This window comes from Miscanthus floridulus, chromosome 1, assembly GCF_019320115.1.
Source record: "Miscanthus floridulus cultivar M001 chromosome 1, ASM1932011v1, whole genome shotgun sequence".
NCBI lineage: Eukaryota > Viridiplantae > Streptophyta > Magnoliopsida > Poales > Poaceae > Miscanthus > Miscanthus floridulus.
The window spans coordinates 200969600-201035105 of NC_089580.1; the positions used below are offsets into that span (position 1 = coordinate 200969600).

Here is a 65506-nt window from a genome sequence, read left to right on the forward strand (position 1 = left end):
GGGTGTGGTCGAGGTTCGGTGGAGCTGTCTTGGTGAAAACGTCTGAAAATCAAGTGGTTTCGTAACAGTTTACCTAGTTCTCAACCACCCGAACCCTCTCTCCCTACTATACTTGAGGGGCATCCAACCCTCCCATAAGTTCTAGGAGTAGTCCCTTCACAAAACCATGCACGTTTTGGAGGACCACATGAAATCCATGTGATATGTAGTTTTGCTAGTTTTTGCTCATTAACTGGGGTTTTGGAGAACGAGTCCCACGGGAGTCGTGCCCACGGATGGACCGAACCTTAGACTTTTCATGTGGCCATGGGCGGGTTCCTCGGGCTTCGCGGGCCGCCTCGGTGGGACCACGTCCGCGGTCCACCTGTTTTCGCCCATTACCCATTCCCAGACCGACTTAGTCGTTTTCTACCGATGTTTTCGGCCCAACATCTCCCGTTCTCGGCTCCTGTTACCCATTTCTGGCCCGACGTGAGATGTTTTCGCCTCCCGTGGCCCGTTCTCGGCCTCGCGTGAGCTGTTTTCGCCTCGCGTGAGACGTTTTGGGTCCGATGTCAATCTTATCCTTCTCCAAGAGCGGGCCAGCAACATGCGGCCACTGAATGAGGTGTTCGGCCCGACATGGCCACTAGTGGCAGATCCAGGTTTACCCTCGCGTGAAGCCAAATCTTGCCACAGTTTGCCACTCACAATTAGTCGAGTTTGATAAAATTAGAAATTGTTTGGTTGTAGAGACAAACTCTGGCAAGATTCTTTTTCTACTAGCTCCAACCCATGTGTCAGTGACTATAAAAAGTGTGGCAAGATTGTCCTAGGCTAGTCAAAATGCAATCTGATGAACTAACCTTAGTCAAATTTGACAAGAAATTATGCCAAACGTTGGCATTCTTAGTATACTAAACTACTTATACAGATCGGTTGACATATCGATAAACTAGAGATATAAAAAGAAAATGCACATACTTGAACATCATTTTTTGGGTACTACAGACTCTATGAACTGTGTACGATGGTTAAAAAATGAACTGTGTACGATGGTTAATAAACGCCGCTCGTACCAATTTTAACTGTGTACGATGGTTAAAATTGGACTCTGTGGCACATCAATAATAAAAAATGAATTTCTTCCTCTATATAAAATAAAAGCGTGGGAGAGTTGAGTTCAGACTATTTTTCCAATCTAAGAGAAGCAAATGGCGCCGCTTATGATATATATCTAGAATTTGTGTTACGCATGAGATCGCTTTTTAATTGGGTCCATAAACCCTCAGACATTAGTAAGAATATTGGACGATATAGTTTTTTTTATAATCAATATAAAAAAGGCTTGATGCTTAAACACAGTAGTACACGCTGGGCCTAGAGACGCCGCTGGATGAGACCATCTGCTCCAGGCCCATGTAAATTTGCAATGTACATCTAATCCAAACATGCCTGCCCCGTCCATCTCCCGTTTCCCCGCTTGCTCTCCCTCTTTCTCTCTCTCGGCGACGAGCCTGGGCGACCGCTGCCGCCGCCGCCGCGCCTAGCCCAGGTCTCCATCGGACGCTTCGCAAGGTCTTGTTCAGTCCCTTCGCCGGCGACGAGCAACACTAGGTACGTCCACGCCTCTTCCCTTCCTGCTGTGCGAAACCGAGCACCCAAACCCTAAACGTTTGTATTCGGATGAATCTTGTTGCATCTGCAATCCTCTTTTTCATGATTCATTGTTTTTTGCGTGATTCTTCTGTTAGATCAGGTGCATGATTTAGCAGCGGCAAATATGGAGTCGGCAAAAGATTACTCCCTCTTTAATGATTAGTTATGAGGTTTGTTTGGTTGGACGATTTGAGTTGTTTGGTTGGACGATTTGAGCCCGTCACCGTTTCACAGTGTGAATGGATTGCGTTGATTGCCGTTCGGACTTACCGGCCCGTAAATAGATGGCAGCGTGAATGGATACAGCGCAGTATATGTATATCTCCGTTACCCCTCCTCTCAGCGCTATTGGCTCCGTTCCCGGAGTCAGCTCCGCTGCCCCGTCGTCACCCCGTGTGCACGTCCAACCAAACAAATCGTGTTAACCCTTGCCTTGTAACAGTTGGCGCTGGTTTCAGTTCCAAATTACGTTGCCGTTGCCTGCGCCGAAACAAACAGCACCTAAGATTTAGCGTATAGCTCTTGGCTTCTTGCTTTACTGTATGTATTTCTTGGTTTTTTAGTACTCAGTTATATGCATTCATACCCATGGAACTTCCATTTTTTATTTCAACTAGCAAACTTGCCCGTGCATTGCAACGGAGTTTATATTTTATTGCTGGTTACTCAGATGACTTATAACCTGATGATTTATTTAACGATCATGACATATTTTATAATTCGTCTTGCAATAATCGAACTCATTTCCATGATCAGAGGATAGAGGTATGATCACAACATGTGTTTAAATACGGTGAACAAACCAGGTAAAGTATTTTTCTATACCATTTTTATTTTGTTCCAAAAAGCACTCCAGTTCCAGCAGCTTCCGGTTCTATCCTTATCCACACCAGCAGTCTAGCACCTCTTGGCTTCCAGCATATGGCGGCACTCCGAACCACATGACACACTTCGCCGATGCAGCACTCATCTCTGTCCCAACCAGTAAACCGCTCGAAGCAGCAGACTCCAATCGTCGTAGCCTGGTAGTGGTAGGTTGCCCCAACGCATCAGATCATCACCGGCATCGTCGGGCAGTTCTTAGCTTTGGTCTTGAAAAACTGTTGGCTCCCATGCTCTGAACATTCTCACTGACTTGCCGATCGAAACCGACGAGGAGCCACCGTCAAAAGAGCTTCTTGGCTTCGCTGGCAAAGAGCTGCTGCAGTTGTAAGCAGAGATGCTGATTTTGCTCATCTTCGGCGAGTAGTGATCTTCTCCTCGGCCTCTGATGATGTGGTGCTGCAGCTCCTCCTTAAAGCGCTTTTCGCTGCCGCCGTCCGGCGCTCGGTGGCCGGGTGCTAACCGTGGACGAGGAACGGAGGCGGCGCCAGCGGCGAGGAGGAGATGGAGGAGGACCTATATGGACTCCTCCCCTTGGCCTTGGCATAGTACTCCTCCTCGCTTGCCTTGCCAGCGTCTCCTTGGACAAGGATCAAGCTAGGGACCGGGACAGCCTCTTTGGGGACGGCGAGAGGCTCGGCGACGTGGGTCGGCGCGCGTACAGCCTCCTGGACCGTGACCGCTATGCATGGGATCGGCGAAGGGAGCATGGTTTCGTCGCGGCCGCAAACGCACCGAGCCCTGAGAGCTTTGATGCGACCGCGCACGCGGCGTCTTGACAGCCCCCGCGCTGGCGTCCTGTGCCAGCTGCGGCTTCAGCTTTCAGACGGGTAGCGACAGCGGCGCCTGTGCGTCCGCACCTGCCCGATCCGAACCCCACCGCCTCTAGTTTACATGACGACGATGGGCTCCATGCCTCCATGGGCCGGTGCACCTGCCAGGAGGGCTGTCCCGCACCAGCACGTCATCGTCGTCGTCGACACGGAATTCCGATCTGTGCTCCGTTGTTATGTTCTTCGCTCTTCCACATCAGGACGTTTCATTTTATTTGACCGATTTCTCATTTCCTTTCTTTTTACGTCCTTGTATATGTATTCTACCTGAACTCTACCGGTCCTTGTGTAGCTTGCCCAGATTACGCTGCTCCAGCACGGAAAAGATAGGGACAGATAGAAATAAATTTGAGGAGAGGCCGGTGTATGAGAGATGGAATAGACGACGAAATCGGAGAGATCTAATTGGATTAGGATTCCTAGTTATATAAAGAGAAGGGCTATAGGCGGTTTTCCACATTCAGAAAGTTAGTTAAGGGATGACCGGACCAAAAAATAGGTGGAGAGAAATTTTGCCTCTTTATTATTAGGTATAGATAACTTGTCTCAGCATGACTAAATCATTCATCTTTCTGAACCTGATGCACCAACATTTAAGTTTAAGGAAATGTTTTTTGGTTGTTACTGAAAATTATTTTAGGGGCGTACCCAGTGCAGAGAGCTCCCGCTCTGTGCGGGGTCTGGGGAAGGGTGTCCGTGGCAAGCCTTACCTCGCCTGTGCAATGCTAGGAGTATTTTAACATAGGCAAATAGAAAAACACAGAGATTAGCATGAGTTGGGTACTTTGCAGCGCCTTCTCAGTTTGATTATGTATTGGGTTTAGTTGTAGAAACTTGCTCTCTTACAGTTATGCAGTTATATTTTTGCTGCAGCTTGGCAGAGCAAACATGTTCAAATTTTTATGTGTTCGATTACGAATTTGTAGCTGCATATGTTTTGTTATATCACCAAATGAGATAACCTTACCTGACTTTTGGATTATAAATATTTTTTTCATAGCACTCTTTTGATTTCAGTTATTTGATCCTGCATTGTGGGATGCTTGCCAAAGGGAGGAAGGTAGCTGGAAGGGGTGAAGAAATGTCTGCACATTATGCATTTGGACCACAGGATGATGATGCAATTATTAAACACAGGCTTCTGACTAGGACGACGACCACCAGGGGTGAACCGCCACTAAAGAAGCTTCAGAAGAAGTTCATGTCCTTTGCCACTGAGATCGAGAAGGACACAGATAACGTAAGTGACTGCGAAAGACTGTACAAGGCCTTTCTACAGGAAATTAACACCTTTGAGCTACCTCTTCTGAAAAGCAAGGCTGTGGTTGATGCAAACATTAGGGAGAAGGAAAGCTTTAATGAGCTGCAGGTTGAGATTGAGCGACAGATCTTGCAAGCTAAGATTGATATTGAGGACCTTAAGAAGCAACTTGAGCAGAGCAAGATCGGGAGGCAGCACAAAGAAGAGTGTGAAGCCATCCGAAAGCTGATCTGTTTGCAGCCTCCGCGGTCAGAAACTGAAAAACTCATTGCAGATCTTGAGAAGGAGATAGCTGATTTGGAGGCTGAGAATGTAGCATGCATAAGGACTTTGGAACTGAGGAAGAAGCAGTTTGCCCTTCTTCTACATGTGGTAAGTTCACGCGTAATGTTTTTTTATTTCAGGTTGTGTTTTCATGTATATTATAGTGGCACATAGGAATAGAATGCTCAGTTAAAATAATATACTCATCTGTTCCATCCTACTAAGTATATAGGAGAAAAATGTGTGGCTATCTACAACATCATTTTTTTGTTAAATCCACCATGAAATGTCTGGATAGTGCATTTATTTGGTATTTAGGTATTAATACTTTTTATATTGATTTAGGACAAAACTACAATGACCTTACATTTTGGAACACAGTGAGTACTAAATGTGATGCTTCATGAATTTCTGGTTCTGATATCTACAGCACAGATAATTTTGTTATATGAAGTAACAATCAGATTAGGATTACGATTATATATGATTGATCTCTAAAAATTTACATGAACGGCCACCTAACCTTGTGAACATTTAATTTTCGACTGAAGTGTCTTATTGGACCTTTTGACTGGCACATATAAATAGGAAGTGTACATTTATTCTTTGAAACCATAATAGGAACTATACAGTTATTTTCTTTGAAACCATAATTCTCGTGCAGTTAACTTCTGCAGGAAACCTTCTTATATAGCATAATCAATTCAACCTTGTGGATTGATCTAGGAATGTCTGTTCATGTGGTGGTACCTTTTACAGGTTGAGGAATTGCAGATCTCGATTGAAGATGAGCAAAAGAGTATAGCAGATGAGTTGAGAGCTATCACCGTAGAGCAGAAGATGAGCATAGAAGAAGGGAGCGTCGGTGCTTCAGATTCCATGGTTGTTGACTGATCAAGATACATTCACATATGTTGCAGACCTGCTTGCAAAAATCGATCACATGGTTTTTGGACAATATGGAATCCTAACGAGTTGGTGGGAGGTGTCTTTGCACCTCATGTAAATTTAGCTGTATGCTACTATGAATTGAAATTAAAGTACACATTGTTGTGCAACAAAGTCAGTTCTTACTATATGCACTGAATAATGCTCCACTGTCGTTCTGGTTGAAGTGGAATGACCTCGCACTCCTAGTATGTTGAGTTGGTAGATGTCTTCGGTGTCTTGTACCTCATGTAAATTGAGCTGTATGCTAGTATGAATTGAAATTGAAGTACACATTGTTGTGCAACAAAGTCAGTTCTTAATATGTTATGCTCTCCAACTTCTTACGTGCACTATGCTGCACCGTCGTTCTGGTTGAACTGGAATGACCTCACACTCCTAGTAAGTTATAAGATTGATGAATCCATCTCTATCCATCTATATTATCTCTGCTATCTGTACCCAGTCAATAAGGCTGTATATTCCCCCACAACCCTCAAAGCTATAGTAGTTCCTGGCCATGTCTCAAGGTGCAAGGGACAAAGAGGGGGGCCACGGGGAGCCCCTGGCCGCTGCTGTAGTTCCATCGATCGAAGACACCCCTACCCCTGTAATCAACAGCACTGTGCCAGCCGCTGGTAGATGATTCCAATGGGGATGCTTAGAGTAGAGACAAACAATAGACCAACATATCGATATAGATGAACCCAGCAAGTATACAATCCACCTCGTTTGGATGGTCAATGAGCTACCAAACTGTACACTGGAGGTATTGAAGAAGAAAAACAAGTGTTTTTTTTTTTGTGCTCTAGAGTTCCTTGTCCTTGTGCTGATATGCTCGATGCTGCGAATGCTCCACATTGATTGGACGAAATTTGAGGATCTTTTGAACGCTGGCGAGATGGTTCACCTCCTTCGAGGGGGCTTCCTTACTGCTGCTAGCTGGTTTGTCTGTGTTTTCTTCAGAAGGTGCCATCTCATCACTTGTAGGTTTTGGTTCAGCTTCTGATAACAAAAGGGGAGCAATCATTGAATGAATCTACTATAAAGAACTGTGTTATATCAAAAAATAAAGTTTTTCACACTGCTTGAATGAGTTTCCCAATGAACCTATGAGTTGAAATGATTATAGCATGACTGACAAAGCCAGTACATACTCATGAAAATTATATTCGCTGGTTCAATCATAACCTTGTGACAGGATTCGGGACTGAGTTTTATGTGCAAATGATGTCATCTCATATGAAATGAACATCTGAAATTCTCAGAAGACAGAAGTGGCATAATAACAATGCACCAGATTCTGGGAAATTTAACAAGCCATGAAGAAATATTTGTCAAACATAAGGGCGGCGAGGGAGGGTAGTTTCAGAGTTCCTTACCACTTTCAGAGAATAGATAGCAGGTGCCAACAGTTTCTTCATATTCTCCGATCTGTCATTAAACAAGGCATTAGCATTAGGATTAGCACGCTTGGTAAGCAGGTTAGAGCCTGAAACTCTAAAGTACGAATTGGGAATTTCAAAGTTTTTTTTTCATTTTGTAAAGAAGAAAATCGCTAGAACAAAGAAAGGGATACAAATGCTTAACAGAATAAGTTGACGTCATCAGGCAACAAAATAGCTAATCAGTAGTAAATGCATGCTTGGTACTTAAGGAGTTATAAGTAACTTATGGGCTCCAAATACATCTTGTTTCCATCTTGTCCTGTTACAGTATTCAACGGCACAAGCTACAGTTATGACGAATATGTACTCTGTACTCTGTTAGTCACCAAGAAGTGAACTCAAACTAGTAATTGATTTTGATCTGGAAGACTGGCAATACAAGTAAATGAAGGTGTGTAAGACGATCTAAAGTTTGAAACTCAGTAAATTAGATAGTATGTTCATGAAAATGCAAAAACTTACTAGCACCCTGTGCAGCTAAGCACGAAGTACCTACAGGAGTACAAGACCTGCTACAGTCACACAACCCAAAGGCACACTACAGAGTACGGAAAACAATACCAGAACATGACTTACCATCTTCAGACTGTCACCTACTATCAAGGTAGGCGTCAATGTATCCAAACCCTGACAAACATGATTTTCACAACTTAGTAATAATCTAATGTAAAGGCAAATGAACAAAAAAAAATCCAGATATAGTTGCAAACTAAGTTATCAATGACCAAGTTGATCCCATAGAGTAGTAGATCCGGAGAAAAACCAGCTTACAGAGAGTACGAACGGAGCACCTGGGGATATGTCTGAATAAAGACAATTGTCGAACTCTAGCAATACATACTCTTCTTCCTCCTCCTCTTCCTCTTCACCAATTTCCTTATCTTTCTCAAGTGCTTCTGACATCTTAAACTGCACGGCAAACAAGACTCTTAAGTCCTATTCAGCACACAGGAGACCAGGCCAACCTATGTTATATATGTCAGTACCGTACAAGTATTGTAGCCAATCTAGCGTTGATAGCAAGTTAGCAACTCAGTAAAATCTTCAACAATGTTCTCAGATTAGTATGCAATTTCCCAAAATATCATTTGCGATACAGTGGCAGATCCTGCGTATTAGTTTATGATAAATCGAAACTATTGCTAATTTTCATTTGCAATGAAACAGAAACAACCCAAAGCTAGATTGCAATGGAGCAATGAATGTACCTAGCAAGACGGCAACAAATAAGAATATGACCTAACTCATGTCGCTTGACCCAAGAATTTTGTAGCCAAGCACACAAAAAGGCTGCAAAAGTCCAAATTCCTGACCAGATTTAGTTTCAACCTATTCAGCACAACATTATATGACAAGTGACAAAATATTTAGCTACTATATGGCTTACAAAATCCCAAATTGCTACTGTATTAGTTGATTTCAATCGTAACATGAAACCAATGCCAAAACCCTTCGAAACTAACAGTAACAGCAAGACCATGTTTGTAGCAACAGGTGAGATACTAGCATAGAATGCTAACAACACTTCATCCTGAAAATCTACATCTGCGAATTTCATCGCACGCGACATGCGTGATTGAACCCAGCGTCTAAAAGCCCTCCTTACCTTCCTTCCGGTCGAGGAACTTGAGCAGGTGAAGCGGGACGCGGTCGTAGACGGGAACGAAGACGGCCTTGACGGCGCCCTCGACGTGGTCCACGCCCCGGCGGAGCGGCCCCGCGCTCTGCTTGGCGTACGCGTACGCCGCCGCCGCCGAGGAACTTGCGCGGCTCGTGACTGAACTGACTACTAGTTCGTGTGACGGTGAACTGAAGTGTGAGCCTAAATCAAGCCAGCCCAGTAGACTTTTTAGCCCGTTTCGACCCAACCCAAACCAGCCCAAGATGCCCATCCGTTTTGAGTCCAAACCATTCTCAGCTTTACCACCAGCAAGGCCCACAGGCCACAGCAGTCATGAGTTAAAAAAAAACCTTTGGCACGTCTTCTAGAGGGCATTATCAATGTCTTCTATGTATAGATGGCCATCGGGCCGTGCCGGCCCGGCCCGGCGGCACGGCGTGCCGTGCTTGCCCGACGCGGTGTCGTGCCTCACTGGGCCACCGGGCCGGTCGTGCCGTGCCGCTGGCGTGCTCGTGCCTGGCCTCCGGCCCAAGGCACGGCCCGTGGGCCGTTTGGCCGTGTCGTGCCGCCCGCTGGCATGCTCGAAGCTAGCTGTCGAGCTCGAGACGGCGACGGCGTATGGAGATTGGAGAAGCCGACGGGCGACGGCCGCAGAAACGAGAGACAGAGAGAGAGGAGGTGACCTCGCAAGCCACGACGAGTCCCTAGGGGCTGGGGCCGGCGCGGGAACGCGGAGCTCGGGGCGCTGGGGCCGTCGCCCGCCGAGCTCACTCCCAGGTCCGGCGTCCCTGGGGCTGGGGCCGGCGCGTCGAGCTCACTCCCAAGGCGGAGCTCGGGGGCTCGGGGCCGGATCTGGCGCTGGGGAGGTGCCCGGCCGGCCGGCCGACAGCTGCCGGTGCAGCGGGTGGGGGAGCCGGGGAGGGGGCTGCGAGCCTGCGACGCTGCGTCGCGCGTCGCGCCGTCGCCGCGTCGGGGTGCGGCGGGTGGGTGTGGCCGTGTGGGGGGCGTGGGGCGTGGGGTGTTAGGGTTTGGGAGGGGGTATAGGTGTGGGGGGGGCTGGGCCTCTTAGCAGGCTGGCTGCCTGGGCCACTACCGGGCCGCCTCTTGGACCGGGCCGTGCCCGTGCCGTGCCGCGGGCCTGGAGGGTGGCCCAGACACGGCCTGGTGCCTCGGGCCGGGCCGGCACGGGCACGGTGACCATCGGGCCGTGCCGTGCTCGGGCCGGGCCAAAACGCCGGGCCACGGGCCGGGCCATCGGGCCGCGGGCTGCATGTACACATATACTTCTATGGACTTTTTTTAGAAAAGCACTACCAAACACTTACATGAGAAAATGGTTTGTGAAGTTAAAATTAAATAAAAAGTAATGAAGCCGAAGCCGTTCTGGCTTAGAAACCGAAGCCACAGAATGTGAATTTAATTTTTTGGCTTCACTATTTTTTGAGAAGCCAAAGGCCTGCCTGCACAACATCCTACCTGCATACCCAATCTAGTTGCAAAGTGTCGTTGCAATAACCCACAAAGAGTCCGTTGCGATCGTTGCAATAAGCCATATGAGAGCATTGGGATTTCTCCAAGCCATAGCTTATCACCAACAGTAGTTGTTCATGACGTGTTCCTGATTTTTAGCTAAGAAAAAAAACTAGACGATAGTAGAAGACTCCCCTGTGCCTTTGAAAATCGTCAATGCTCTCGTGAGGACGTCGACACAGCTTCCCACTCGCTACCGCGTATCCTTCTAATCGAAAAAAAAAATATCTACCCAGGGGGGCTCGCCTCGCAGGGGCTCGCCACTAGCCAGGGGTGGTCGTCCGGCAAGGGTGCTCATGCAGGGGTGCTCGCCTAGGCTGCGGTAGCAGGTGCTTGTCAGGTAGGCTGTTGTGGTCTCGCGTAGGTGCTCACCTAGGGTCGCGCAGTGCTCACCACTGCGCCGCCGTTGACCTCGGCGCCGGTGTCAAGCTCCGCAACACTAGCCTCCATTCGTCCAAGCAGTAAGTAACATTGCGCTAAAAACACATGTTGCAATCTTATGTTTCAAGTATTTCAGATGTTTCATCTGGATGTTACAAAGTAGATCGGGATATTGCACATGTTGCAATGGCTATACATGTATGTTGCAAGTGTATTTTTCAAATGTTTCAATTATTTATCAGAAGCACGTTGCAAGTGTATGTTTCAAATGTTTCAGCTATTTCAGACATATGTTATAAGTATTTTATCTGAATGTTGCATATGTTACAGTGCCTACATATATGTTGCAAACGTATGTTCTAAATATTTTATTTATTTTAAACATAAGTCCTCTGAATTACGAGTGTTTCATGAGGCGCGGGAAGCAGGCGCAGGCGCAGGCGCTCCCCACGGAGCGACGTAGGCGGGCGAGCAGGGCGTGGGCAAGCAGGCGCAGCAGGCCAGCAGCCGTAGGCGTCGGCTCAGACGCTAGCCACGCCATTTGAAAATAAGGTGTCAGGCTTCGATCCCGGGTCGGACGGGAGAGTCCCAGTGCTCGCTGCTCAGTCACACCGCGAGAAGCTTGGCCTGACTTTTTGCTAAGAGACTCGGTAAACAGTTTGTAGTACGATGAACAAGATACACAAGACTAGGTAACAAGCACCAGCCACGAAGAGTTACACTAAATATATAACATCACGCATGGATAAATTAAACATGTGTATTTGCACTTACAATTCATGAACAATGTTTTGATGTACAACAGGGGTTAGACTTCAGACGTGTTAATACACGGACAAATAAAAAATAAATACGGATTATTACATTTCTCCAGTTATACACCAATTAACTGACTGATGCAGGAAAGACTATGCATCTCCATGCACCAGCAGGCACCCGATACGAGTTTCCTAGTAGCATAATTCGAGCCGTACTTTTTACATGAGTCATGATCAGAAAGACCTTTCAGTGATTGCACCCTGGAGTGCGGATGGCCAATGCGGATGTCAGAAATGCCCATTTCCCACTAAAAAACATGCTGGAAATTCCTTTGCTCCTCTTGGAGAGTGGAAGAAGCCACGCATGGCTTCCATCACAACCGGGCCCCTGTTTCACCACCTTCTTCGCCTTCTTGACCAACTCTTGCTCGGTAGACATCGTCGTGGGGCCTGTGCCTTCCGTTGGTGTTAAGAGGAGCGACGACACTATCTGCAGCAGCTCACCCACTGCCGCTGTTTCTTTGCTGCCTAAGGACCTTTGGTATGATGATGAAGGCAGCTTCTTCACCAGGAATTTGTCCCTGATGAGCGCCTTCAACTTGCTAAAAATGGAAATGCTGCTGCCACTAACTTTGGTTGTCACACTAATGGGGAAATGGAACTTCTCGATCGCCTTGCTGACGTCGCTTGCTACGGGATTCAGGTGGAAGCTGACCTTCTTCGATGGCTCAACGTGGTGGAAGAATGTCTTCGGTGCACCGACCGTTGAGACGAAGAGCCCATGCTTGACGTCAACCTTCTCGTAGAGGTCGAAAGATGCATTAGGGTTGACGTCGTCTCTGAACCCAATAGCAAAGTCGTCAGGTTGAGATTGCGAGAAGATGGGTGCAGTGTCTAGGCCGCCGGCGTTAGTGGGATCGGTCAGGTGACCGGCTTCTCCTGCAATCTAGCTCTGAGTTAGTGTATGAATGAAGCATGAAGGTACTGTGTTACAGACTTACAATGCCCTATATATCTAAGATTTTGAACTGCTTCAAGTAGAAAGCATGAATGTTGCACCCAAAAATTTACATACCTGAATTGTCAGCAGTGTCTGATATGGGGTATTGTGTGATGCAGTCTGTTGGACTGCTTTCATCTCCTTCTACAACAATCTGCGTCATCAGAAAAAATCATCTCATATTAATAACACGAGAAGGTGAGAGGTTATGTGTACAAGCATCACATCCACAATTCTCATGAAGTCGATTAACTATTTTTTTTATAAGTGTCGATTAACTAATTACCTCTCCTAGGTCATTGTTGTGCAGCCTCACTCCTCTAAGGTTCTCTACTTGCCTCTTCTCTTCCTTGAACTCCTCGATGTCAGCGATCTCAACCAACCTAACCGGTTCATCGACATGGACCGGCTTCGACGATGCGAGTCCTGCAGATGTGCCAATGCAGCCCATATGGTAGAAATTGTCTGCCTCCTCTTTAGCCTTCACCCCAAGCTCAACGAGGGAAGATAGTTCGTTGATGTAGTGGGTGCTGGTGCTGCTTGTGCCAGCGCCTGGCCACATTTCTGCAGCGTAGCTGCTGCTGGAGCCGTTGATTAGCTCCTGGGAGGCCGACGCCACGGAGAGGAACTCTTGAAGGATGTCAACCTCGTTGGGGTTGCTGCGGAGCACGCTCGTCTTTGTGTCGAGGCTGACGTCCTGTGGGAAGTCCTCCACCTCCAGGGGAGGTAATGAGAGCCTGTGCTGAAGCCTTGCACACTCCAGTGCAACATCCACCTAAGCCGTAGATAATATGTGATTTGCACGTGTAAGCACTTCAATGTTCTTTGCCTCAATTACTGTGCTGAAAATACTAGCATTCTTTGTATACCTTGGATGGGAGGCATGAGAAGCTGGAAGAAGCAGGGTTCATGAAGAAAGGATTATTGGTGGCGTTAAAGGCGTCTTCACTCAGGAACTGCATCCATTTGCCATCCTCGTGAGGTGCACTCATCTGCATCCCGAACCCACCATACATGGAGTCCATTGGCGCCTCTGTCGGGAATGAGAAACTGCTGCTCTCGAAGTCATCACCTCTAACATCACTGGACAAGTCCAGCGTTGGGGAGCGGTCAACACTGCTTGCCATCCACTGAGGTTGCTCAATGGGGTGGTGCACTGCGCCATAATGCTCTATGATTTTTGGCCCAGGCGCTGTCTTCTTAAACACTCGGCATAATGCATACGCGTCCTGTGAATAGAAATGCAAGCAGTTCATATATGTCAGAGAAGCCTAGAAGCTATATCAGTCACCCAGCAGTGTGATGTTTCATACTAGCTGCATGGTTTAGGGTTTCAGGAAAATAAGGGGTTAACAACAATTGTGTAACGTTACATACTCCTGTCAGCCAGTGTCAGTCTCGCAATTCCTGTGAACAGAGTATGAGTAGTTCATGGTTCCCAAACTACACTACATAAATAGATTTACTCATCGGTAGCAATAAGTCGCACCTGTAAGCCAGTGTCAGTCTCGCATTCCCTCTGGTCGAGGCGGTACTCGTGCATGACCCAATCAGTGCGAGAACCATGTGGAGCTCGGCCCCGATAGTACACCAAGGTCTTCTTCACACCAACTGCACGCCTGTGCGAGTTCACCTTTCTGTCCTTCCCAGTTGCCTTCCAGTACCCAGATTTTGTTGCACGGTTTGTCCTTGATCCATTTGGGTACTTGCGGTCTCGAGGGCTGAAGAAATACCATTCAAGGTCTTTGCTTGGAAGAAATGATTTTTCTGAACATTTAATTAAGAGAGATGTCAGACGATATACAAAAATATACTGCATGGATGCTAAAATTTATTTGCATAGGTATGTGATAATCATTATTAGAATTCAAAGATTAGCTAAGATATAGACTACCAGAGAATTAGACCAAGATCACTTTATATCTTGGAGGCTGTGCACTTTATTTCATCTGCTTGACTTATGTTCATCTCAAGTCCCTTTCTAATTTCTTGCTTTATTTTGCCACTTAAAGAAGATAAAAGAATCATCTTATTTTATCTTTTCATTCAATGTATTTACTGGCATTCATTTCATACAATGCTATAGGTAATTTTTAGTAGGGAATAAAAACCGGAAATCTTGAAAGCCAACAAATGGATAAAGAGAATATATCTTTTCTTGAAATCTATGTGAGACTGACATGGCCCAAAATATATAAGCTTTAGCTTTGTTGTTACTGGGATAAAGGATTTCCTTTCCTTTTCAAGCAGCCCAATGCATGAGCATAGATTAGTATATCTACACGATCACCTTTACACTTGGCAGAATTTTGCCATGCCTTACGGTTCTTTTCAGCCAAAGAGAGCAAGATCTATCTATATTCCTACAATCCTACTTTCGGTGCGCATGAAACGTTTAAAGAAAACAAATTTCGTAATATGGTTAATCTCAGTTTTATCTCAAAGTTAGTATGGAAAATATGACTTTTATAAACATGCCCCTTTCTATAATTACAAGAAGGACAGAAACAGTGCCTGATATGCTTCGATCAAATAGAAATTGGAATTCAAATACAGAATAAAATAAATACATATAAAGAAAGTGCTAAATACATAAAGCCATCGTATATAATAAACTGCAATTTGCAAGAGCTAGTGATGCCTGTCAAGTATAGTATAGGTCGGTGAAGTGCCCACCAAGAAGGGAACATGAGCCTATTCTTTCCTCAAGAGCAAGGATTGCAGTTGTGGTTGAGCAATAGTATAAGGATTGAATAAGATTGCTTATTGTGTGTGCACAACATGGTATCCAATACAAATATTTGAAGCTACATATATGTGTGTGTGCTTTCCTTGTAGGGAAATAAAAGGTGTAAGATGTTAAAATCCTATTGCATGCAAAATTGCAAATACATTAATTCACAATAGAATCAAAACTTAGGAGGAAGGTGTTCCATAACTACTTCTTAGGAATGCTTACGCACTCTGGCCGATAATATATCAAGCAAACAATGATGATAACTAATTCATAATGCCAAATTTGTTCATCAAGAGTCAAAATGAAGAGCGAGATCAATCCAAGAATGGATATGCACATACCTGGCAAATCCCAGGGCTCACACTTGTAAAGATCAACCTCTGGAATGATTTCGAGCTCTATCTGTCTCCCATTGATCTTCCTCTTAAGGTAGTAGATGATGAGTTCCTCGTCAGTGGGGTGGAACCTGAAACCAGGAGGCAAACTGACTGGCGCCATTGCTCCCTCTGCCCTTTCCTCTCAAAATTCTCACAGCAAAAGGTGCTTGGAGCTTTGCAGTCGCCTGGTAGCAATGCTATCCGAAGCAAAAATTGTGGACAGCCAGCCAAGCCTGCTCAACTAGCTCTATATGAATGAATGATCAGCTACAAATAATGTACACAACCTGCTGAAACAAGAAATTACAGAAAAGCGTAAGTTGCAGAAAATTAACCAAGATCGTCGATCACGTATGCAACTAAGAGGTGCAGTAGAGAGGATAGGAGGAAGAGGAGGACGAGACCTCAGACCTTGGCTAATGGCAGACGCATGAGGAAGGAGAGAGGGAGGGAAAGGAGGAGGGGAGGGGCTGTGTCTTTATAGCAAAGTTTGGGAGATTATTTTATGCCGGGATTCTTGTCATCTTTCACATGAAGCTGTATTACCTCTCTCTATGTCCCCTCTCTCAAACTTTGGCTTTTGCTTTTGTTGTGTCCTGCGTCAGTAGCTTTATATCGGTGAATACAAATATCCCAATCTTCTCTTCTTGTCTTTGGCAGCCAAAGCGAGCTGGTGTAGCCGCAGCACTGTGTAGGATGGCTATTGGCTGCTTTGTGGGCCACCAGAGCAATGCCTAGTCAGCTCCCGTTGGAAAGGGTGAGGGGCCCAAGGTTGGTACTCGATTCCCTCACCTTTTTCCCCGCGACTTCCCTGTGACGGTTTACGTCACGTTCACACACGAGCCCCCATGTAGATTTGCCGGGGGGGACCTGCATGCATGCCTCGATGCTTGTGCCTGCATCTGCATGATTAGCAGCTAATACATGTACTACTATACAGTCATTAACTATCTCAACTGAGGAGCAACTGAGACTAGCGTCCTGTTCGTTTGGGCTTGTTTGGCTTATAGGTCATGGCGAAACATACTGTTGGCTGGTTTGGTGTGAGAGAAAAATAATGTTCGTTGGCTGATAAGCCATGACTTATAAGCCAAATACGACCAGACGAACAGGCTGTAGATCTTTTTCTGAAGCGGAGTGGCAACCAACTATGGGCTAAAGTGTACTTGTTCTTCTGTCCCCCATGTTCATGCTAGAGGGTGCATATGTGCTGCTGAATTGCCATATGCTTACTGTTACTGATGGCTGCATGCATGCATGCCGGCAATAGCTCAGCTCACCTGCCCAAACAATGTCTAAGAGACAAGTCAGTTGAGCCTGGTTCCAGACGAACTTATTACTAATACCAGCAGAATCTGAGTGATATATTTCGTATTTTGTCAAAGAGTTATACATTCTGATAGATCCAATGTATCTGCGTGTAAGAATGATACGTGTAACTCAAGCTAAGACAGTTGTATCATTCATAAAAAGCTCTGACTGGAGCTAGCTGGTTCACCAGTGAAATCTACTTTTCAGAAATCCAATCCTCGGTAGAAATAATAGCTGGTTCACCAGTGAAATCTACTTTCCAGAAAACTAGTTCAAGGAGCTGGGCCACCACTGAAATTTCAGTTGTTGCCAACACAACGGCACATGGACATGCCAACTCTGGATGCTCAGCTGTAGCAAAAGTGCAGTTAATTTCCATGAGATGCAAGTTTTGGGACAGACACAAATATATAGCCGCTTTTCTCAGCTTGCAACGCAATTCACATGAATACAAGCATGACAGTTTGACATGCATGCTCAGGTTCAGATAATTGTGTTGCTAACTCGGATTCAAAGTACCGGAACTACCGCCGCCAGAAAACCCAGCATCCGGAAAAAGATTGTGCTCACAGTCGTCCACGCTGGAAGGACGTACGCAAAAGGCTTCTGTTGGAGCTAGCGAGCAACCAGTTACTCCTGAAGGACCCCACTAATACAAAAAAGGACTTCATTTCACATCACATTTTGGCAGTAAAATAGCATATCAAGAAATTAAACCACCGCCCCCTGCAGAAGTCGGCAGGAACCTAAGACTAATAATATCCATTTTCTTCAAAAGAGCAGAAAGCAAACTAGAAGGTCCAAATCAGTTCAGAACATCGGAGCTGAATGAGACAGGTTGTGTTGTCCAGCTGACGAGGGACTGATACAGCCGATCTCATTGGTCGATGATCCAGTTTAACCTCCAGAAGCCCGGCCGTTCTCAGTATCCAATGAATGAGCCAGCCAATGAGCTAATGATGGCGACGATCCCTCAGCAGTCAGCAGCAAAACAAAAAGGAAAAGGTGGGTTATCCATCGAACCTACTGCTAGGCCTACATGGCAAGTGCAGGGCTGGGTCCCGGGAGCTTTCGGGGCCCCCACAACTTGCGGCTGTTGATGCATAGCTTGTGGGCCACTTTTCCTTTTTATCAATCCATCCGCTCCAGATTTAGGTTCCTTTCCCCTTTTCGAGTTTATGCTTCTCCCCACCCCCCACACAGCGGGTATCTCTAATACCATCTCAAGCTATTCTACTACATTGCTCCTCCTACCCCTAGCGTATTATGTACACATACATACCAGAAATACACATATGGAGTTTTGTGCCTATATTGCAATATAAATTGTCTAAGGAAAACTAAAAACAGAGGCGTGCAATTCTGAATAGATACCTTTATTATTGCACAACCAAATGGAATGAACCAGCATGATTGATGAGTATAAGTTATTACATTCAAAATGGCAATTCACTGGATTTTGAGAAAACTACTAATATATGTTATCTATTTGCTCGTTTATGTTAATCATGCTTAAGATTTGTCGCTATGATGCTAAAGCTGGGTGAATATGGTGTGCAATGTGAGAGAGATGGCAAACAAGTCAGGTCGATCCGACAGCCTAGAGTGAACAGGAAGAGCACACATGACGCAGGTAGTTTAAAATTTAAAAGCAATGTGTCTTAGTAACTCTTACCTAGCAATGATGGACTTAACAAAATGATAAAGTATGGTTAGCCAGCTCGATTCATAAGGAGACCCAGATCTCGCAACTTCACAATCGCTTTTAAGGAATGCAGGAAGAAGAAAGGGAGAATTTAGCCCACCTGGACCCAGCAGATCAGCTCATGTATCTTCATAATGATGCCAAAGACAAAAATTACATACTGATCAGAGTAATCAGTTAAGGTCTAATCAGCATGTGTTCAATTCAATTTGAAAAAATTACTTGACTCTCCTGTTTATTTTTGAACGATATCATTACTTTGCTTTAAGGTCTTGAACGTTGAGCTTTAGTTCAAAAAATGGAAATAATATCCAAAACACTTCTTTCTATTTACCTGAAGTTTTTCAGAGTTTGGACTAACCGCAGTCCGCTAGAACTAGTGTTTCGATAAAAGATGAACGCGTGCAATATACTAATGTGCTAAGGAATAATTCGTAGAACTTTGGAGGTGGTGTTGGGATCAGACCTTGAGTGCCCACATTGAAATCCAACAAGAGATGGGTGGCCTCTGCAAGCGGCAAGCAAAGTACTTCAACCTGGATACAAAATTAATTACAATGAAGATATACTGAGATATATTCCATTCAAAAGCATTTCAGAAAAGTTATTTAATCACAAAGGTTGCAGAACTGAATGCAGTGTCGGTTCTGATTATGGGAGAAGAGGAATCAAAAGAAAAGAAACGGCAACAGTGTAGCCGAAAGGATAGGCCACCCCTAGCCTCCCACTTTTGAAAGCCCAAAAGTCGGCCATTGTTCAAGTATCTTGGCTTCCACAGGGAATCAGATAGTACCCAAACAAGGAAAGAGATCTGAATACCTTGCACCAAATGGTGAAGCAATACGATACGGATAATATAACTTGGAAATAAAACTTTATATGTTTCCCGTGTAAACAGTTCTTGGTGTTCAACTGGGAAGGCATAAAGTTTCAGTTTCTCCTGTAGCAGTCCAAAACTCCAAATTCAGTTCCCACTAGTACCATTTTCTTGACTGGTACTGAACTGGTGATTAATAGCTGCAGGACCAATGTGTCCTGTAAAGTAAAGCAGTTTCAGCAACTTGCAAACAATTTGTCTATGTCAATGTCAGTCACTGCATGAAGCTTCAATAGTTCGCTACTCTCTGATTAGCATGCTAAGTAAGTGTCATGGCATGTCCATATTAAAGTTTTCAGTATGTGTGCATGATGGTGCTGAGGGAAGTAAGAATTGGTCGAGCGTTTACTGAGGTAAAAAGAATAGTGTTCCATATAATCATAATCCATTACTTCAACGTATATTGTCTTCAAATACTACCTCCGTTCTTAAAAAGAATGTCATTCTAGGTTTGGACTAAGTCAAACAAAAAATGGACTAAGTTTACAAAAAATATTATCAACATTTGCATCTCCAAATAGGTTTATTATAAAATTATATTCTATGATTAAACTAATGGTATTTTATTACGCATCATAAATATTAATACATTTTCATACATATTTGGTTAAACTTGATATTTGTTGACATTCTTTTATTGGGGTGGCGGGAATATAAGGATTCATTGTCTGGTCGTCAAATCAGATCTGCTATTGCAACAGAAAACAGTACTGAAGCATTTCTCGGGGAAGGAAACGTACTTTAGACTAGAATATTGGGGCCTTGTTTAGATTCCAAGTTTTTTCACTCTCTCTCCATCACATCAAATCTTTGGACACATGCATGGAGTATTAAATGTAGATAAAAAAATAACTAATTACACAGTTTGATTGTAAATTACGAGACAAATCTTTTGAGCCGAGTTAGACCATGATTGGACAATAATTATCAAATACAAACGAAAGTGCTACAGTGCCAAATACTGATTCCCAACCATCATCTAAACAAGGCATGGATGACACTTCCAACACATAGTTGTAAAACCCTTGATGCATAATGAAGGATGGTCAAAATTTTAGAGCAAACCCACTTTGAAAAGTAACTTCAGGATAAGTGAATTACTAGGCTGAAGCCAAGGCTCAACTACAATTTGGTCCATTAGGAAAAGGTAGCGCTACCTTTCACCTGCTAACTTCAAAGAGTTGAGACTCAGACTGCTATCTAGAGTAGTTGATGGTTGTATCAGCCATTATCTTTATCCTTATCTTGCTTTAGCATCTACTTTAGCATCTCTAGAATATGTTGTATCTTTCTTAAGTTACAAGCAAGCTATCAAATATATATCTCCAACCTGCCATAGTTGTGGCAAGGCTAATGAAATAGAAATTCCAGCCCCAAACCAATGATTTGGTTCTAACAAATGGTATCTACAGCCTAAGTTCATCTGGGTTCTAATCCTACCCATCCCAATCGGACGCCATGTCCAACCGCAACCACCCCCACTCTTCCCAATCCTTTGTCGAGTCCACTACCTCCGACGGGCGACACCGGCAGGCGGCTGCGCGCGAGCAGCTCGAGGCGGAGCGTGAGCAGGCGGCAGCAGCGCCGGAGCGCGCGCAGCAACTCGCGGACGCGGACGCAGTGGCTCGAGTTGCGCGGATCGCGGAGGCGGAGGCAGCGCGGGCGGCCGAGACGGCGCGCTAGACAGCAGCTGCGGATGCTGCTGCGGCCCTACGCGCGAAGGATGGCGCGAACGCATAGGACCGGCGTGGCTTCAACGGACGTGGAACGGCTGGCCTGGGCAAACGCGATGCGGATCGTCTGGGCTGACTGCACGAGCGTGGCTTCGACGACGTACGACCACGTGCTGCAGGGGCGCGAGACGGACCTGGAGGACCCACGCATCGAGGGTGACTAGGCCAAGGACTACGGCAGGACTGGCCACTAGGCCAAGGACTGCCGGCAAGCAAAGCGCGGCGGTCAGGCACACGTCGCGCAAGCGCAGGAGGGTGACGAGTCGACTTTGTTCTTCATGCACGGGAGCATCGAGCTGCACTCACCTCCCGCGCCGACCGCCGCCGCGCTCCTCCACCTCGACGAGCCGTGGGCCCACGTCTTCCTCGGCAACGGGTCCAGCGACGATAAGATTGACGGCTGGTATGTCGACACCGGCCTCCCACCACATGACCGGGCGGCAGGAGTTCTTCTCCGAGCTCGACTCCAACATTCGAGGCTCCGTCAAGTTCGGGGACGCCTCCGCCGTGGAGATCAAGGGTGTCGGCTCCATCGTCTTCACCGTCAAGACCGGCGAGTATCGGCTGCTCACCGGTGTCTACTACATCCCCACGCTAAGGAACTCCATCATCAGCTTGGGACAGCTGGATGAGAACGGCTCACACGTGGAGATCGAGCATGGGATCCTACGCGTCTGGAATCGCCATTGTCGCCTTCTCACCAAGGTGAACAGAGGCATCAACCACCTCTACGTCCTCCATGTGCAGGTGGCGCAGTCGGTGTGCCTTGCAGCCCACCACGACGACGATGCCTGGCGGTGGCACGAGCGTTTTGGGCACCTCAACTTCGAGGCCCTGAAGTAGCTCGGTAACAAGGAGATGGTGCAGGCCATGCCACGAGTCGAGCACATGGAGCAGTTCTGGGAAACCTGCGTCCTCACCAAGCAGCGACGGCTCTCCTTCCCCTGCTAGGCGAGCTTCCGTACCAAGGAGAAGCTGGAGCTCATGCACGACGACCTCTATGGCCCCATGACACCGGCCACACCTGGAGGCCGACACTTCTTCCTGCTCCTCATCGACGACGTGTCCCGCTACATGTGGGCGGTCCTACTCAACACCAAGGCGGCAGTTGCGGACGCCATCAAGCACCATCAAGCTGCTACAGAGAAGGAGTGCGGCTGCAAGCTTCGGGTGCTACGCATCGACAACGGTGGCGAGTTCACAGCGGCTGAGTTCATGGCGTACTGCGCCGACGAGGGGATCTAGCGCCACTTCTCCCTCTCGTACACCCCGTAGTAGAACGACGTCGTTGAGCACCGCAACCAGACTATGGTGTCCACCCCCGCGCCCTCCTCAAGCAGAGAGGGATGTCGACAATCTACTAGGGGGAGGCGGTGATGACTGTCGTCCATCTTCTCAACTACTCGCCCACCAAGGCCCTTGACGGTAAGATGACGTGCGAGTCCTGGCACGGGCGCAAAATGACGGTCAGCCACCTCCACGTCTTCGGCTACCTCGCGTTCGCCAAGGAGCTCAACCACGTCGGCAAGCTCGACGACCGGAGCACGCCAGGGGTCTTCATCGGCTACACAGAGGGCGTCAAGGCCTACCGCATCCTCGACCATGCGACACAGCATGTCCGCATCTCTCGGGACATCGTGTTCGACGAAGGGCGCGGCTAGGCCTAGGACAAGGCGGTGGACGATGGCTCGACTTCGACTCTCAAAGACTTCGTCGTCGACTACGTCCACTTTGAGGGAGCCAGGGGAACTAGCAGCTCATCTTCACCGAGCTCATCTACCTTAGCATTCGGCTCGCCATCAGCTCCGGTAAGTACTCCACCGCCTACACCACCAGCAAGTCCTCCACCATCTGTACCACCGGCTACGCCCCGCTCTCCTACACCGGCTCCCCAATCTCCTGCATCGGCGCCCACACCTCCAAGATCAGCACCAACAGCTTTGGTCCGTGACGAGCAGTGCACGGTGGAGTTCGCCACTCCGTTGTCCGACGATGAGGATCGCATTGATGCCTACCACGACGATGAGCCTCTGCGCTACCGCACCTTGGACAACATCTTCGGTGATCAGCCTGTCCCTGGACTGGCGATGCACGACTTCGAGGCGGAGCTACACCTAGCGCACGAGGATGGCGAGCCCCACTCCTTTGCTGAGGCAGAGGGAGATGCGCCATGGCGCGTCGTGATGCGGCAGGAGATGGACGCGGTCGAGCGGAACCGGATGTGGGAGCTGGCAGATCTTCCTGTCGGCCACCACGCCATCACCCTTAAGTGGGTCTATAAGCTCAAGAAGGATGAGGCCGGGGCGTGATCAAGCACAAGGCGTGTCTGGTGGCACGTGGGTTCGTCCAGTAGGAGGGAGTCGACTTCGACGACGCCTTCGCGCCCGTTGCGCGGATGGAGTCCGTCCGTCTCCTCCTCGCACTGGCGGCCCAAGAGAGTTGGCGTGTGCACCACATGGACGTCAAGTCCGCCTTCCTCAATGGTGACCTAAAGGAGGAGGTCTACGTCCACCAGCCGTCGGGATTAGTCATCCCCGGCAAGGAGAACAAGGTTCTTCGCCTGCGCAAGGCCCTCTACAGTTTGCGGCAGGCGCCCCGAGCTTGGAACGCCAAGCTGGACTCCACCCTCAAGCAAATGGGGTTCCAGCAGAGTTCTCACGAGGTTGCTGTCTACCGGCGGGGCAAGGGAGGCAATGCCCTATTGGTAGGCGTCTACGTCGATGACTTGGTGATCATCAGCACCATGGAGGCCGAGGTGGAGACGTTCAAGGAGGAGATGAAGGCGGCCTTCTAGATGAGCGACTTGGGCCTTCTCTCCTTCTACCTGGGGATCGAGGTCCACCAGGACAGCTCCGGCATCTCCCTTCGCCAGACTGCCTACGCCAAGCGCATCGTTGAGTTGGGCGGGCTCACCGGCTGCAACCTAGCCCACACTCCCATGGAGGAGAGGCTGAAGCTGAGCAGCGACAGCACGGCGAAGGAGGTCGACGCCACGCGGTATCAGCGCATTGTGGGCAGCCTTCGCTACCTCGTCCACACGCGGTCAGACCTGACGTTTGCCGTTGGCTATGTCAGTCGGTTCATGTAGCGACCGACGACGGAGCACGGGCAGGCCGTCAAGAGGATCCTCCGCTACGTCGCGGGCATTTCCAACTACGGTTTGCACTACCCGAGGCGTCCCGGTGCGGAGCACTTCATCGGGTACGGCGACAGCGACCTCGCCGGCGACATCGACACAAGCAAGAGCATCAGCGGGACACTATTCTTCCTCGGCAAGTGTCTGATCAACTGGCAGTCGGTCAAGCAGCAAGTGGTGGCTCTGTCCAGTTGCGAGGCGGAGTACATCGCTGCCACAACCGCTTCGACTCAAGCTTTCTGGTTGGCTCGGCTGCTGAGCGATCTCCTGGGCAGAAACGCAGAAGCAGTGGAGCTCAAGGTGGACAGAAGTCTGCCTTGGCCTTGGCGAAGAATCCCGTCTTCCATGAGCGCAGCAAGCATATCCGCATCAAGTACCACTTCATCAGGAGCTGCTTGGATGAGGGGAGCATCAAGACCGGCTACATCAACACCTAGGATCAGCTCGCCGACCTTCTCACCAAGTCCCTTGGACGGGTCAAGTTCCAGGAGCTTCGCGCCAGGATTGGGATGGTTGAAATTCCCCAGAAGACGCCACACAAGACTTAGGGGGAGAATGAAAGCATAAGCCTTGTGTTTATCTACCTAGGATACTTATCTAGAGTAGTTGGTGGCTGTGTCAGCCCTTATCTTTATCCTTATCTTGCTTTAGCATCTACTTTAGCATCTCTAGAATATGCTGTAGTTTTCTTAAGTTGCAAGCAAGCTATCCTAAATGTATCCCAAACCTGCCATAGTTGTGGCAAGGCTAATGAAATAGAAATTCCAGCCCCAAACCTGTGATTTGGTTCTAACAACTGTCACTAGACCCGGTCAACAAAAAAACTACTGTCACTAGGTACATACTACTGTCATGGGAGAAATTACAGACAACTATAGCAGCTTAATGTGCAGGGTGCAGAACATCATCAGCTGTAAATGTAATTATTTCGATCAACTTCTAGTTCTGATAAGTGATAACATTCTCACAGCCTACAAGTAAACATGTGCCTTCATAATCGCAAGCCATTGTGAAGCTTGTCTTATTATGTTACAACCAAATGGTAAGACATTTCATCTCCAGTTGAGCATGCTAGAACTGCAATGGTTAGAAGGTATAGATAGACCATTTACAACAAAGAACACTCTACTCAGTACGAGAACAAACATTGGGGAAAAGAGAAACTTGCTCCTTCAATATTCTTGTTGTATATCCTTGTTTAAGACTAAGAATAACTTGGGCAAGCAAACAACGTCATGGAAGATGCATGCCTGCAGAGCTTGCAGCAATGACGAGAAAAACATGACAAAATGCAATCTTCATCAGGAAAAAAGCAAATTATGAAACTGAGGTCAACATCAAACCAAAAGTTTATTATCTCTTTATTCATTGGATCCCACAAGCAGATTTCTAAGATACAATGATGAAACTTGCACATGTTTAACATGCTTATTACTTTTCTCACTGCAAATCGATAAAGCAAGAAATCTTGTTAGCTTCTCCTAGCCTCCAAGAACTGCTATCTAGCTGGTTATTACCAACACATAATGCTATAGCAATATCAACGTGATAGTGTTCCCTTACTATAGTTTAGAATCCAATTCAAAACAATACCTCTATTTTTCAAGAAATTAATTTTATCATGGACGGACAATGCATGCGAAATAATGGTATTAAGAAGCTAACTTACACAATCAGATAAAACTTCTAGTCATAATACATCAGCTATTTATTTTTTTTCTCGAACACGCACTTAGGCGTGTGTACATCAGGTCATCAGCTATTTAACTGGTTGATTTCTCTTGGCAGAAGCAACATCATGATACCAGCATCATAGTATCCAGCTCCAAGAAAAAGGAAAAGAAGACGATAAGAGATAAAAAGGAGCTGTCATTTTCAGTTATGCTACAAAACTGAATGGCGTCAAAAGAAATGGCAGCATTAAAGCAGAGTTCTAAATACAGGGCCTGTGCACTGGGTTTTCAAATCGTCTGCCCCACATGGATGCAAAATGACATACTGAATATAAGGTAATAAAGAGAGTGCAATCCTAATCTAGTCAGAAAGGTTCACATCAAAATGGTGCATGCATTTTATTCACTCACACGTATGGCTAGTTTCAGACCACTCATGTGTAAAACAATGTTAAGATGATATCATTATATTTAAATAATATAATTAAAATGCTAATTTTAAAAGTAAACAGGAAATAAAATTTACTATTAGAAATTAATATTAGATGCCAACAGAGAGATTTTGCACCTACATTGGCCATGAGTTCCTTATGGCAGAAGCAGAAACAGAACTCCAACCAATGAATTGAACTTTGCTTTTTAACTGTCTTAGGGATGTTCTGCTAAAATTCTTATGCTGCACAAAAGTAAGGTAAGTAGGACCAAGTGGTTTATCGATTCCTCCCTCTGCACTTATTGTTGCACAATATTTCCAACAAATGCATGCAAATACAACTCAAAAACATAAAAGCTCATGTTAATTTAGAAGTACATTGGCTGCTCCCATTTGCTTATATTATTAGAAAAACGACAAAAGCTTGAACTTAACCCAACAAACAAATATAAGCCCCTCACAGTTGACTCTGGAATGAAACTCCACTTCAAGCTTCAGATTCATAAGCACCATATCAGCATACTGGACATCCTCAAGATGCAAGGCCAGGGTTTTGTGAACAGGGTAGTCTGCCTTCACAAAGGAGTCTATCGCAGTTAAAATTATTTTACCGAGTGTCCACTTTTACATCTTCATTTACAAAAATGAAAGAACCACTATGCCATTAAAATTACCATTTCAAAACCCTTTCCTGATCATACAAGTTTTCACCTTCAAGGCGCTCTATATAAAGCATAAACAAATGCCTTCATGGGCCAATTATCTTATATGTAAACAGCCTCACACTCTCAATGAACAGCTTCTTCCTTAGTTCAACGGAAACTAAAAAGCAGATGATGAACGGCGACCAGTAGGGGGAATACATCAGTAAGATTCCGACACATAAACAGCACCACCAACTGTTTTATCGTTGCGGACGTGTTTCATCAAATTGTCATACGCAACACCAACTGTATGAATAAGATTTTGGCACATAAATGAATCTGTCTAGTCCTAAAGCTCAGCTGCTTTTGTCCAGCGATAGGTAGAAGATTGGAGAAGGTTACAAGTTTAACAGCCCAATAAGATTGAAACCAAGCATCATAGCAACACTACTGATTCAGCAAACATAATGAGCAACACTACTGATTCAGCAAACATGATGGCGTCAGCAACCGCGGGTTGATTTTACTGTCTACCGTTAAGCACATTGTTGTAGCTGGTGGCCACGTACCGGAGGAGGAAGCGTGAGGTTCGTCAGTAGGGACCGAAGGGGTGTGCCCTGTGGAGGCGGAACGCGAAGGGGATCGGACGAGAAGGCGAAGCAGTGGCGGACTGTGAGATGGGGAGTGGAGGTTGGGTCAGCAGCGGCCGGTAACGCGAAGGCTGCCAATCGAACAATGCGCGTCGATCGCGCGGCGGGGGTGATCTCAAGACGATGTACTCCGGCTCGGCGCCGATCCCACCCGCAATAAGCGCCATGATCGCAGGAGGTAGCTCTGATCGCCGGCCGGCCTGGCCTGGTCCCGTCGCTTGCAACAAACTCGTCGGGATCTCGACCGCCGCCGCCGCCGCCACCATGAGAGAGACAAGGAAAGGGCCGCGCCCGGCGAATGGAACTTTCTGGCTGGGATTTCGGCCCAGGCCCCAAAACGACAAGCTGCCGGGTTCAACCCCCGTTCGCGAGCCAAGACCGAAGAGCCTATTTCGAATTTTGCGTGAAAATTTGGCGCCCGAAGATAGTTCCAACCCAGATTCGCGACGCCGGGGCCGAGAACGACTATTGCGAATTTTGACTACAAGCGAAAAATTGCCGCCCACATCCATTTTCAAACCATATTCACAGGGTGCAAAATTCAGTGAGCGGCGATGGGGGAAAAAAACGGAGCCACGGTACAACTCTGAACAGATCCTCAATTTGTGCCATCAGTGCCAAAATTAAATGGAACAAACATGCAATCGTAACTCAAACACAGATCCATTTCATTCATCTTGCATTCTTCCTTCACACCACAGAACAGATAACTTTGGACAAGACAACCAGAGACCACAGACAACAGACGGAACGAAACCCTAACAGCTGCTACACCTAGCACCACCGCCCCGCACGGGGACCACGATCCAGAGACGACGCCGGAGCGGATATTGGGGGCGGGACGCGCCTAGCCGCCGAAGCCGTACAGGGTGCGGCCCTGGCGCTTGAGCGCGTAGACGACGTCCATGGCGGTGACGGTCTTGCGGCGGGCGTGCTCCGTGTAGGTCACGGCGTCGCGGATGACGTTCTCGAGGAAGATCTTGAGCACGCCGCGGGTCTCCTCGTAGATGAGCCCAGAGATGCGCTTCACGCCGCCCCTGCGCGCCAGCCTTCGGATCGCCGGCTTCGTGATGCCCTGGATGTTGTCGCGGAGCACCTTGCGGTGGCGCTTCGCGCCGCCCTTGCCCAGACCCTTGCCTCCCTTGCCGCGGCCCGACATGGCTGAGAGCGAGGAGCTCGAACTGGAGAGGAGATTGTGGAGGTGAATTTGGAGATTTGAGGACTTGGTTGTGAAGGGTACTGGGTTGGGTGCTATCTGCTATTTATAGTAGCTGGTGGGGCGGGAGGTGGAGTTCGGCGCGTCGGGAAGTGAGGGGTGCGATCCGCGGGAGGTGGAGTTCGGCGCGTCGGATCCGTGATGGATGGCTGGGGATGCGTGGGAGCGGGTGGGGCGGATCGGTGACGTGGCGGGGACACTGGACGGATCCGCGGGAGGTGGTTGCGCGGCGTTGGATTGGTTCGTGGGGGTGGACGCGGATTGCTGACATGGCGTGGGTGTGTTTTCCTGGAGTGGGCTTGAGATGGGCCTGGGTATGGGAGACTGTGGCGTCGCCGTTGAATCCATCGGACCTGTTGTCACTTGTTAATGAACTTTTTTTCTGAAAAACATTTGCTTTGCTAATGAAAATATATATGATCCTACATAAAATTACGTTCCATACGTATATAATTTTTAAAATCAGATATAGTGCCAATAAATATCATAGTTTGATAATGTCAAGCAAAAACTAATCATACCTAGTATCTCTTAACAACATTGCTAATGAATATAAGTGTCTTTTGAACAAGGGGGGGAAAGGCATTTTTCTTTTGAAAATTTTGCATGACTAGAAAAGATTGGTCATATATGTGCTCCAAACGTTCATCTTCAGCAGACAAGCCTTGTTTTTTTGTGATGCTTTCTTGCAAAAGATCTATTTCTTCGAGTGGGGAAAAAACCGTATCTTCGACAGCACGCAACCTTTGCCTGCAATATCACATGTCATTTTAACCGTCTACAAGAAAGATAGTATTCACATCACCAATGGTCAACGTACAAAACGCTATCAAACGAACGTATAAGGCTACTCCCAATACTTTGTCGCGTGATACTTTTTTCAAAGTTGTCATGGCATATGAATATAGTCCATGACCAATGCGTGTTCTATGAATCTGTAGATTATATGAAACTAATTTTATTATATTCATGTTTGAAATCACTTTGATGTGATGGCAATTCATGGTCATTAAAATATTATTACTCCCTCCACCCTACAAAGAATGTAATTCTAGGTTTGGGATAGGTCAAATTTTCTTAAATTTGAACATAGAAAAATAGTATCAATATTCATTTCTTTAAATAGACTTATTATGAAATATATTTTATAACTAATTCTAATAATACTTATTTAGTATCATAATGTTAGTATTTTCCGTATAGATTTGGTACAACCTTACATTGTTTGATTCCTAGAGAAGTGAGAATTTTGGAGAAAGGGAGTATAATGCATGTGCATGTTTATGTGACAGTGGAGACAACATAGGGCCAAATCATATCTTATATTTTGAAATAGAGGTACTCCCTCTATTTGAAATATAACGGATCGTAGTTTGTCCAAAGTCAAATTGGACCATAAGAGAAAATAAGAACAATAGTCAATAGTTAGGACATCAAATTAGCATCATTGGATACTTTATTAAATATTTTCATAATTTGCATCTTTAATGTGATAGATGTTAATATTATTCTCCATAAGTTTAGTCAAAATAGTTTGACTTAGGATAGACTTGGACCCCTTACATTATGAGGTAGTTAATACAATCGCCTGGACACCTTGTGTCTTGTTGTTGCTTGGTAGACTCCCAAGCAATTACATGTAGTTGCATTATGATGCTGTATCTATGTCAATTGACCTAAAACAAGTATTGTAACATTGCCCCAATGCCTTTGCATGGTTTCCTTAGAGATAAACTTTCATACATCTCTCCCCTTTATTGTATCAACTATGAACTATGAACTAAGCATGAACATCACTTTTGTATCAACTAAGGCATATCTATTGGACCTTTTCTCTTTTTATAAAATTCACTCGGCTACTATATTTATATAATTTATTCAGCTATATATGCTGAAATACAAAAAAAGTCAAAACGCCTAGAAAACGCCTAGGCGCTAGGCGATGGGTCACTGCCTAGAAACCGCCTAGCGCCTAAAAAAAACATTGCATATAGTCCAAGCTCCGAGCATAACGAGAGAGATTAAATCCTTGCCTCATCAACCCATCAGCAATGCTGCTAGCTTTCTTGCACCAAGCATGGAAGGATAAGTCAGTAGGCTGAGGGGACAAGGCCTGAAGACACACACAACACTATAGTTGCGTGGAGTTGTGTGCTTGCAGACAGTCCAACAAAATATGTCATGCCATATCTAACGTCAACAAGGTGTAATGGCTAGTCCAACAGTCACAATGGACTGAACACTTTGATGGTACATTTTTTTTTGCGAGGACCGGACCGTTTGACTGTTGTGTTTTCTGTAGCGATTTTGCTAATAGCTACGAGAGATTGAGAGGTGGAGCACCGCTCATTTAGGGGTTATTGGAGAACAGAATTCTTGAAGTCATTGCAATACTAGAACGCTGCATCAACCCAATCTAGTGTATATTGATCAAATCCAAGACATTGGATAGACCCTATTGTTCATTTTTGTGAGGTTTAGGCCTTGAGGATTGAGATCTTTGAGTGTTGGGCTTGTGTTCCCTTTTAATCTTGGCGAGTTAGGTCACCTGAGTTCTTGGTGACCTTGTGACGACTAATGACCCTCTAAGCTTGGTGTGGAGCGCTGACGGCTTAGCGTGTGAGAGATGAGGAGACCCTTTCTTGATGGATAAGCCCCATAATGGAAGTGCCAAAAGGTTATCGAGGAAGGCTTGGTGACTGGGAGCGTATCTCCATGAAGCTCTAGCATAGAGTATGGGTTGCATTTTGGTACCAGATAGCACGAGATATGTCCTCGCCTCTCCGAGTTTGCCATCTCTTGACTTGCATTTCACATATGCATTTAAACTTTCACTTTGTGCTAGTGTGCGATCTTTACCTTTTCTAGATTAGCACATGCTAGTTGATAAGATTAACCCTAGGTTGCATAACTCTTTAAAGTTTGATAGGTAAAGCACACTAGAAAAAAAATTACACATTATATTAGTTTATGGGTTTTCTAGTAAAGTTCAAGTAATGCCTAGACTTAAGTTTTTAGAGACGCAATTCACTCTCTCCCCACTTGGGCCTCCCCGCTTTTTGACCGTTCATGGTCTTTTCAACAAGGCACAACAAACAATGAACTTACACTAGCTCTCATTTTATTCAACAAGTTTTGTCAAAACCACAATATTCATATATACTATTGCAGGTATTATGAGAGTATAGGTGCGTTTGGTATCCAGGCCTATTCAATGTATCTTACCCATGTTTGGTTGCTCAAACCCATGTTTGGTTGCTCAAAGCTGTATCATTGTAATATTAGCTAATACCCCAGATTCGGTCATATTGGGCAATGCAGATTTACACAAGTTGATAGGGCACACAAAATATATGTGACTATATGCAGCATAATATAAGCAATCAAACAAAATTTTATCAAAAACAGCATGCCTATACAAGACAACTAAAGACCAAGACATTGCATAAATTTGTGCTAGCTTGGGTTGTGCTGCATAAGGTCTATGCAAACTAAGGCTAAAGCAAGCAACCAATTACACATGTGAGTTATGTTATAAGCAAATTGCAAATCCTGCGCACAAGTTTTAACGCTATTTGCGGCAATTGCAACACGATCAGTGTTAGTAGCCGAAAAAAAATTCGTCACTGTTCAATCATCCGTAGCTCAAGGTCGCTGAAACTGAACAGGTGCAGTGGCCACTGGTCGCACTTCTGGTTTTATCTTATATAAGCAAGTGACATATTCAGAGTGAAGAAAAGTCATATGAGGGTGTGTTTGGTTGAGCTGTAGGCTGTGGAAAAAAGCTGCTGTGGACTGTGAGCTGTGGGAAAGCTGCTGTGAGCTGTGGAAAAGCTGCTGTGGGCTGTGAGCTGTAGAAAAGCTGAAAGCTGTTTGGTTAAACAAGTATAAAATATACCTTCTATCTTTATTCTCTCTTGAAACAACTATGAAAGAGCTTTTTATTCCACCAATTTCGAAAAGCAGAAAGCCAAAAGTCAAAAGCAGTGTCAAACCAGCTTTCAAAAATGTACTACAGAAAAACAGCTAACAGCTGCTTATGAAAAAACAACCTCCAAAAACAGCCCCTTTGGTTGGGCTTTAGGTTTTTAGGGCCAAAAGCCAAAGCCAAAAACCCAACCAAACGGACCCTGAGTTACATTCAAAGAAACTTTTTTTTATATGGAAACAAAGTTCCATTTAACATTCAGAAATAGGTACATCCCCGGATACAAGAGGGATTACAAAGTTTGGTGCGGTCTATCCATAATTTGAACTGAACATCACTCAGAGAAGCACCATAATCTGATAGACAGTCAGCAACAGCATTACAATTTCTGGGACATTTTGAAACATCACAATATACAAAATCACATGCTATTTTGGATCTAATTTCCTTAAAACATGCTCCAAGCTCCGCACGATCGTAGGTGTCTGACATCAATGCAGAAACCAGATTCTGGGCATCTAACTCAATTATTATTCTTTGCATTCCAAGAGAGGTGGCTAGCTCCAAAGCTTTCATGCAAGCCAGAGTCTCAGCATGGAGGGCATTAGAAAGTCCCTGAAGTGCTCCAGCCCCTGCAGCCAAAAATTCACCTTTGTGGTTTCTGATGATACATCCCCAACCCCATTTTCTGGTGTTTGGAAAATAAGATCCGTCACAGTTTAATTTGTAAAAACCATCTGGAGGCGGAAACCATCGTTCCTGTTGATGCCTTGTAGGAGTAGGTGCTGAAAGCTTGAGCTTCTGCATACACGTAAGGTGATAATAAACAGAATTGCAGATTTCCTCAATCACACATCTTCTTTCTCCTTGGTTCACTTTATTACGAGCATGCCACCAACACCATAAAAGAAGTATTATTGTGAGCTTAGATTCCTCATTGAATGCTAGGATTGTCTCTATAACTTCTGGGCCTGAACTTTTGTTAAGCAGAATTTTTCTTTCTTCTTCCAGGCCAAGTCGTCTCCACACTTGCTTTACCATTTTGCATTTGAAGAATAGGTGGCCACAATCTTCATCAAGACAGTAGCACATTGTGCATATGGTGTCCAAAATCACCCCCCTTCTGGATAAATTTCTCTTTACAGGATGACTGTTATGGGCTAGCCTCCATAAGAACATCTTTATTTTATTTGTTACCTTTTGGTTCCAGATGTTTTTCCATAGAAAATTGCTTTGCTGATCCTTAGATGAGGATGCATCATCGTGGTTCAAATGGTCCCTTCTTTTGACCGCAATTGCATATGCAGATTTGACAGAAAAGAAACCCTTAGGATCTGCATGCCAGGCCACAAAATCTTCCATGTCATGAAATATAGGAATTGCAAGGATAAGGCTCGAATTTTCTTGATTAAAAATATCATTGACTAACTCTTGGTCCCAATTTCCTGTGATTGGGTTGATCAGATCAGCCACTTTGTGCAGAATTGACCCATGTCTTGGTGTAATAAACCGTCTGGTGTCTCCTCTTGGAATCCAAAGATCTTCCCATATTTTAACTTTGGTCCCATCACCGATTCTCCAAATTAATCCTTCCTTTAGAAGCTCAATACCCTTCAATATACTCCGACATGTGTATGAGATACCAGCTTTTGCTCTCGTTTCAAGGAGGTTATCTGTGGGGAAATACTTAGCTTGTAACACTTTAGCACATAGGGAGTCGGGTTGAGTTAGGAGGCGCCACCCCTGCCTGGCCAACATAGCCAAATTGAAAGCATGGAGGTCCCTGAACCCAGGCCTCCTAGCTTCTTTGATCTTGTCAGTTTTTGCCAACCAATCCAGTGAATCTTATTAATTTTGTCTTGCTGGCTCCACCAGTATCTGGCAATCATAGAGCTGAGTTCTTCACAAAAGCCTTTTGTGAGATCAAAACATGACATAGCATAGGTTGGGCTCGCTTGCGCTACCACCTTGATGAGAATTTCCTTCCCAGCTTTGGATAATAATTTCTCTTGCCAATCCTGTATTCTAGTCCACACCTTTTGCTTAATGTATTCAAAGGACTTCCTTCTTAATTTTCCAATGTGCACAGGCAGCCCCAGGTGTCTGTCATTAGTTGTGGTATGAGAAATGCCCAACTCCGCCAAGATTCTGGACTTCACTTGTGTTGGAGTGTTTTTACTAAACATAGCAGCTGTTTTATCCTTATTTATCATTTGGCCCGAAGCATTCTCATATAGGGATAGAATCTGTTGCAGATGCATAGCCCCTGAAACTGATGCTTTGATGAAGATCAGCGAGGCATCAGCAAAAAAGAGGTGACTGATGAATGGTGCCCTAGAACAGATACTTACTCCCTCAATTAGACCCCTCCTGGCTGCATCCTCCATTAGTGCAGAAAAGGCGTCAGCACATGATCATGAACAAAAGGTGTCGGAGGTGTAGGACATCAACCGACTCACAATCTTAACCAAAATAAAGTGATTCCCTGAATATGGTGAGCTTGTGGTCATGATTCATTTGCTATCCTGGAGGCAGGAGAGAGAGACATCAATAGCCACATGTGTCTTCTATGTACATGCAAGCTTCATTCGACTTAATAGCAGATCAGAAACACATCATCGACCCATATCTGCTTGTACACTGAACCTTTGAAACATCATCTTCAGTTCAGAAGCCAGATCACCCCTGCCCATCTTGTGCAGATCCTTGGCCACTTTAACGTAAGCAGAATGGTCAGGCCTGAGGCCCTTCTCCATAAGCTCATATAGGACTCTGCCAGCATCAACGGTCCTCCCTGACTTCCGAAGCAGCTTCACGAGCAGGCTGTAGTTCCGGTTCACATAGTGCCTGTCCCTGGTGCACATGTCACTAACATACTTGCAGGCATCTTCTATTCTCCCAGCGTAGAAGTACCCCTTGATGAATGCAGAGTGTATGGTGATCCTCGGCGTCAGGTTTTCCGAGAACATCTGATCAAGAATCTGCATTGCCGAATCCATCTTCCCCGCCTTGCAGGCATGGTATGTAAGGATCTCGTACGTGAGTGAGTTCGGGATCTCATTGCACTTGAACCTCTCCATGGACTCAGCAAGACCGCACCCCTCAGCGAGCCTCCCGTTCTTGAGCAGGCAGCCGAGGAGGTAGTTCCAGGTGTTGGCGTCGGGGTCAGACCCCAACCTCCTCATTTCGTCGAACACCTCGCGGGCGCCGACAAAGTCGCCAGCTTTACACTTCGCTGCGACGAGGACGTTATAGTACCGCACCTTCCTCGCCGTCTCCTCGATCACCGAGACCGCGGCATCGAACTCGCCGATGGACGCTAGCGCCTTCACAAGCGAGAACTCGCCGGACGCGCGGCAGGGCCCGCCGACGCCGTCCAGAGCCCGCAGGACGGCTCTCGCCGCATCCTCCACGCTGCCGCTCCGCGACGAACCCGACGACGGCGCCAGGAAGGCGAACGCCCGGTCGGTCAGGGGGAGCCTCCGCTCCGACATGAGCGCCAGGGCGCGCGACATCGCGCCGTAGTCGCCCAGCCTCCCGGCATTCTCGACGAGCAGGTTGTGCGCGCGGGGGCACTGGGAGATGTTAGAATTCTCATCCGTCTTATCCAACGGTCGAGACGGACTCTTGACCGCGTCCTGATCGGGGACGTCCAGCCATCTAGTGGCTGGTGGACCCCATCGTACAGTGCCTATATAGAGGAGGTGGGGCAAATGACTCAGGATACGAGGTTCACTGCCACCACCACAACTCCACTGTCTAACCCTAGTCCGATCGAGAGGAAGGCACTACCAGCGGCGGAAAGCACCACTGCCTTTGCCACCACCAACCTCTTCACCGACACCCTTTTGTCACCTACACCGACCATCGCTGCGCGTGTGCAGAGCTTCACCGACGAACCAGCGATGGCAGAGAGCTCCTTCAACCCCTCCGACAGTCAGATGCTCCTACATCTCCCTCTCTCTCTCTCCTTCTCTCGAAGCAAGCTCTAGGTATATTTGATTCAATTGGTAAAGATATCACCCTCTGATCTACACCTAGATGATCTAAAGACTCTAACATTGATATCAGAGCGAGGTTTCTCTAGGCGTGGATCTTGTCAGGGGCAAGAAATCGATTAGAAAAGAAAAGATAGACTAGATCCGTTTGGATCTAGACAGAGAAGGGGTCAGCCGAACCCTAACCCTACGAAGAAGCGCGTGGGAAGAAGAACAGTCTCTAACCCTAACTGGGTGAAGACGGAAGGGGCTCGGCTTCAAGACCGCTTGATCCAAACCCTAAACCCACGACCAGATCTCGGGGAAAGAAATAGAAAGAAAAAGAGAGAAAAAGGTGATTCAAATCGATTCGAAATTTCACCAAACCCTAACCCTAGAAGGGGAAGAAGAGGAACAAGACGGACAAGGGGGGCTCACCTGTCACCGCTGTCAGTAACACCACCGCGCCGTCACGCGGGAAGAACCACCTGGGCCGCCGGTTGGCGAGTCCATGCCATCGCGCGGGGCTACGCCTAGGGCTCGAGGTCATGGGCACCATCGCAAGGCCCCTCGATGGCGGCGTGCTCAGCCTCGAGCGAGCGTGCGCGCCGACGAGGAGCTCCGCGGCGGCGCCACCACCGTTTTTTTCTCCAGCCGCCGTGGGTGGCCATCACTGCTCGCGGCGCCGCTGAGAGAGAGAAGGAAAAGAATAGAATCGTGACCTAGGGTTTGGAGGGGTGTGGCCGGGGCGAGGGTTTTAGCCTCCCGAAAATGGTGCTCGACCGTCAGATTTAGATTGACAGCGAGCGTTGCTCCGGGCCGAATAGAGCCCAGGCGGGCAAGAGGAATCCCGGCCCAGGCCCAGGTTGCGGCCTAGGCGTGGGGGAGGCGCCGCGAGTGCTACGCGCTGTGCTGCTGGGCCACGCGGCTTGAGCGTGGGCTGCTGAGCGCGCGGGGACTTGCTGGGCTGCGAGCGCGCGTAGTGGTTGGCCGCACGCTGCTGTTGCTTGTGGGCCGCGCGTTGCTGCTGCTTGCGGGCCACTCGCTCCGCGCGCACTGCTGCTGCTGGGCTCCGGGCTACACAGTGCTGGACCGGGCCAAAATACACAGTTGTTCACAGTTTAAAGTTTATTTTTCAGAAGCAGTTTTTTTATGTTTTGCTATGTTTTTATGTTTCATCTGTGTCAAAATTTGAACCAACGGAATAATTTTGACAGAGAGTAGAAAAGTACAGTAAAATGCTTCTGAAAAGTAGATAAAGAAATTTTGTCAAGTTTCCGCTGCAAAGTTAATAATGATTGTCTTCTTATTAAATTCGAACCAACGGGAGAATTTAATTTGAAGAGCAGTTATAGTTATTCAGTAAATGATGAAAAGTTGATCCTCCAGTTAAAATTGGAACCAACTAAAAAAAATTAATTAGAGGAATAGTCGATTGATAGTTAAAGTTAAATTATGATATTGTTATTTTCTGACCAACGTTGATGATAATAATATTATAATTTTATGAGTTTTATGATTAAAGTTTAAATCTCTGATGAATTTTGCATCAAAGTGACCAATTTTTAGAGAATAGATAAAGATCAAGGAATGCTCTTAAACTAGAGAAATGTATTTTTATATTTCCGCTGCAATGAAGTTGATTGTCTTCTAATTAAATTCGAACCAACGGGAGAATTTAATTTTGAGGAGCAGTTCTATGTTTTCAAGATTATTGAATTTCTATATTTTAATTCCATTTCTGCCCAACGGTGATGTGGAATTAATGTAGAAGAATGATGTTTTATTCTATTTCTACCAAACGGTGATATAGAATAGAACATAAAGATTTCAAAGTTTAATGAGCATTATTATTGAATATTTTTTCAGACAAAAGACTTCCATGCTTTCATTCTTGAAGGCAGTAAGAGAAATGAGATGGGTACTTGTGACTCAAATGATGAAATGCCTAAGGGCAAGTTATGTATGAAAGAATGCCATTGCTTAAGGGACTGTGTTCTCTTTAAAGAATGGCTTCAAAAGAAAAGAATTCTAGAATATTGATCCAAGAAAAGAGATAGATCAATGAGAGTCTTCATTGAGAAATATCTTTTATGTACTCTCTGTGAAGAAGAATTTATTTTTAGTTTCACTTATGAGAGTTGTAAAAGTCATATACATGTTTAATTTGACTAACATTGGATTAAACATGTGTGTTAAAAGAATATTTGGATTTATTTCTAAATTTGATGATTGAACACGAGCCAATCCTGGCAATTATGTCCGTTCAAGGGAATTATCTCGCATGGCGGGAAAAGTTTGTGATAGTACCCACATGGCGGGAAAAGTTTGAGAAAATACCCGCATGGCGGGGTAAAGTTGGCATAGTACATATGTTAACCAATCCTGCATGGCGGGAGAGTTTGGCATAGTACTTATCCCGCATGGCGGGAGAAGGATATGATGACTCATGTGCTCTAAGTGTATTCCGCACATGGAGAGAAGTTTGGGGTAGCTCTTATGCTATCCTAGAATTGACCGTACACTCTAATTGTGTCATGATCATTAAGTACTCAATGAGTTTAAGAACAAAAGAAAGTTGCATGTGAACCAAAAGATAAGAATGATATGCAAGCATGACTTGCAGAAGTATTGAAAATAATAGACTATGTTGAGTTTTGAAGTGAAATGAGGAAAATGTACTCCCATACGAATTTTGTTTGCATGATGTAATCATGTGGATGAAGTAAGTAATCAAAGTTTCCTCATTCACAAGAGTTCAGAATGTTTCAAAATTGTGGTAGAAAAGTTCATACCATATTTCGAGGGGGAGAAATGTAAGATTAATTAAGAAAGACAATTAAGAAAGATACTTCCCCATACTTCAGATAATGCAATGCATACTATGCATTGAAGGTAAAAGTGATCTATAAAAGATGAATGTGATCGTTGAGGGAGTAAGATGGTCATAATAACGATACCCCTAAAGTAAAGAAATAGCTAAATTCCTGGACCTTTTACAGTTCCAATAGGAAGATAGCATAGTCGGCTAGTATTTATAATGGACAAGTTCAGAGTTATCAAGGCGGTGCTAAACGCGCCATATGAGTTTTTAGCAGATTAAACCGAAAATAAAAAATTTAAAGATACACCATCTTTACAGAAGATGGAGTAATATGGGGGAGCATGGTATGTAGATACCTAAAGCTTGAATAGAAGTGGGATTACATCTCCACTACAGTGTTTTAGAGCAATAAATTGCTTAATACATGTTGATGTTGTATGACATATACAACACCTGATGTTAGCTCTTAAAGAAGATGAATAAGTAAATAAGGATCTAGTGATATAGGTGGCTATAGAACAATTGCCCTTTGGCAATGAAGAGCAACAATAGCTCCATATGAAAGAAGTGCCACGAGGCCCCAATAGGTCTCAAAGAATAAGAAAATCAGATATTTCTGGTGACTAAGAAGTAAAAGTTAAGAAAGAAATTCAAATAAGATGTGATTCCACCTCATTGGAAAAAGCCATGAGAGGCGTTCACTCATCTAAATGGCAAGAAGCAAAGGAAAATGAAATGAAATCGATAAATACCAACAATGTTTGGGACTTAGAAGAAATTGCTAATGGAGCCAAAACAGTAGGCTATAATGGGTCTGCAAGACAAATGTGACTCCAAAGGAAATATATGAAGCTATAAAGCGCCACTTGTGGCGAAATGATTTACACAAAGAGAAGAAATAGATTATAATGAGAATATAAGGATTCTTTTAGAATCATAATGGCGTTAGTGGCACATTACGATTTAGAGTTATATTAGAAGGATGTAAAGACACATTCCTCAACGGGGATTTGTGTGGAAAAGTTTACATGGCACAACTCAAAAGGTTTTGTCGTGGAAGGAAAAGAATATAAGGGATATTGCCTGAAGAAATCCATTTATGGATTAAAGCAAGCTTCAAGACATTGGTACTTGAAGTTTGACAGTACAATAAAAAAGTTTGGGTTTTAAAGAGAATGTATTGCATTTATGCGAAGTTTAAACATGGGAAATTTATTTTCCTAATCCTGCATGTGGGTAGCACCTTACTCGCTAGTAGTTGTGTTAATCTACGGTTGGAGAAGAAACAGTTCTTGTTCTCAAGTTTCAATGAGAATGATCTTGGTAAAGCGTCATTCGTTCCAGAAATTGGAACTTACTGAGACAAAAGGAAAAGGGGTATTAGAACTATCTCAAGTGTATACTTAGAGAAGATTCTAAAGAAATAAAGTATATATGTGAGTAAACTTGTGCCTGTTCCTATAGTAAAGGGTAATAGTTTTGGGAACTTCCAGTGTTCCAAGAACCAATGTGAGATCGATCAAAAGGACGTCCTATATGCTTTAGCTGTTGGAAGCTTAATGGATGCTTATAAGTAAGAACTTACCCTGACATAGTTCATGTATCCGGGATGTTTTGGCAGAAGTCCAGTCTAGATATAGATCACTAGAATAGAGTTGAGAATATTTTGCAATTGTGTAAAGATTTATAGGCCTCATGATGAGTAAGAAATAATAAGTACTCTCAAATAGTTGAGGGTACAAATGTTAAATTTTAGCGAGATGTTTAGTGAAACCCACATAGTAGCTAACACTCGCAGTTGGAGTTTTATTGTGGAAAAGCTCCAAAGAAACAATTGTGGTGTCATTAATGATGCATACCTATAGTATAGCTTGTCATGAGGCTTAAAGGACAGGCAAAATGGTTAAAAGAACTTACATCCGGAATTGATAATGGTATACAACAGCAATAACCATTTAAGTAGTTCACTCCTATAACAACAGGTCAAGTGTGCTGTCAAACACATTGACGTTAAAGTTATACGTTGTGAAGGAGAAAGTTCAGGAATCATACTAAAAGTATTGAACATAAAAGTAACAAGCAAGTGCTTGTGGATCCACGTACAAAAGGCTTACCACCTAGTGTGTTTAGAGAACACACAGTCGACATGGGTTTATGGTATAGCCTATGGTTTTTAGACAATAAAGGGCCTAAAGTTAAAGAATCTATTTCAGAACAGAGACGTGTATTGTATCTGTTAAGTCTATCGGCGATTGACCGTGACAATGAAGCATGCTCTATGCACTAATCTGTGATGGAACAAATAAAAGTGAGAGGGATTAAAGTCAAAGTTTAAAGTTAAAGTATGAGTTGAGATCAAGGGGGAGAATGTTAGAATTGATCTCATCCGTCTTGACCCAATGGTCAAGACGGACCCCTTGATCGCGTCTTAATCGAGGATGCCCAGCCATCTAGTGGCTGGTGGGCCCCCGCCGCACATTGCCTATATAGAGGAGGTGGGGCAAACTACTCGGGATACGAGGTTCACTACCGCCGCCACAACCCCACCGTCTAACCCTAGTCCGATCGAGAGGGAGGCACTGCCAGCGGCGGGAAGCGCCACTGCCTTTGCCACCACCAACCTCTTCACCGACACCCTTTCGTCACCTACACCGACCGTCGCTGCGCGTGCGCAGAGCTTCACCGACGAACCAGCGATGGCAGGGAGCTCCTCTCCAACCTCTCCGACGGCCAGATGCTCCTACATCTCCCTCTCTCTCTCTATCTCCTTCTCCCAAAGCAAGCTGTAGGTATATTTGATTCAATTGGTAAAGATATCATCCTCTGATCTACACCTAGATGATCTAAAGACTCTAACAGGAGAATCCCCTACCGAGAGAGGAGGCCCACGCGAAGAAGCGCTCCGTGGGAATGGCGCGGTCCGTGAGCGTGTGGAGGGCACTAGAGATGAGCCCGTGGGAGAGGACAGCGGCAAAGAGGCGGTCGAGGTCGGCCTCGAGGCCTCCGCTGCCTGCGGCGATAAGGTGAATGATCACATCTGAAGCGGCAGCGGCGGAGCTATCATCCGCGTCGCTGCTGTGGGGAACGGAGCGCCAGCCGGAGAATGCCGCGCGGGGAGGGATGTGACAGAGGGGAGCGCGGATGAGGCGAGGGAGGGGGAGCATCAGACGGCCAGACGGGTGCATTGGGCCGAGTGGAGGTGGCAGCCAGTCGGGTCGAATGGAAGGGGGTGATGGGGGCACCCGGAGGTTGCGAGTGAAAAAAGAGAATTCTATGCATGCAACTGATGCAAATCAGCATCGATGCAACACCTCTTTGACGCCGTTCATTGGTTCATGCGCACGGCAGCACGGGGCGTTGCTCTGTTGATCCTCTACGTAGCGATACAGCCTGGATTCTGGAACATGCGCCGGTGATTTCGTGAATCACAAATTCATCATGCACGAAGGCACGGAGGATAATATAACGCTATGCAAGAGGTGCTGCACAGGTGGTGATGGCCCCAAAACCAGGCTGAAAAAACAAGCTGAAAAGTACGGATTATAAGAAAAGCGAACATGGCCGATGTGCATCACGCATGCATATAATTTTTTCCACCACGTGCCCAAACATAACTGTCGGGGACCAATACTAGGGTATCCGAAGAGAAGGGGCTAATGACCATCAATGTTGATTCGTCCGCGCTGATCAAGAGCGCGACTACACCGCTTGCCGGTCCCGTCTCATTCGGCCACCGAGGCCATGGGCCCTACCTCAGTCTGACCCCCGAAGGTTGGCTCTGCCTCGATGGGTGCTATGGACGTGGGCCTCGTCTTGCTCGACCCCCAAGGGTTGGCTCTCCCTCGGCTGACTCCTAAGGGCTGGCTTCGCCTCGCTCGACGTCCAAGGGCTGGCTCCGCCTCACTCGACGTCTATGGGCTGGGTCCACCTCGCCTGACCACTAAGGGCTCAGCTCTGCCTCGCCCAATATCTAAGGGCTGACTCCGCCTCGCCAGACCACCGAGGGCTAGCTCTAGCCTCGCCCAATGTCTGAGGGCTAACTCCGCCTCGCCCGATGTCTGCACGCGACTCCTTGACAACAACGCGCGCAACAAATAAGGCAAGACGCTCAAAGTCAACCGCAATACCAAAGACCATACCCTGCACACCTGTAGGACAGTACCGTCAGACCATGCCAAAAAGGTGCTTTGCGATCTTCCAGGAATGTCAGAGCCCAAACAGTGTTGTAGGCGCTGACATTTGCCTCACAGTGTTGTGGGCGCCGTCATTTGCCCTCAGGCACGGATCCTTACAGAAGCTCACGATAACCACTATGGTCTAGAAGGAAACTCACATCACCCATAGTAGTGGGCGTGCGGTCACTGTGCTGCCTGCTCCCTGTATGGCCATTGATCAGCACTATGGTCTGCCACGCCACCCACCGGGGCGGGATAGGACGTGATAGCCCTTTGACAATGCCAGGACATGGCATCGTCAGTGGATAGACGCCCAGCGTGGCCCTATCAGGGTCAGCAGACATGCGCCCAGCGTGGGGTTGTCCCTGTCACCGCCTGCCATGTCAGCAGGGCCTGCATAGAAGAAAAGGAAGACCCGATGTCCTTGAAAGACTTCCTTTACCTCTCGTTTTGCCCTTTTCTCTCATCTGTAACCGTGCTCTCCCTTGGCCTATAAAAGGGAAAGTAGGGCACCCTACGAAATGGATCGATTCATCACATCATGTATCACGCCGCATCATAGTAGAACGGCTAACCTCGAACACGTAGCTGAGCAGCGACCAAGCTCTCAGCACCCATTTGACCTTTTCATTAGAAACTTGGGACATGTCCCTCTCTCGCCCATTTATAACCCCTACTATGAACTTTTTAGTGCTAATAACACGAGCAGCAGCCATGAACTGGACGTAGGAACATTCTGCCCGAATCAATATAAACCTTGTGTCTTTTTAGCATACTATCCGGGCCAGACACATAATAACACAAATTTACTCGTTGGTGTTTACTTGAAACATCTACAGTGCGCGCCAGGTAGGGGCTTTTGCGCTTCCCGACATTAACATCAGGCCACGGATGACTAGTCATAGCATCAGCTGGGTCTTGGGCACGCACGTGTGCTTCGGGGACCTAGACTTCATCGTCACGACGGAGGGAGAGCTGGCGTAGGTGCCCGTTGTCATTCAACCTTTCCACTCCACCGGCCTCGACATGATCATCGAGATGCTCGAGGAGCTACAGCTGCATGCGCTAGAGGCCCGCGCCCTCAGAAGCGGCTAGCTCCTCGACTTCGACTATGGAAGGTTGGAGCGTCAGCTCAGCGTCTTCCTGGGACCCCAACCATCTTGGGAGGACCTGCACCACCTCACCTTCTTGTTCGCCAACATCATGGCATAGCTTACCGGGAGGGAGCCGTTCTCCCTAGAATACCTCATCCGAAGTGCTCCGATAGTGCTCCTGTTTGGTCTCTACAGCACCGTAGAGACTGTTGGCCACCTTGTGATACAGCGCATGATCCCATCCTTCACGAACAACGAGTTTGTGTGGGTGATCAAACACATCGTAGAGTTTTCCACGACCTCCTCGCAGAGGAGCCAAAGTCACCCTCTAGCTCTGACTCCAGCAAAGGAAGCCATCACCCCTCTCGTGAATGCTTCATGATAGGTACCCCCAAGGGACATGTCGAAGGCATCCACGAGGAGGAGGCTACCCCGGAGAATGACCTCGACAACGAGGCAGAGGGGGAGACAGCGGCCCCACCTCGCATGCTGGTGGAGCAGCTGAAAGCCCGACACTATGAGATCGAGGAAGCGTGACTCTAGCTTGAGCAGGAATGCGTGGAGCTCAATCAGGAGATCGAGTGTCATGGAGACGGTGGGCGCGCATGCACCATGGCCCGCGATGTAAATCGAAGGATCATCGTCGATGAAGAAGCCCTCCCTCACTTTGCTCGGGTGAGCTAGAACATCGTTGCTGCGGCGGCATTGCTCCATGGTCTTCCAAAGGCTACGATGCCCGAGGATCATCGAGCCTACCATGAGATTCGCACGCTGCTCAAGCGTGCGTCGGTGCTACAGGCCGAGAGCTCGTTATCTCGGTGACGCGAGCTCGACACCAGCCAGTGCTTGCCCTCAGAGTGCCTGGGTAGGGACGCGTCGGTCCACCAGGAGCCATAAGGAAGTAGGCAGCACACCATGGTCCTGGTGCAGTCAGCAGTCTCGGCTACAACCATGACGCACGCAACACCCTCGATGCCCGTAGATGTGCCTACGATGACCATGAGAGAGGGAGCTAGCCATGGCTATCACCCTTGTCATGGCGAACGCTACGACAGCGATAAGGACCTGAAGCCTGAGCCCTAGCCTACCAGGGCCTCAGGCCTTCGGACCAACACATTCTTAATGCTGCCTTCCCGCCAAGGTACCAACCACTAACCAATATCCTAAAGTACTCTAGGGAAACAAACTCTAGACTATGGCTCGAGGACTATTGGCTTACCTAGCAAGCCAGTGGTGCGGATAATAACGACTTCATTATCTGCAACCTTCCATTGTTCTTGGCCGATTTGGTAAGAACATGGTTGGAACACCTCTCGTCTGACAGAATCCAAAGTTGGACGGACCTAAAGGAGATCTTCGTGGGAAACTTCCAGGACATATACAAGCGCCCTAGGAACTCATAGGACCTCAAGAACTACCGATAGAATGCTAAAGAAACCCTCCGTGGGTACATTTGGCGCTTCTCCCGGCAATGCAACGAGCTACCCAACATCGCCAACGCCGATGTTATAGGAGCTTTTCTGTCTGGGACCACCTATGAGTACCTAGTTCACAAGCTAGGATGCAAGGGCCCATGAACCACAAAGGAACTCCTCGAAATTGCCACCAGCCATGCCTCGGGTGAAGAAGCGGTCGGAGCGATCTTCGACCGCCTCAAGGGCAAGGCGAGGCAGGACGAGGACGTCGGCAAAGGCGCCTCCAATCATCCTACCAAAAAGAAGAACAAGCAACGACACGAGGGCTCACTCGTGGCCGCCGCTGACCATAGGGGTGGTCAGAAGCCCACAGAGGGCACTCCGAACCACTTTGAAAAACTACTCGAGGGGCCATGCTCGAACCATGACTTCCCCATCAAGCATCTGTACAAGGACTACGGCCTCATGAAGTGGTTCTTGTCTGGAGGCTCCAACAAAGGGGAGCATAGGAAGGCCCCTAACCCTATCACGGATGACGCCGAGGGGAAGGATGGTGGCTTTCTGACATCGGATGGCTACCTTATGATCTTTGGAGGGTCAGCGGCCTATGACTCCAAGCGCCGCTAGAAGGTCGCACGCTGTGAGGTCTATATGACCAAACTGGCCACACCTACCTTCCTCTGGTGGTTAGAGTCCACTCTAACCTTCGATCAGACCGACCACCCAGAGAGCGTCCCACAGCCAGGGAGATACCTGCTCGTGGTCGACCCAATCGTCAGCACGAAGTGGCTCACCAAGGTACTGATGGATGGAGGCAGCGGCCTCAACATCATGTACGTTGAGACACTCGATGCTATGGGTGTTGACCGAGCGCTCATCCGGCCAACTAGAGCGCCTTTCCATGGCATCGTGCCTAGAAAGCAGGCCATGCCACTTGGACAGATTGATCTGTCCGTTACCTTTGGGGGTCCGTCCAACTATAGGACGGAGACCCTCGCCTTTGAAGTGGTTGGGTTTCACGAAACTTACCACACCATCCTAGGATGACCATGCTACATGAAGTTCATAGCCGTCCCTAACTACACCTACCTCAAGCTGAAGATGTCGGGCCCTGACAGGGGTCATCACCTTCAGCACCTCCTTCCAGCATGCCTATGAGTGTGAGGTTGAGTGCTGTGATCATGCCGTGGCAATCGTGGCCTTCGAAGAGCTCGTCGCCATCGAGAAGGAGATCACCAAAGAAGCGCCCGACCTCAAGAAGTTGACCGCATCTTTCAAGCCAGTGGAGGGCTCTAAAGAGGTCCTCATAGATCTCGGCAGCCCTAAAGGCAAGGTGGTGCACATTGGCACCACACTTTTCTGTAAATAGGAAAGCGCGCTCATATACTTTCTCTGCGCCAACAAAGACATCTTTGCGTGGAAACCCTTGGACATGCTAGGCATTTCGAGGGAAGTCGCCGAGCATGCCTTGAAGATCCACCCAGGCTCTAAGCTAGTGAAACAGCGCCTACAGTCACGTTGACGAGGGGAAATGCAGGACCATCGGCGAGGAGATCACAAAGCTTTTGGTGGTCGGATTCATCAAGGAAGTGTACCACCCAGAGTGGTTAGCCAATCCTATTCTTATACAAAGAAGAGTAGGAAATGGAGGATGTGTGTTGACTACATAGGTCTCAACAAGGCATGCCCAAAGGATATGTTTCCTTTGCCACACATAGACCAAATAGTCGACTCTACTTCAGGGTATGAAACCCTCTGCTTCCTTCGATACGTACTCCGGATACCATCAAATCACAATGAAAGAGTCTAACCAGCTCACGACATCTTTCATCACCCCCTTTGGATCATTTTGCTATGTCACAATGCCGTTTGGTCTAAAGAATGTTGGGGCTACGTACCAACATTGTATGCTCAAGTGCTTCGGGGACCTCATCGGGTAGACCGTTGAGGCCTATGTTGATGACATCGTGGTCAAATCCAAATAGGCTGACCACCTCATAGCCGATCTTGAGCAGACCTTCACAAAACTTCGAGCAAATGGCATCAAACTCAATCCGAAAAAGTGTGTTTTTGAGATCCCGAGGGGCATGTTGCTTGGTTTCATTATCTCCGAGCGTGGCATCAAAGCCAACCTAGAAAAGATCTCAGCCATTATGAGGATGGGCCTGATTTAGAATGTGAAGGGAGTACAAGTTATAGGGTGCCTCACCACGCTCAGCTGCTTCATCTCGTGCCTTGGCGAATGAGGTCTCCCCTTTATCGACTCCTGAAGAAGGCCGACCACTTTGAATGGACGTCTGAGGCCTAGGATGCACTTGACACAGTTAAGCAACTTCTGAAGAAGGCCCAGGAGAGCTCCTTCTGCTCTATATTGTGGCCACCACGTAGGTGGTCAGCGCTGCCCTAGTTGTGGAGCGAGAAGAAGAGGGGTATGCCCTCAAAGTACAGGCACCCTATGTACTTCATTAGCGAGGTCCTATCCGACTCTAAGACCCGCTACCCCCAAATCTAGAAGCTCTTATACACTGTCCTCATCGCACCAATGAACTTAGCCTTTACACCATTTGCACCCTTGGTAAGCATATAGAAAAAATCAAGCTTAATGGAGGATACATTAGCATTTTTGCTCTTATTCTTGCACTCATGCTCTTTATGACCAACTTGCTTGCAACTAGTGCAAAACCGACCATTGTTCTTTACTGTAACACCTTAGGTGTTAGCCTTGCATAACTTGACTTGCATAGCATGAGCATGATCATAAAGCATTCATATATATAAGCTTTGACACTTGAAACATTTGAGTGAAACGTATGCAACATTCTTATTATTTCATGTTTCTATGTGTATGTGCATATGATCATGAGTGTAAACATGTAGATGATTATGTGACCTTGCAAATAGCTTAAACATGTTTAGAATATCATCATGAACAACTTTGGTATTTAGGGCTAGGGCTAATTTGGTCATTAAGTCATAGTTTGAGTATGTATCATCATTTGAATGTAGCTTATTTGACCAAGTTTGAACTAGGTGTTAGAGACCTTGCATGGAGGAGATCACTAAAGCAAAGTTATAGTGTTTGACATAAGGAACAACTTTTATTTTTGGGTCATTGACTGATTTAGCTTCTAACATGCTTGAATTGGTCCCACAAAAATCAGCAAAACCAAGATTTCCACACTTAGCAAAATTTTGCTAAGTCCTGGATCACTGACAGCCTGACAAGCTGACCTTGATCATGATTTTACTCAGTTTATGTTGTGAGTTAGCACGAGATCATTGAACAACATTTGAAGATGGTACTTAGGACTACGACTTTGGTTCTGAAAGAAATCACTGAATCGCTTTGCATAGGGAGTTAACTCGATTACAAAACCCGCTGTCAGGCTCGGCTTGCTTAACTAACGAACTGAACGAAGCCATTCAGTGGCCGACCACCGGCAGAGCCTACGCGCCGCGTGTCCGTGGCGATGGCCACGCGTCGTCGTTGCCCTAACCGCGTAGGCCACGACGCGCCTGAGCACGGCTTTAACACTCCAGCGTCCGCCCGCACTCAACAGCGCTCCATTTTCGCATTTTGCCTCCTCCCTCCTCGCCGCAGCGTAGCAGCGAGCTCGTTCCGCCTCACCGTTCGCCATAGCCCGCGCAAGCTCGCACCGAGCCGCCTTTTCGTCACCATAGCAGCACCACAAGATCCCCAGCAACCCACAATGTCCACCAGTGCACGCTGTTCAAGCTTGGTAAGCCACCGTGCCAGTGCAACGCCTTGCTGGAGCTCCGCTGCTAGCCCGTCTCTGTGGCCACGTCGCCACCGTCCACCCTAGGCCACAATAGGGCGCTAGATAGCTCCGCCATAGCTCGGTGATGCTCGACATAGTGTTCGATCGAGCCGCCGTAGCCCCCACCAGCGTAGCGCTGTCGTCCAGCACCACCGCTCCACCATTAGCGCCGCCGCTTGTACATAGCCCCGACAAGATGTTCCACTGAGTAGCTCACCCGGTGTGCTAGGTCACGTAGGTCGCTCGGTGAAGACGTCACCGCCGGCGGACTCGCCATCGACGAGCCATGGCCACGCGATCTTGCTCAGCGCCGCTGGCTCTGTTTTGGTTTCACTGACAGGCGGGCCCTGCTGACCAGCGGGTCCCACCGGTCAGCGACTCCATGTTTTAAAGCCAGTTCATTTTGAATGCAGATTTCCTATGTTTTGTAATTTTTGTATCTTCAGTTTGGTAGCTTCAAAAATTGTGAAATAAATTTGTTAGTGTTCCTTAGGAAGTGTAGTATTTAGGAAAAATATGTCCTTGACATTTGCAGTAGAAATTTTTGGAGATTTAAATAGGGATTTGAAATGTGCTGCTGGTAGATTTTATGTTGTCAAATTTTGAATGATTACATGAAGTAGAAGTATTGTTACTTTGTATTGCATATTGAATAGTTTCCAGATAGATTCTAGAGTTTGATGAGTTGCATATTGAAAATGATGTGTACTGTAAAAATGGTTAATAACAAAGTTGTAGAGAATTTGATAAGCTTTCTAGAAAGTCTAGGATCACTGTGTTTGGATTAGTAGAACTCCAGTTATGAGTGAAACAAATAGCTACTGTTTTGTGGCATAGTCGATGCATTGTAGAAATAGTTAATTAATAATCAAGAAGAGATATGCACCTACTCAATAAACATGATGCACTTGTTAACATATATGCATTCATAATACTTATGCCATATTCATGCATCTAGGATCGGAGGAAGAGATAACGTTATTAGAATTCGAAGAAGCAGAGGAAGGGGACCAGCAGGAGAATCCGTAAGCCACAGCTCCCGAAGGCGTGGGCAGAACCCTGAAGAGCTTCCTAGAGTGTCCTAACCACCACCCTACTTACTTTCTGCGAGGCAAGCCCTAGAGCATTATAAGTCTCCCCGTAATTTATAACTGTTTACTTAAGTACTTATGATTGATGCATTAGGTTATAAGAGTTGAATAGAACCACTTGATGCATGTACATTCCTTGTCTAGATATTACACCTTTAACCGGTATAGGTCTAGGATCGAATATATGCTTAGCCATGCTTAGACCGATAGAAGTCGGGTGATGTCCTGTCATCTGTGAGATATAGGTGGATATCGGAGCACGGTTAGTTATATCTGCCATCGTGGAACAGAACCTTGAGGTAAAAGTAAATCAAGACTGGACGGGAGGTCGATAGAGAAGCAACAAGACATGGAGGTCTTAGGTGTGGATCTATCCCCGTCTGTGTCGATCAAGGACCATACCGTTGTTGGAACTTCTGACAAGATTGAACGCATGCCTCTCACTTAGCTGACCGGATAACTCGTTCCGACCACGAAGCCGAGTAATTCAACTCAGGCCAGGACCCGTTCTGTTGTGCGCTCCTTCCGGGGAACGATCAGACTAAGCCCAAGGGCAGGCTTGGCCTGAGCATCCTGGCATCTGGTGTTCCAGATTGTGCGGCGTGGTACGGACCCATGAAATGTGTACCTGAGTTGTACCAAAGGTGACCTAAGGCTATCGTGGCTAGTAGACCTGGGTTTGTATTAGGAATAAATTTTCAGCTGGTTGAAATCGATTCGAATCGCCGTCTCTCCCGGATAGTGAGAAACTTGACTAGCTCCAACATCGTAGTAACTGTGTTATGAAACATGATGGTTCGAATGAATATGGAATTACAATACCTGCTATGGTTACTATTGTATGCTTCTAAATGATATACCACATGTTTGGCATAGGATAGTTGCTAATCTAGAAATGGATAGTTATAATTAACTTAATAAAGGAATCATAATTGTACAATGGGTTAGTTGCCTTTTACGCAAACTGTTGTCAAGTTATGTCCACTTATACAGCCTTGCATAATCCTTGGAGTCATTTTATTTTTGGTTCATGACGGGTAAGTCTAGCTGAGTACCTTCTCGTACTCAGGGTTCATTTTTCCATTGTTGCAGATGGCACTGTGTATCATGGTTATTGCAAGAGTTGCTTCTATCCCGCTGTGGATGAGGAGTAAGCCTTGGGCAGGCTTCTTTATTAATTCCTATCCTTGCTTTTGTGGACCGTGATCTAACTCGGCACTGTATCAAACTATGTTGGAAACTTTATTTTCGAACTTATTTGCTTTCGCTTTATCCATCAAACTCGGTTTGTAATAACTTTTATTCATACTCTGATGATGAAATGTATCTGCGAACTTTATGTAATATGTGGCATGTATGTTGAATCCTGTACGATCTTGGTTGTTGTAAATCGTTTATCGAGACTCGTCGTGGTACTCAATAGACTACCAGGTTTATATGGGTTCAAGTATGACAGTGCGACCGCTTGCGGGCTGCCATTGTACTTGGACTCTTATAAATTGGTCGATTCTGCGACAGCTGGTATCAGAGCAAGATTCAACGTTAATTGTCACAAGTGTATTTAAAACAAAAGTTTTTATTTTCCAAAAACCCTTCTCTAGTAACTAATAGTTATATAATAGGTATTTGAAATCTAAAGTGTGCCAATGATCACTTTCCCTATACCTAAATTAAGGACTATTAAGTGGCTATTTAAGTACTAACATGGGGGTTTTTACTTCGTTGTCCATACGGCGTGCTATTATATGGATACCATTCAGTTGAGTGGTAATATATGAATCAAATACCTCTACACCAAGGTAAGATGATGAGTGTATGACCGCAAGATGTGAGAGTGCGGTCGGGAAGAGTTAGCTTTGGTACGGCTATGTATGCATGCTTGCATGTGTATATAGTATGTATTTAATTGTGGGTTTAAATTATTATCGGGTAGATTGATACAGAAGTATATGTATGGGTATACATATATGGAAGTATTTATAATTACATTCTGCATATTTCATTATGGGTTTAGGGCTGAAATGAAATTTTATGCAGGTACGCTAACAACGAAACGTGTAGCTCGGCTAGTTACGCTAATTATGAGAGAACGTATGTATGCCACCGTGTCTACTGTTAGAAACAAATTTTTCCTAAGTTTGTGAGGACGTATGAAACGAGCATACATCATGATAATTACCATTCACATAACTATATTGTTCCTCCCCTTATAAAATTCTTACTCGGTTATGTAACTCTTATCCATTATGGTATTATCTCACCAAAGGGTACATGTTAATGGTGCAGATGGCACACACCAAGCAGACTGCTCGCAAGTCCACCAGAGGCAGAGCTTCCAGCCGTCAGCTTGCTCCACGTACCCATCAACGTCACACATTCCTTGGAGAGTTTGGGATGCCTACACTCTTGTGGAGAGTGCTCAGCTATGTAGGCTATCCTGATGGAATGGAACCCTACTACTTCTGGGCGAATGAGCAGTTGGGAGAAGGTCTCTTAGTTACTGTGGAGGCCATTGTTCATCCCCAAGGTGATGATTCTAAGTGGATAGACTGGTGTTATGAGTCAACTGGCAGGACTGCTGAAGAAGCAGTTGGTAGGGCAGCCTTTGGTATCCTGAGGGATATCATGGATCGTTTTCCTCAGGAGCTGGCAGCCGCTTTGGTTGGAGTTTTTCTGAGGGGCAACCTCTCCACTGACTCATGGCAGCAGGCAAGAGGAAGACCCTTAGAGGTTGGTGCAGCAGAAGGGCAGAACAGTGATAACCCTACCATGAGCGCCATGTTCGTAATGATGAGAGTGTTAGATGGAGTAGAAGGTAGCCTCAGACGTGTGTCTGGTGCCCTTAGTCATGCCCATGAGGATCGACATTAGCTTCAGAGGGAGCACGACGCCGAGATTGAGAGGCTCAATGAAGAGATGGCTCAGTTAACTCACCTAGAGGAATGTAGCCTAGGTCCAGGGAAGATATTCTGAGAGCTCGACAATTTGAGCTAGGGCAGCAGCTGGCCAATGCGGAAGAATACAACGATAACCTACATGAAGAGGTTCATCTGCTAAACAACCAGCTCCACCCTTATGTCCCACCTAGAGCCATAGAAATGGATCTAGAAGGGGACGAGGAAGAAGAAGAAGTAGAGCCTGAAGAAGAAGTGGAGCCTGAGGAAGGAGATGATCCTATCTCTAACCTCGATAGTGATCATGATGAGGATTAGATCGCTTAGCACTTAGTGGAAGGACTAATGTATCACCTTTATTCATGTAATGGACCTGTAGTTTGAATTTGGTATTAGTAACCCGACTATCATGTAATGTTGATTAATCGCACGTTTGGATGAACCTCAATGCAATTCCAGTCCTTTGTCGGTAATCACGATTTAAATTTGCATGCGTTATGAGCGTGATAAGTGGTCAATTTGGGGATGTCATGTTGCGAGAATGAATTGTTTTGCCTCTGTTTTTATTGTGATTTTGAGAATTTTCCCTAGTAATTTCAGTTTGGCATGATTATGGTTCATCTACAATCTCTTGGCATCAACCAATAATCGCTTATTGTGGCAACTTCGTAGATGACGCGCACCCGTGCTGGAGCTGGTGGTAGCTAGGATGGCAACCATGACGACTTGCCACCCCCATCGCCACCGTCTGCATAGGAGTTCTTTACCCAGTTCCTAGGGAGCCAAAGGACAATGGAGGAAGCTTTACGCCTCATCGCGCAAAACACTACTCGTGGCCACCCACATCAACCAGGGGCTGAGCCAAATCAGCACAGTACATTCAAGGAGTTTCTAGATACGAAGCCTCCAATCTTCAAGGTGGCTGAGGAGCCACTACAGGCTGACGAGTGGCTAAATACAATTGAGCAAAAATTTCATCTGCTGAGGGTCATAGAGCATCTAAAAGCTGAATATGCTTCTCATCAATTGCAAGGACCAGCAGGGATCTGGTGGACACATTTCCTATCGTCTTTGCCTGCTAATGCGCAAGTTACCTGGGAACAGTTCAAGCTAGCTTTTAGGGGACACCATATTCCCCCGGACCTGATGCGCATGAAAGCGGCCGAATTTATGAGGCTCACTCAAGGAACAAAATCACTCACAGAATATATGCATGCATTCAACAACTTGTCAAGATATGCTCTAAGTTTCATGGATACTGAAGAGAAAAAGATAGAGAGTTTCAAGCGAGGTTTGGGTACTAAACTAATGAAGACTATGGAAAATTCTAGATGTGCCACGTACAATGAGTTTATTAGTGATGCCTTGACCCAAGAAAACCACAACAACATGCATGCAGTTGCTAAGGGTCGCAAGAGGGCATATGAGGCCGGTGCATTCAGATCTTTCTAGTCAAAAGCGCCTATCACTGCTAGGCCACAATTTCGTCCACCTGCACCCAAGTTTAGGCCTCCACCACCGAAAGCTCAGAATAATAGGCCACAGAAACCATTTTGTAAGGCGTTCACTATTGCCTTACCAAAAGGAAATGGCAATCAGGACAGCTCCACCGGATTCAGAAGTAATCAACCATGTTTCAACTACAACCAACTAGGTCATTGGTCCAAGGAGTGCCCCCACCCCAAGAAGAATGGCAACCCAAATCAGAACAATCAGAGGCATGCGAATGCCAGGGCACGTCAGGAACAAGTGCATTATACCGCTGTGGAGGAAGTGCCCGCTGGAGAAGTTGTCACGACTGGTATGTTTCTCGTCAACAAACATCCCGCTATTGTTTTATTTGATTCGGGAGCTTCTCATTCATTTATGAGTCAAGCATTTGCATCTAGACATGATCAAGAAATAATTGAAGTAAGTAAAGGGGGTTTTAACATAAGTTCAGCAGGGGGAACTGTTACTACCAAAAGGATAGTAAAAAATGTACTCATCTCGATATAAGGGAGGGAGTACACCACGGATTTGATAATATTGCTCGGGTTGTCAATAAGTGTAATCTTAGGCATGAATTGGATGAAGGATCATGGTGTTCTTATTGACACTAGCACCTATACTATTATGTTGAGAGAACCCACAGGAGAGAATGCTTTTCTAGTCCCACTCTCCTATGATTTCGAACCCCAACATTTAGCCTATGCTATCCAAACCACCACAATATGTGATATCCCCGTGGTTTGTGAGTTTCTGGATGTATTTCCAGAGGAATTACTAGGTCTACCACCGGATAGGGATGTGGAATTTAAGATTGAGTTAGTGCCAGGTACAGCACCCATATCTAGAAGGCCCTATAGAATGCCACCCAATGAGTTAGCGGAACTTAAGGTTTAATTGCAAGATCTATTAGACAAGGGTCTTATCCAACCTAGCTCATATCCGTGGGGATGTCCAGCCTTGTTTGTGAAAAAGAAGGACAAGTCACTAAGAATGTGTGTAGATTACAGACCACTCAATGCTGTGACCATCAAGAACAAATATCCGTTGCCCCGCATCGACATCTTGTTCGATCAGCTAGCGAAGGCAAAGGTATTCTCCAAAATTGACTTGAGATTAGGCTACCATCAGATAAAGATCAGACCGGAGGATATACCTAAAACTGCTTTCTCTACTAGGTACGACTTATACGAGTATTTGGTTATGTCTTTCAGACTAACAAATGCTCCAGCCTACTTCATGTACCTGATGAACTCGGTATTCATGCTCGAACTTGATAAGTTCGTGGTCGTGTTTATCGATGATATATTGATTTATTCAGAAAATGAGTCAGATCATGAAGAGCATCTAAGAGTTGTTTTATCCAGATTGAGGGAGCATAAGCTATATGCCAAGCTTAGCAAGTGTGAATTTTGGATGAGCAAAGTACCTTTCTTAGGTCACATTTTATCAAGAGATGGAATCTCAGTAGACCCATCCAAAGTACAAGAGGTCATGGATTGGAAAGCCCCAACTTTGGTTCATGAAGTTTAGAGTTTTCTAGGGTTAGCAGGATATTATCATCGTTTCATTCTAGATTTCTCAAAGATAGCTAAGACTATGACCAGACTACTTCAGAAAGATGAGAAGTACAATTGGACACCAGAATGTGAAGCAGCTTTTCATACCCTCAGAACTTTGTTGACTACAACACCTATGCTAGCACAACCAGACATTGAAAAGCCTTTTGATGTATTTTGTGATGCATTGGGAATAGGTTTAGGGTGTGTGCTTATGCAAGAAGGAAGAGTGATTGCATATGCTTCTTGGCAATTGAGAAAACATGAAGTCAACTACCCTACACATGATTTGGAACTTGCAGCCATTGTCCATGCATTAAAGATATGGAGACATTACTTGTTGGGCAATGTATGTCATATCTATACTGACCACAAAAGTCTCAAGTATATCTTTACCCAGCCAGAGCTGAACATGAGACAATGAAGATGGTTAGAATTGATTAAGGACTACAATTTAGAAGTGCATTACCATCCGGGTAAAGCTAATGTAGTAGCCGATGCACTTAGTTGAAAGTCCCATTGCAACACTGTAGAAGCATTATTGGAAGATGGATTCAACTTATTACATCCTACTGTACTACACAATATCACGATCAGTTGTTCACTGGAGAGCAAAATCATAGAGCTGCAGCAGACAGATGTAGGAATAAGTCATATCAAGAGGAAAATGCAAGAGCAAGAAACTAAGTATTTTAGATTGGACGAAAGAGGTGTATTATGGTTTAAGGACCGACTTGTGGTACCAAAAGACCGTGAGTTAAGAAATCAAATTTTAGATGAAGCTCACTCGTCCAAATTGTCCATCCATCCGGGTAGTAGTAAGATGTATCAAGATTTGAAAACCCATTTTTGGTGGACTAAGATGAAGAAAGAGATCGTAGCCTATGTTGCTAGGTGTGATAACTGTAGTAGAGTAAAAGCTGTCTATATGAAAACTGCTGGATTACTTCAGCCATTGCCTATTCCAGGATGGAAATGGGAGGAAATCAGCATGGACTTTATCATAGGCCTTCCAATGACGCCACAAGGTCACGATTCAATATGGGTAATTGTTGATCATCTCACCAAGTCAGCACATTTTGTACCAGTTCACACAACATATCACGTGGGGAAATACTCTGAGTTATATGTTTCCCAAATCGTGAGACTGCATGGAGTACCCAAGACTATAATCTCAGATCGAGGACCACAGTTCATAGCTCGTTTCTGGGAGCACTTACACCAGGCTTTGGGAACCAAGCTAATAAGAAGTTTAGCTTATCATCCGCAAACTTCAGAACAGATAGAGCGAGTGAACCAAATCCTAGAAGATTTACTTAGAGCTTGTGTTATATCTTCAAAAGGTTCATGGGAGAAATGGTTACCTTTAGCTGAATTCTTCTATAACAACAATTATCAAGCTAGTATCAAGATGGCTCCATTTGAAGCCTTGTATGGCAGAAAATGCAGAACTCCATTGAATTAGATTGAGCCCGGTGAAAGGAGATACTTTGGTATTGATTTTGTCAATGAAGCCGAAGAGCAAGTACGTATCATCCAACAACATATAAAGGCAGCTCAATCAAGACAAAAGAGTTATGCCGACAGAAGAAGAAGACCACTAACTTTTGAAGTGGGTGACTATATATACTTGAGAGTATCACCCATGAAAGGTGTGAAAAGATTTGGGATGAAAAAGAAGCTTTCACCAAGATATGTAGGGCCATACAAAATTTTGGAACGAAAAGGAAATGTTGCATATAAGTTACAACTTCCACCTAAGATGAGTGCAATATTTAATGTGTTCCATGTGTCTCAGTTGAAGAAATGTCTTCGAGTACCTGAAGAAGCTATTGCACCCACCAACATGCAGCTTCAATCGGATTTGACCTATAAAGAAAAGCCAATTCGAGTATTAGAGGAGATGGAGAGAGTAACAAGAAGTAAGATTATTAAGTTCTATAAGGTGGTGTGGAACAATCATAGTGAACAAGATGCTACGTGGGAAAGAGAAGATTATCTACGAGAAGTTTATCCCGCCTTTTTCCAAGAATGGTAGGTCTTGCAAATCTCGGAATGAGATTTTTATAAGGGGGAGGGGCTGTAACACCTTGGGTGTTAGCCTTGCATAACTTGACTTATATAGCATGAGCATGATCATAAAGCATTCATATATATAAGCTTTGACACTTGAAACATTTGAGTGAAACGTATGCAACATTTTTATTATTTCATGTTTCCATGTGTATGTGCATATGATCATGAGTGTAAACATGTAGATGATTGTGTGACCTTGCAAATAGCTTAAACATGTTTAGAATATCATCATGAACAACTTTGGTATTTAGGGCTAGGGCTAATTTGGTCATTAAGTCATAGTTTGAGTATGTATCATCATTTGAATGTAGCTTGTTTGACCAAGTTTGAACTAGGTGTTAGAGACCTTGCATGGAGGAGATCACTAAAGCAAAGTTGTAGTGTTTAACATAAGGAACAACTTTTATTTTTGGGTCATTGACTGATTTAGCTTCTAACATGCTTGAATTGGTCCCACAAAAATTAGCAAAACCAAGATTTCCACACTTAGCAAAATTTTGCTAAGTCCTGGATCACTGATAGCCTGACAAGCTGACCTTGATCATGATTTTACTCAGTTTATGTTGTAAGTTAGCACGAGATCATTGAACAACATTTGAAGATGGTACTTAGGACTATGACTTTGGTTCTGAAAGAAATCACTGAATCGCTTTGCATAGGGAGTTAACTCGATTGCAAAACCCGCTGTCAGGCTCGGCTTGCTTAACTGACGAACTGAACGAAGCTGTTCAGTGGCCGACCACCGGTAGAGCCTGCGCGCCGCGTGTCCGCGGCGACGGCCGTGCGTCGCCGTTGCCCTGGCCGCGCAGGCCACGACGCGCCTGAGCGTGGCTTCAACACTCCAGCGTCCGCCCGCACTCAACAGCGCTCCATTTTCGCATTTCGCCTCCTCCCTCCTCGCCGCAGCGCAGCAGCGAGCTCGTTCCACCTCCGCCGTCGCCATAGCCCGCGCAAGCTCGCACCGAGCCACCTTTTCGTCACCACAGCAGCACCACAAGATCCCCAGCAACCCACAGCGTCCACCAGTGCATGTTGTTCAAGCTTGGTAAGCCACCACGCCGTGCAACGCCTCGCCGGAGCTCCGCCGCTAGCCCCGTCTCTGTGGCCACGTTGCCACCGTCCACCCACCCTAGGCCACAATAGGGCGCTAGATAGCTTCGTCGCAGCTCGGTGATGCTCAGCGTAGTGTTCGATCGAGCCGCCGTAGCCCCCACCGGCGTAGCACCATCGTCTAGCGCCGCCGCTGTACATAGCCCCGACGAGAGGTTCCACCGAGTAGCTCACCCGGTGCACTAGGTCACGTAGGTCGCTCGATGAAGACGTCACCGCCGGCGGACTCGCCGTCGACGAGCCATGGCCACGCGATCTTGCTTAGCGCCGCCGGCTTTGTTTTGGTTTCACTGACAGGCAGGCCCTGCTGACCGGCGGGTCCCACCGGTCAGCGACTCCATGTTTTAAAGCCAGTTCATTTTGAATTCAGATTTCCTATGTTTTGTAATTTTTGTATCTTCAGTTTGGTAGCTTCAAAAATTGTGAAATAAATTTGTTAGTGTTCCTTAGGAAGTGTAGTATTTAGGAAAAATATGTCCTTGACATTTATAGTAGAAATTTTTGGAGATTTAAATAGGGATTTGAAATGTGCTTTTGAATGCATTCAAATTTGTTTATTTTATATCTAGAGTTCCTGTGCTCCAAAAATTATGAAATTTTTGTGGTAAGCTAGTCTTAGCATATATGAGCTCTGGTAAAAATTTGAGGACCAGTGCATGTGTAGATTTATAGTTATAGATTTTTTCTTTTATGAATAGTTAATCCTTGCATGAATTTTTATAAATTAATTATGAACCCAAAATTCATGAAAATTGTTGGAGGTAATCCTAGTAGTATATGGATGATAAGAAAAATAGGAAATCTATTGCTTGACAATTTTCAATAGGGTTTTCCATTTATGCTATTTCAAGCCTTGCTTCCTTGTCATTTTTGTATAGGATGTTCCACTGGGTAAAATGGCATGAAACTTTTACAGTAGTCCTTTGATAGCATTAGTAAAGCACTGTAAATTTTTAAGAATTTTTGAAACACATCTGGTATATGTTTAATATTTAACCTAGATATCTAAATAAAATAATAAAGGCATTTAAATAAATAGTTTGGGCTTCACCATTAGATTATCTTAAATGTATTTGGTATGCTTAAACTGTTGGTAGATTTTATGTTGTCAAATTTTGAATGATTACATGAAGTAGAAGTATTGTTACTTTGTATTGCATATTGAATAGTTTCCGGACAGATTCTGGAGTTTGATGAGTTGCATATTGAAAATGATGTATACTATAAAAATGGTTAATAACAAAGTTGTAGAGAATTTGATAAGCTTTCCAGAAAGTCTAGGATCACTATGTTTGGATTAGTAGAACTCCAGTTATGAGTGAAACAAGTAGCTACTGTTTTGTGGCATAGTCGATGCATTGTAGAAATAGTTAATTAATAATCGAGAAGAGATATGCACCTACTCAATAAACATGATGCACTTGTTAACATATATGCATTCGTAATACTTATGCCATATTCATGCATCTAGGATCAGAGGAAGAGATAATGTTATTGGAATTCGAAGAAGCAGAGGAAGGGGACCAGTAGGAGAATCCGCAAGCCGCAGCTCCCGAAGGCGTGGAGCAGAACCCTGAAGAGCTTCTGGAGTGTCCTGACCACCGCCCTACTTCCTTTCTACGAGGCAAGCCCCGGAGCATTATAAGTCTCCCAGTAATTTACAACTGTTTACTTAAGTACTTATGATTGATGCATTAGGTTATAAGAGTTGAATGGAACCACTTGATGCATGTATATTCCTTGTCCAGATATTACACCTTTAACCGGTATAGGTCCAGGATCAAATATATGCTTAGCCATGTGAAGGGTCGAGATGGCGACTAGAGGGGGGGTGAATAGTCTTTTCTAAAACTTAATCGCGTCGGCTAACCGATATAAATGCGGAATTAAAACAATCGGTCTAGCCAAGACTATACCCCTCTATATATGTTCACTAGCACCTTGCAAAGATACTAATTATGCAACTAAGGTGCCGGGCTAGCTAGAGCTCTCCTAAACAATTCTAGGAGCAAGGTCACGCAAACCTATGCCACTAGTACTTTAAGCAACAAGGGAGCTCCTACACATGCTAGTAAGCAAAAGCACAAAGCTAATGATGCTCACTAGCAATGCTCAATAACAAGGCAACCAATGCCTAATTAGAGAGCGCAAATACTTAGCTACACAAACTAAGCAATGTGACTAACAAGGTTACTAAAACCAAATTAGCCACGCAAGGGAGCTACTTCTATGCTACACAAGCAAGAAGGTAATTAGCAAGCTACACAAGCTATCTAATTACAAGAGCAACTACACAAGCTTAATATGTATAAAAGTAATTGCAAGCTTGTGTAATAGGGATGCAAACCAACGGGAAGAACAAGGTTGACACGATGATTTTTCTCCTGAGGTTCACGTGTTTGCCAACACGCTAGTCCCCGTTGTGTCGACCGCTCACTTGGTGGTTCGGCGGCTAATTAGCATCACCCGCTAAGCCCGCACGTCGGGCGCCGCAAGAACCTACCCCTTGAGTGAGGGTAGCTCAATGACACGCTTTACTAGAGTTACTCTTCGTGGCTCCCGTGGGGCGAGCACAATGCCCCTCACAAGCACTTCTCCGGAGCGCCGCACAAGCTTCTTGCGCGCTTCGACGGAGACCACCACCAAGCCGTCTAGGAGGTGGCAACCTCCAAGAGTAACAAGCTCCACTGGCTTGCAACTCGATCACCTAGTGCCACTCGATGCAACCTCACGATGCAATCGCACTAGAATCGCTCACTCACACAATCGAATGATCACTATCAAGTATATGTGTGATGGAGGGCTCCCAAGCACTCACAAGCATGGACACTAAGTCCCTTGAGGTGCTCCTCACCAGCCATGGCCGAAGGCCACTTCTATTTATAGCCCCAAGGGCTAAACTAGCCGTTACCCCTTCACTGGGCAACGGTCGGGCCGACCGGACGCTCCGGTCGTGTTGACCGGACGCTGGACCTCAGCGTCCGGTCGCTCGCAGATGACCACGTGTCCTGGTTCCAATGGTCATTTGACCTGACCAGATGCAGCAGCACTCAACTGACCGGACTCTGGACCCCCAGCGTCCGGTCGTTTCCAGTAAGCTCCCGAGCATGACCGGACGCGTCCGGTCGAATGCGATCGGACGCAGCCAGCGTCCGGTCACACTCCAGCGACTGCTACACTCCACGTCAGCGCGATCGGACGCAGCCTGCCAGCGTCCGGTGCATTCAGATCCAGCGTCCGGTCAGTTGACCGACGCCAGCATCTTCTCCATTCTCTTCACCCTTGCTCAAGTGTGCTAACCACAAGAATTTGCATCCGGCGCAATAGAAAATAGACATTCCATTTTCCCGAAAGCCTTTGTAAATGTGCCAACACCATCAAGTGTACACCACCATGTGTATGTGTGTTAGCATTTTCACAATCATTTTCCAAAGGATGTTAGCCACTCAACTTGCCACGCCACTCGATCCTAGCGACAATGCAAAGTTAGATCACTCGAGTGGCACTAGATGACCGATATGCAAACAAGTTTGCCCCTCTTGATATTATGGCCATCTATCCTATACCCGGTCATAAACTTCTCTACACACCTATGACCGGTGAAATGAAATGCCCTAGGTTATACCTTTGCCTTGTGCATTCCATTCCATCTTCTCCAATGTCGATGCAACACATGCACCAACACGATCAACAATGATATGATCCACTTTATATCATCACATGATCATATTGGTTCATCGATCTTGACTCTACTTGCTCTTCACCGTTGCCATCGTCCATCGGCGCCAAGTCTTGCTCAAGCTTCACCGCCACACGGTCCATCACTCCAAAGCCTTCGACTTGCCCTTCACGCTTGCAACCGGTCCATCAAGCCAAGTCTTGTCTTAATCTTCTCCACCTTGATCACATGACTCAATGTCATGTCTCATGTGCATTTAAGCTCCTTCATCATCACATGTGTGAGCTTTGCAACATCTCCAAGCCATTTTCACCTTCATGGTATATGTTGCTCACACACATGTACCTGTGGACTAATCACCTGTGTATCTCACATAAACACAATTAGTCCACCTAAGTTGTCACTCAATTACCAAAACCAAACAAGGACCTTTCACCATGCTTATACCGGTAGAAGTCAGGTGATGTCCTGTCACCTGCGAGATATAGGTGGATACCGGAGCACGGTTGGCTATATCTGCCATCGTGGAATAGAACCTTGAGGTAAAAGTAAATCAAGACTGGACGGGAGGTCGATAGAGAAGCAACAAGACATGGAGGTCTTAGGTGTGGATCTATCCCCGTCTGTGTCGATCAAGGACCATACCGTTGTTGGAACTTCTGACAAGATTGAACGTATGCCTCTCACTTAGCTGGCCGGATAACTCGTTCTGACCGCAAAGCCGAGTAATTCAACTCAGGCCGAGATCCGTTCTATTGTGCGCTCCTTCCGGGGAACAATCAGACTGAGCCCAAGGGCAGGCTTGGCCTGAGCATCCTGGCATCTGGTGTTCTAGATTGTGCGGCGTGGTACGAACCCGCGAAATGTGTACCTGAGTTGTACCAAAGGTGACCTAAGGCTATCGTGGCTGGTAGACCTAGGTTTGTGTTAGGAATAAATTCCCAGCTGGTTGAAATCGATTTGAATCGCCGTCTCTCCCGGATAGTGAGAAACTTGACTAGCTCCAACATCGTAGTAACTGTGTTATGAAACATGATGGTTCGAATGAATATGGAATTACAATACCTACTATGGTTACTATTGTATGCTTCTAAATGATATACCACATGTTTGGCACAGGATAGTTGCTAATCTAGAAATGGATAGTTATAATTAACTTGATAAAGGAATCATAATTGTACAATGGGTCAGTTGCCTTTTACGCAAACTGTTGTCAAGTTACGTCCACTTATACAGACTTGCATAATCCTTGGAGTCATTTTATTTCTGGTTCATGACGGGTAAGTCTAGCTGAGTACCTTCTCGTACTCAGGGTTCATTTTCCTATTGTTGCAGATGGCACTGTGTATCATAGTTATTGCAAGAGTTGCTTCTATCCCGCT

General features: G+C 45.9%; 7 protein-coding genes across 9 annotated transcripts; 3 read left to right on the forward strand and 4 right to left on the reverse strand.

Moving 5' to 3' along the window:
• The first annotated feature begins 1417 nt into the window (after positions 1–1417).
• On the forward strand, positions 1418–6128 carry LOC136509215 (THO complex subunit 7B-like). 2 transcript variants are annotated; one of them, XM_066504050.1, is made up of 3 exons: positions 1418–1596; positions 4354–4986; positions 5638–6128. In XM_066504050.1, the coding sequence occupies exons 2-3, from the start codon at positions 4393–4395 to the stop codon at positions 5770–5772; spliced, it is 729 nt and encodes a 242-aa protein (XP_066360147.1). In that variant the 5' UTR covers positions 1418–1596; positions 4354–4392; the 3' UTR covers positions 5773–6128. The 2 variants fall into 2 exon arrangements, with proteins under 2 accessions (XP_066360147.1, XP_066360140.1); XM_066504043.1 differs by having other exon boundaries at positions 1419–1596; positions 4371–4986; positions 5638–6126.
• A 352-nt stretch (positions 6129–6480) lies between these two features.
• Positions 6481–9044, reverse strand: LOC136509231 (uncharacterized). The gene is made up of 5 exons (XM_066504059.1): positions 8860–9044; positions 8025–8162; positions 7830–7880; positions 7188–7239; positions 6481–6810 (listed from the first exon to the last, which is right to left on the reverse strand). Exons 2-5 carry the CDS (start codon positions 8154–8156, stop codon positions 6614–6616), a joined length of 432 nt encoding a protein of 143 aa, XP_066360156.1. The 5' UTR covers positions 8157–8162; positions 8860–9044; the 3' UTR covers positions 6481–6613.
• A 2682-nt stretch (positions 9045–11726) lies between these two features.
• Positions 11727–15927, reverse strand: LOC136509240 (NAC domain-containing protein 54-like). Of its 2 annotated transcripts, none has more exons than XM_066504067.1 (6): positions 15622–15927; positions 14033–14310; positions 13413–13772; positions 12830–13318; positions 12619–12697; positions 11727–12482 (listed from the first exon to the last, which is right to left on the reverse strand). In XM_066504067.1, exons 1-6 carry the CDS (start codon positions 15776–15778, stop codon positions 11791–11793), a joined length of 2055 nt encoding a protein of 684 aa, XP_066360164.1. In that variant the 5' UTR covers positions 15779–15927; the 3' UTR covers positions 11727–11790. The 2 variants fall into 2 exon arrangements, with proteins under 2 accessions (XP_066360164.1, XP_066360169.1); XM_066504072.1 differs by having other exon boundaries at positions 12325–12489.
• An 8150-nt stretch (positions 15928–24077) lies between these two features.
• LOC136470119 (uncharacterized mitochondrial protein AtMg00810-like) lies at positions 24078–26315 on the forward strand. The gene is made up of 3 exons (XM_066468076.1): positions 24078–24293; positions 24372–24719; positions 26208–26315. Exons 1-3 carry the CDS (start codon positions 24078–24080, stop codon positions 26313–26315), a joined length of 672 nt encoding a protein of 223 aa, XP_066324173.1.
• A 2150-nt stretch (positions 26316–28465) lies between these two features.
• LOC136509257 (histone H4) lies at positions 28466–29044 on the reverse strand. The gene has a single exon (XM_066504077.1). The coding sequence runs from the start codon at positions 28976–28978 to the stop codon at positions 28667–28669; it is 312 nt and encodes a 103-aa protein (XP_066360174.1). The 5' UTR covers positions 28979–29044; the 3' UTR covers positions 28466–28666.
• A 4233-nt stretch (positions 29045–33277) lies between these two features.
• LOC136470126 (pentatricopeptide repeat-containing protein At1g09900-like) lies at positions 33278–36831 on the reverse strand. Its single transcript, XM_066468081.1, has 2 exons — positions 36756–36831; positions 33278–36654 (listed from the first exon to the last, which is right to left on the reverse strand). Exons 1-2 carry the CDS (start codon positions 36829–36831, stop codon positions 35579–35581), a joined length of 1152 nt encoding a protein of 383 aa, XP_066324178.1. The 3' UTR covers positions 33278–35578.
• Positions 36832–47099: 10268 nt separating this feature from the next.
• Positions 47100–47817, forward strand: LOC136470136 (uncharacterized). The gene is made up of 2 exons (XM_066468087.1): positions 47100–47415; positions 47567–47817. The coding sequence occupies exons 1-2, from the start codon at positions 47100–47102 to the stop codon at positions 47815–47817; spliced, it is 567 nt and encodes a 188-aa protein (XP_066324184.1).
• The last annotated feature ends 17689 nt before the right edge of the window (positions 47818–65506 follow it).

Bases quoted from the DNA above. Each gene is read 5' to 3' on its own strand.
- LOC136509240 (XM_066504067.1), bottom strand. From the start codon at position 15,778: ATGGCGCCAGTCAGTTTGCCTCCTGGTTTCAGGTTCCACCCCACTGAC. The intron at 12,698-12,829 runs GTAATTAGTTAA...CTGATGACGCAG, and splicing joins ACAACAATGACCTAGGAGAG to ATTGTTGTAGAAGGAGATGA. The intron at 12,483-12,618 runs GTATGTAAATTT...GCTAGATTGCAG, and splicing joins AGACACTGCTGACAATTCAG to GAGAAGCCGGTCACCTGACC.
- LOC136470119 (XM_066468076.1), top strand. From the start codon at position 24,078: ATGAGCGACTTGGGCCTTCTCTCCTTCTACCTGGGGATCGAGGTCCAC. The intron at 24,294-24,371 runs GTGGGCAGCCTT...CGGTTCATGTAG, and splicing joins CCACGCGGTATCAGCGCATT to CGACCGACGACGGAGCACGG. The intron at 24,720-26,207 runs GTGGACAGAAGT...TTCTCTTGGCAG, and splicing joins CAGAAGCAGTGGAGCTCAAG to AAGCAACATCATGATACCAG.
- LOC136470136 (XM_066468087.1), top strand. From the start codon at position 47,100: ATGACCAAACTGGCCACACCTACCTTCCTCTGGTGGTTAGAGTCCACT. The intron at 47,416-47,566 runs GTCCGTCCAACT...GGGCCCTGACAG, and splicing joins TCTGTCCGTTACCTTTGGGG to GGGTCATCACCTTCAGCACC.
- LOC136509257 (XM_066504077.1), bottom strand. From the start codon at position 28,978: ATGTCGGGCCGCGGCAAGGGAGGCAAGGGTCTGGGCAAGGGCGGCGCG.
- LOC136509231 (XM_066504059.1), bottom strand. From the start codon at position 8,156: ATGTCAGAAGCACTTGAGAAAGATAAGGAAATTGGTGAAGAGGAAGAG. The intron at 7,881-8,024 runs GTAAGCTGGTTT...CATGTTTGTCAG, and splicing joins GTGCTCCGTTCGTACTCTCT to GGTTTGGATACATTGACGCC. The intron at 7,240-7,829 runs GTAAGTCATGTT...GTTTAATGACAG, and splicing joins TAGGTGACAGTCTGAAGATG to ATCGGAGAATATGAAGAAAC.
- LOC136470126 (XM_066468081.1), bottom strand. From the start codon at position 36,831: ATGGTCGGTGTAGGTGACAAAAGGGTGTCGGTGAAGAGGTTGGTGGTG. The intron at 36,655-36,755 runs GTAGTGCCTTCC...TCCTCTATATAG, and splicing joins AGTGGTGCTTTCCGCCGCTG to GCACTGTACGATGGGGTCCA.
- LOC136509215 (XM_066504050.1), top strand. From the start codon at position 4,393: ATGCTTGCCAAAGGGAGGAAGGTAGCTGGAAGGGGTGAAGAAATGTCT. The intron at 4,987-5,637 runs GTAAGTTCACGC...TACCTTTTACAG, and splicing joins TTGCCCTTCTTCTACATGTG to GTTGAGGAATTGCAGATCTC.